Source organism: Sinohyriopsis cumingii, unplaced genomic scaffold (genome assembly GCF_028554795.1).
Source record: "Sinohyriopsis cumingii isolate HCF-2022 unplaced genomic scaffold, ASM2855479v2 utg000354l, whole genome shotgun sequence".
In the NCBI taxonomy this organism is placed as follows: Eukaryota; Metazoa; Mollusca; class Bivalvia; order Unionida; family Unionidae; genus Sinohyriopsis; species Sinohyriopsis cumingii.
Window position 1 is genome coordinate 293,319 of NW_028315890.1, and position 72,089 is coordinate 365,407.

Below are 72,089 nucleotides of genomic sequence, written 5' to 3' on the forward strand. Positions count from 1 at the left end.
GAAAAATGTGATCAAATTAGGCTCTTAGGAATACCTGGATATAGTAAATAAACTACCTGTCTAATCCAATAATGTATGTCTGTGCTTTAATACTGAGTCAAGGAAATAGAAGAGACCACGCTCTACCATAGTAGATCTAAGGACCATCTCTTTTGTAAGTTACTGGAAGATGTAAATGACTTTGTATTTCACTGCCAATGGTAACTGCAGCAATGAATAAACTATATAAACTCTTATTTAGGAAACCGCTGGTGTACATTGAAATTGATTAAAATTACAAACTTTCCTATGAAAAATTCACGGGCACAGAAAACTATAAATTGTTGATATGTGCAGTTTGGGACAATTATGCAAAACGTATAGCTTAACATTCGATAACCCTATAAGTTTTATTCTAATTTACAAGAGAATAAGATACATAGAAGGATGCTAGATTATTATATTTCACTACCTTCCTCCCTGGATCAAGGGAACTTTGATAGCTCAGTAGTTACCATGCATACTTCGTGAACAGAAAGTTGCGGATTAATCTTGCATGGGACCAGCATTGGTTAGTTACCATGGTCTCTCCTTGAGAAAGGTACTTTTCTCAAATTGCATCGGCACAAAATGACTATGCTGTAAAGCATCAAATCAAAACTCCAAGGAAATCAAATGGTCAGTACCTGATTTGAATTATACTGCAAAAGCTATTAAAGTGAAACACATTTAATTATAAAACTAAACATTGTAAAGAAGGGCCAGCTTTTAAGGTAAAATCTTAGCATCTAAGGGATTGTGAATACATACATTATGTATGGATAGTATGAACTCATGGGAGAATGAATTTGTATGGTGAAGTTGTTTGCATTTACAACATGCACAAAATAGAAATTGTAGACATACCGTTATGCTGCGTTCATGTATATTCGTTGAAACTTCTTGTGAAACAGTACTTGTGTACAATATACATAATTTACGCAAACAGTTAACCAAAATTACTAGTCTCATGTGCTAACGGCCTGTATGAATCAAACGAACCCGGACTTTAACTGTTATTACAAGTATTGAAACAAATTTTGCCATGATAGACAATACCAGCTTCAGAAAGTGCAATAAATGGTTTACCAAATATATAAAATGTATAATAATGTTTATCTGCTCTGTGTTTACAATTAACTCTTACGTCCAGGAAATTAAAACAAACACGCTGAGTTAGCAGATTTGTTATAGATGCACATCTGAAGAAAGGCCAAGCTGTTTACTTGATATGCTATATTACACCCATAAATCATACACCAAAGTAAAGAAATTTAAAAGTTCTTTTAGCAGTAGGCAAGATAAGCAGGTTATTACTAAACAGCTAGTATAACTGATGAGGAAAACATGGGACATTAATTTTCTATAAAACATCTCGTCCTGTGCAAAATATGAAACTATAGAGCACCACCTTAACACACATTATCATTTTGCTAGTTTGCTGGACGTAAACATATCTTGTGATTGATATCAATCAAATGAAGCCATAATGAGAGCAATCTAAATGTTGTCAAAAAACGGGGAAGATTTAAAATGCATTGATTTTATAAAAGCACTAACATAATGGTGTATGTCCATTGTAAACATACCTAAATAGATCGCAGTAAAACATTTTATTGCAATGGCATGTTCGTTAATGAGATGCATGCATTCATTGTATGGTCTGCCTTATATTTCCTTGAGCAAATTACCTTTTAAATATACATATAAACATAGCAGGATGTAAATACATTGTTGGTTAGCCTTTTTAAAAGAAGAGAACTTATGAACTACCCGAAATACATGTATCATGTTTCACTGACAGGCAATTATTTTTACTTCTCAAACTCTGGTCATGCTAGAATCATCATTCAAGAAGCGTTTATGCATATCGAATAGTTTCCGATGCTTACAGAGAAAAGTCACTGTGACCTACGTTTTACACTGTACTATATTAAGTCACGTTTGCGCATTTACCTCATTGCTATATTGGTTTTTTACACCATATATGCATACATTTATACATAACATTTTGAAACTTGGTGAAGGGATTTATTTTGATTAAGATTTCACCTTCATACAAATTGTTCTGTATTTATTATTTTGTATGGTAATATATGTTTGCATGTCTGTCTTGGGCTAGCAGAAAATTCAAAGAGCCAAACGAACGAATTGATTATTACATTTGGTTTTAATACGGGTCGTAAAACTGTAAAGATACCCTGACTTGCAAACTTTTAAAATTTATCATCAAGTATCTTAAAAATATGAATGGGTATATGTATATCAAAACAAAAATGTGATGTAATAAAGAAATATTACATGTTATTGCCAAATTGGGTTAGGATGTCAAGCTTGTTGTACATCATAAAATCTTACAACGTCATGATTGTCAAAAATCACCCAAGTCAAAAGAAGGATAGAGAATAATCCAGCAAAGTTTTAACGGATTTGTATATATATATATATATATATATATATATATATATATATATATATATATATATATATATATATATATATATATATATATATATATATATTGCAAGTGAATAAAACGTGACATCCCTTATAGAGTAATACCCCTCAGCTAAGCCATTTTGGAGCTGAATTTGCATGCCAAAGAAACATAATGTCTCAACCTTAGTCTGTCAATCATAATCGTTCATCACAAGAGACTTCGGTGTCAGATCTCCAAAATAATCAGTTTTTAAGACATAAAAAAATCAATGGATTAAGCATAAGTTAAATCACATTCTTATATTTTAATGTGAATCTTTACATTTTACATAAAAATGACAGATGTCCTTTTCAAATGGACTTTGCTCTTTTTGTGAAATTTTTTAATGTTTACCATACAATTTTATAACATTACATATGCAAGAACTAGTTTTTTTAATTAAAACGAAAAGTGATATTTTAGTGCATGTGTCAGTTGGATGGGAAGACACTTGTTTGATTTTTTTCTTATTGATCGAGATATAAGCTACAAGCTTGGTTCAGATGAACATTAATGCCTGTATTAATCAAACTTGTATACAGGTAATTAGCAAAAGCAATTTTACAGTTTTTATTATACCCATGTCCCTCAGATATTATGAGATACTTCATGATGAATGTATTGATTGCTTCATCATATAAACAAGCTGCATATTCCTCTTCAATGGTTTAACATTTTTCATGTTTCTAATCCTTGTCGAATTAATTGTTTTCCATTTCCTCATCATATTTAACATTTTGTATTGTAGTCTGAGTAAACAATGACCATGATAATGCTAAGACCGATAACATCATTCAAAGAAAATACATCTCTCTCTGTAGTTTTGACACAGCGATTTTCGTTGCAGTTTCCAAGCAGAATGTCAGGTTTATAAAAGAAATCTGCCGCATTAAGACAAATCCTTTTCAGTGTGAATTTTACTTTAATGTGATCTAAAATGCTAGTGTTTCGATCTTATTCTATGATACTAATAGTTGTTATTTGTCATGTAGCTTACTTGCAAGCAAGAAATACTTGGTGGCTGCATCTTCATAACTAGATCTTACATAAAATTTTGCTTTCATCAGACCGTATATGGTTAGTTACATTTATCATCTTTGGGTAAGTCTACAGGCAAATTATTTAACATAGTGATTTGTTATGTAATCTCAAAAGACTATGATAGACAAAACTTCTCGTTGAAAGTAATGCAACCTGCAAACGAATTAATTAAGTTACTTGCAAATGTATTACTGTTTATGAGATAATTTTTATGATATTATTTGTAGATATTTGATTTCTAAGAAGTAGTGTGTTGTCGATACATCGAACAAAAATATGACTCAGAGTAAAACTATAATTTCATTATTTGCTCCATGATTAAATGCAAAAGACATGTACTCATATATAAGATTTAGAAATATTTTGCTTATTCATCTTTCAAAACATGAACTCTGATCTTGTGAAATATGTTTCTATGGTTATATTTTTGTTCACTTTTAATATCATTTCTTTACAATTTCAACGTATGGAAAACCATTATAATCTCTTTAATCGTTTTTCAGAGATATGGTACTCTCTTCTGCAAATCCTCCAATAATTTTTTCTTTGCCATGAAGTACTGTATCAGTCACTTTAGAGACAAATCCTGTGTTATTATTGAATTTACTGTATAAATGTGGATTTGAAAATTGCACAAGAATGAAGATGGATATACTACTTACAATATCAAACACAAACCCCTGCAATGATTAATTAAAAATGTGATTATTTTTACTTTACATGACCGAGGTGTTTAAAGTTAATCCTTGGCATCAGCAGTTTGTAGGAATGGCCACACCTTTTTAATCATGATTGAAGCAAAATTTTATAGAAATTAAGAGTAAATAATGAATTAACCTACTTATGTTTTCTTTCCAAAAGATCAATGGGAATGTATTGTTTTATTAAATTAGACCACCATCCATACTTTTGCAAAGCACATGTTTACCAGTTTCAGCGTTGGCTAGAACTACAAAAAACTCATCTCCCCAAATTATAACAATTTTAACTAAATTTAAAAATCACACATATTTTAAAAGTTTAAAAATTTCAGAAATAATTAAATCTCGTTTGTATTATTTAAATTTAGCAGGATTCAACATCAATGGCAAAACCATATAAGGGACCAATCATTTTAACTCAACTATCATTCTAATCAACCATTTCAAATGTAGGTCACATATGTCGTATCTTGCTTATAATAATTCAAACATGTTTTACTCATTTCGTCTAATCATAAGGCATAATTCATACATTTTAGTCAAAAAATACAATACTAAGCATCTGATTCTCTCTCTCTTGTTTCTAATTTAAACTGCAGTATATTAAACGTCAAACTACAAGCTAAAACAAGGTTTATCTAAATGTGGCTTATAATGGAATATAGAACAAATACCAACACTTGACTAAAACATTTTAATTTGTGTGTTCAGTAGCAATTACTGACACTATTGTGTTCTTGTTCTGTGCTTTATTTAAATAAACGAAGTAATGGACAGTATAATATTTGGGACTTTTAAAGTACAAATAGAATTAGCAACTTTAAATCTCTTTGAGAAAAGTTAGTAAAGTCAAGAAGAACATCATATAAGAAAAGATTAGAGCATGTCATTAGAATGATGTGGTATAAGTATTTGATTACCGGATATTTGATTAATTCATATCTTTTTAATGGATCTCAGGTAACATTAAGGTGTACCAGTGGGTCCTAATGTGTAACAAGGCTAAAATGATAGCAAATGGCCGTGACGAGAATATAGAACACGTTTTACTTTTTTAAATATATCAAGCAAATGACTGAACTATACTTACTGAATGATAATCCAATACCTGATAAGACCAGTCATCATTTCATTTATGACTTGGTTTAGTGAAAATAATATTTTCAAGAGATTGCTGGTCGTACTATTTCCCCCAATGTTAGAAAATAAAAGAATTAAACAATTCACAAACACATTAAATATAAAAGTTTAACAACAAAATAAAAACAAACAAAACCGACCTGCCTGCATAAATTTTAAAACCAGTGCAAGAGGAAACATATTTTTATATTGGTCCCATCATGACAACAAACTTGATATATGGTTGGGACTATTTCCATTTTTAATTATCTAGGTGTCGTAGAAAGTACACTCATGAAACCCCATAATCACAAAACATTCTATTTAGAGAGTAGTACAGATCACAAATTCCTGAAGACAAGACTTTCATTCCGGACTTAGGAGAAGCAATAACAAGATTTTTCTGATATCTGCCAAATGGACATTTTGGACATAAGATAAGCACTATTATCGTTTAGGACAACTTGACATCATACAAAGGAATATGATGAAAACCCCATGTCATCATTTTATCTACTTAGGTAGAGATGTCATATAAATAGTTTTAAGATGGTTGCTTTGGGTGCCATATTGAATGTCAGATCGGAACAATTTTTATTTAGGACCAGCTGGAAATGTTAAGAAGGCTTTTGGTAATACCCCATGTAGACATAACCGTCCATGACGGATGAATAGAAATAACTATATTTTAAAGATGGAAACTGTGGTAACCATACTGAACTTCAGATCGTTAGCATTGTCATTTGAACCCAAACCTTGCTTCCTAAGAATCATTTTAGCGAAAGCCTCATTATGAGATGACCATCTATTCAGTAGTAGTGTAGTGATGTCAGGATATTCTTACTATCTGATGTGGTGGCCACATAAAAAGTCAGATCAGCATCGCTTTTGGGGGATCAACGAGACATAATGCAAAGTCTATTAGAGAAAACCCCATATTGATATGGCCATCCAATCAGAAGCAGTAGCAATAACAAGACTTTCATGATGGCGGTTATTGCTGCCATAAGGGAAGTCAGAATGGCACCATTTAATCAAGGATCAGCTAGCAAGCAGACTATTACTTTTGGCGAAACCTCATGTTGATATGACCATCAAATCAGGAAATATGACAATAAAAAGAATTTCAAGATGGTCAGTGGTGGCTATATTGGAGGTACCATCTTCATTAAGGACCGGCTAGACATCATGTGATGTCCTTTAATGAAAACAAAATGCTGATATTGCTATAAATTGTGCATGTCTCTGCAACATTACTAAGCAGACCCTAGAATCAATGTGTGTGTACAGTTCCGTGTCAATCCTCAAAATGGTTTAGAAGAAGCCGCGACAAAAGTCTTATCTTAACCCACACAATCGACGGACCACATAAGACATTCGAAATACAGTCCAAACGCTCTTCTTGTATATGACCAGTTGAGCTTAAAAGAAAAGCCCATAATACATGTATATATTAGCTTACAAGCAAATTTATTTATTGGAAAAACAAATTTAGTTATCTCGAGTTAAAACAATATAATATTAACCCGCCTTGTATTACTGGCTCGTCCCTTTCTAGCCATAAAGTTCAACGATATTCCATAGAAAAGGTCACAACTACAACAGAGACAAACCATTCCATATTTTATGTAACGAACTGAAATTGTACATATATTTTTACAGCCAATATTGCTTGAAAAAAAGCAGTAATGATCAAAGGCTAGATATATGTATATACAAAAGACAGAAAAAATGGTGTGGCCAGTTAGAATTCGCATATAGAGGACAAAATATTTTTAAATTTCATAGTGCATACATTATTCGAACGAATACCATTGTCACTTTATTAAACTAGTTGAATTAAAAAATATGCAAAGGTTAAATGCCTAAATATATGTATGCAAACAACAGGATGTGGCAGGTTACAATGCGCAGTTGGTTGAAATTGTTTTAGATAAATATCGCAATAGAGGTAATTTTTCCCCGAACATCCATCATATCATAATCATCATCTTAATTGCAATTGAAATACCCACTGTTATGCAAGCTTATGTGAAATATGTATCGGAGATATGATTGCATTTACTATATAATGAAAAGGCTTTAGAATTTTATGTCACTTTGGTCTTTTTTTATCTAAATAGAATTTCTTCTAGTTTGTTATATGTCCCTGTTTTGTTGAGCAGGTACTGCATCACTCATAGGCCTAAAACATTATCTATTTGCCTTGTATGTGGCATATAATTGACAAGCCCCGTGTTTGCCTGGCCTATACAATCTATAGCTATTAGCGTTGCTTTGAATCCTTGGCTTCATATTTATATTGGCTTTAAACAGGTATCCTTGGTAGAACTTCTATAACTATCCAAACTGGAGGTGAAAGTGCTTTTGGCTTGACAAGTTGTAAATCGAAATTACTTCCTGTTTATTTTGAGTTTTTCTTATTAATTTTATGGCCGGTGCAAATACTGTCACTGTGTACATTGTGAATATTGCATTAATGTTCACTCATTCAGCTTTGAATCATTTAAATTTCTTAAGCTCAATATTTGTACACATACTTAATTAATGATAACCAACCATCGACAACAGACAAAACTGAAAACAAAGTGTACTAATAGCAGGTTAATAACCCATGTTAACAATTAAATCTCTAAGTAGCAAGGTATCTACTAACAAGGAACACATTTGGAAAAGAAAGTAGAATTAGAAATTGAGTTATATTGATGTGTATTTGACGTGATGGCAGCCAAGAAATCCTGAGATTGCTTGATGGAGAGCTAAATGTCTTTAATAAAATGAATGTGTTTTATTTTTACAGAGATTTACACATTATATTCGCAATCAAGCATAAATCAATATATCAATAACAAATATTTAATGAGTTGTTTATTTGTAACATTTTGAATGTTTGGCTAGACCTATCCGTCTCTCAGTATGTACTCTTTCACTAATTATTTTTCTGTCATTTAATAATATCCAGGCACACAATAACATACTCGGCATAATTAAAGACATTTTAACCACACAATTCAATCGATGAAGTGTTGGGTCGAATATGCCAGACAACGTACATAATAGGCATCACCAAGTTAGCCAAATATTTTAAAATTGTCACAAATATAAAGTCCGCACCTATAGAACATGGGTGCAAACACGAGACTGTTGCTGTACTGAGGTACATAGAGAACTTTGTGAAATTCAGTACAACCCAGATGGTTTGTGTAACATAGCTCACATTTTGGAAGTCAAATGCCCATATTAGTAAACGGATTAAATAGTGTTACCGCTCTTTGTGTCATATTTACAAGTGAAGAGTAAATGTGAATAACCCCCAGAGGGTGAGTTACTGTTTGATGAAAGGATAACTACTTTGCATTGTTTGTGTGTACAGACTATAAACTTCAAGTCAAGGACATCGCGTACACAGTCTTTTGTAGTAATGAAATATTCAGAACGGAAATATTTGTATAAGCCGTATCTAAAGTGAACATTATTGCATAGTCAATATATTTTGATCAAACAAAGGAACTACAAGAAAAGAACTAAAGAAAGAATATGTTAAGAATATGTTTATCCTATTTATTTCAGCACAGCTAATTATTTATTACACGCATATATTGGATAAATATCATTTATGCTTGTTTTCAAACAAAACCAGCACTAAAATTACACCATCAGAAGCAAAATGGAATTTATTTATGATGGCAACTTCGACTCATTTTAAATGGTTTGACTAGACCTATCATTCGTTTAATATGTACACTTGTACTATTTATTTTTCTGTCATTTAATACTACTCAGGCACACGACAACACGTACACGGGACAATTAAAGAACCTTTATCGTCACAGCTCAATCTAGAAAGTCTTTTCTTGGTTGATGATCGAAAGTAATTTCAGAGGTAATACGATAGATGGGCTGGTAGTGGTGTTGCCACCTAGGTATTGACAAGAACTCACCATTGCATCAAGACCTAGAATAAAACATTGCTTTGTTTGAACTATGTTGAGATGAGAAAATCACAAAAGTCAGTTTAATATAATTACATTGATTTATTGTCATATTTGATGCACATCGATATCTACGATGTGTGACAAATAATAGTTTGTTTTAAAATAAGGCAATTTGGGCACATGGAAGCTTGAGTCAGGGATTGGGATTTTCTTTTAAGACACCAGTCTTGGGCGGTGTCTGAAAAATGTTTCTTTGGTCACTGATACCCTACCTACAACCAGCTTCGGCATTTCTAAACAACCATCACATTTCAACCAACTCAAATGCACGTGAACGGAACTTAGACATTTAATGTGCATTAGTGTCAGATTCCGTGCATCTAAAATAAGTTTAATTGAATAGCTTTGCACTAAATATTGTAGTAAAACAGTTATATGCACTTATAGTTATATAATGAATAATATTCACCTCAACAAAGCCCAATATACATCTACTGGAAGTAATCTCCATTTCATTGACGAATTAGTTTTGATGGTGACGATGTATTCTTTATCTTATATAATACAAATTTTATGATCCCTAATTGCTAACCTAGGCGAGTGCCGAATTGCAATTCTAACTTCATAATTTGTAAACAGTGAGTTACGATTTTCTCTTACTAACAATAATCTATAATGCCTTTTTATGTTTATTCATTTTAAATAACGCACAACTCTTTAATTTATCACATATGAGCTATATATTTATTTTATGTTAACTTTTGCAGTCACTTTGCTGCCACGTTCCTATTGCCATTCATGGTATATACCGCCCTTTATAAAACACATGCGCTGTCCTAAGTATAGGTTTTCGGTTGTCGACCTCCTATGAAACATCATTTGGAAGTTTAAATGTGTTCATGCATTGACTTCTACAGTATTATATCTTTGTGAAGCATTTCATGGAAGAACATGAAAATATGCACAATTTCTGGATGTTCATTCAGCCATATTTTATTTATATTTTAAGTGGGACAGGTAGGATTAAATTGTATGCAGTCGTAAGCATGCATATGCGGTAATTGATCTTGGAAGCATGTAATTAGTGCATTTGTATGAGATTCGAAACTCCAATTTGCTATGAAGGACGTATATAGTATGACAAGTATGTATGTCCTCAATTGTTTTTTAACGAAACGTTGATAAACATTACATTATAACCACATCATACTGTAGATATTCGTGCGAAGGTAAGATATTTACTATCTTTATGTATTTCAGGATACAACTTTTCAGTTTTATTTAAATGCAAATACATTTGTATAACTTATAATATGAGGGAAGCAATTTATTATCAGCACATTAAATGGCACTAATTATATAAATCAGATAAGTTGTCACCAATATTTCAACCGATGAGAGGCATATACGCTTTATTTGAACAATCCAAACACTGGTATGCATTTTAATTATTCTTCTTCGATTATGTAATTAAATCAGATATTTATGCTTTTCAGAAGTAAGCGTATATTTCATTTTTGATAGTCAATGTACTACTGATTGAATGAACACAGTAAGATACATTTTAGTCAATAAATTCAACTAATACCAAATCCAAATATACGATGTATCACTTTTAAAGAATGAACCAGTTGGGGGCTCATATTTTTGCACTTATTCATCTTATATCTTCAGTCATTTGAATTGAATTATAAGTTCACCCCTTTCGACTTATATACTAGTCAGTCTTAATTTTGTATAATATTCACATATCTCCACATATCTATAGTACAAAACACCTTATTAACTTAAACGTTAATTGTGATTTGCATTCATTCAAATTAATAAATTGTTCATCAATTTAAAATTTAGATTTGAGAATGTAAAATTAATAAAGACTATTACTCGCCAATATCATTTTCGTTTCTCTCAAACGACAAATGACGTTGGTGCATTCACAGCAATTTTAAAATTTCATATTCATCGCAGTGAAAAATATTTTGAAAAAGAGCTTAAAAGTTAAATATATATGATATTTTTATTTTTCAGAATACTGAACATTCGAGATCCAAAATGGTCCGGTGGACACAAGCTAAACGACTTCTACTTATTTGCTTGACCTTTGCGTGCTTTCTGCTATTTGTATTTACGTTTAAGTGCAATAACAGAGGTTCATGTGGTTTCCAAGTATTTATTATAAAAAATAAGATACAATGTGGAACCGTTAATACAACGTCTTGTTCTCGTCTGTCCACAAATGTGCATGACATACATGTACGAAACGCACTTGTTCGTCCGGGAAAACATTCCTGGATTCCTTACTCCACAGTTAAAAACCCGACTGGTCCAATTCATCTGCTGTTGAAGGATGGACGTTGTGTACCGTACACAAATTATACTTTTCTGCCGTTGACCTTGACATCGAACTACATTTTAAATAGCCCGCTAGCATGCGTTAATAAAAAAATTAATCTTATCGTCATTATACACAGTGCTGCATCCAACTTCTATAGAAGAAATGCACTCCGTGATACATGGGCAAATGCTGTTCTTCTAGAACAAATGTCTTCTCAGCGTTTATTTTTACTGGGAAAAACAACCAGTATCACAATACAGGATATGATTGCAGATGAACATCAAATGTACGGGGACATAGTGCAAGGTGACTTTATAGACGAATATCATAATCTTACGCACAAAGCTGTGTTAGGTTTAAAATGGCTTCAGGAGAACTGTAAAAATGCAAAATTCGTTTTAAAGGTTGATGACGATGTATATCTCAATATATTTCTTCTGAGGGACAAAATATTGTCATCACTGCATTATTCATCTCACTCAGTTATGTGTAACGTTCATTACGACGATATCGTTCTGAGATACGGGAAATGGGCAGTGGATATGGATTATTTCCCAACATGTACCTCTTACCCGTTTCCGTTTTGCAATGGCGCATTTGCTCTATTTTCCTCAAAAATAGTTCCATTACTATTAGGTCATGCGCACTCTGTCCCTTTCATATGGCTGGATGATGTCTACGTATATGGTATTCTGGCTAATATGGCTGCCGACGTTTCATTACGTCATATGGATGGATTAAATAATAAAGAAACAGAAGCTTTGGAATGTTTTCAAGACAACGATCAATGTATTATGTTAATTGCTTTCACAAGTTCCACAAAGAATATGAAGTTCTTCTGGTCCAAAACCTTTATTTAGAGAGTATTACGTTATATCTGGATCTTGTTAACGTGATAATTTATTTGAGGCGGGATTGGGAGTAGTGAATGACAAGGTATTTACACTTTAATTCGTCGTTTGAATTTTACAATACACGTTTGATACAATTTGAAGAAAAAATGTGTCATGTTGAAATTTTGCATGTTACTATTTGCAGCCAGACTATATTTAAGTAAGGTCCTGAAAACCATTTTGACACTCATACAATATAAGCAAACAGTATTGATGTCCTTGACTTGACGGTTATAGGTTGTACAAACAAAATACAACTATGTGCATCAATGTAAAGAAGTTGTTCTTGACTTCGAAAAGAACAGTCATGATTTTTAGCAAGGAGTGTTTCTCTCTCTGAAGGGAATATGCATCTGCTGTTAAGTTTTAAATATTTCACAGGAAGCGGTGAAATTATTTAATCTTTAGACCATAATGGATATTAGACTTCAGAAATCAGAGTTAAATTTACAAAACCATGTGGTGAAGTAGCCATCAATCTATGGAGACTACAAGTCGTTAGGGCTGTAATGAATTCACAAAGTGCTCCATGTACCTCTGTACAATTTTTGTGCCCATGTTCAATAGGTGCGTACTTTACATTTGTGACAACATTAAATGATCTGGCTAACTTGCTGTTATATGTTATGTTCGTTTTATTTCATTTTCGTCCAAATGCTTCTTAGATTAGATTTTGAGGTTAAAATGTCTTTAATTACGCAACTTATGTTATTAGGTGTCTGGGATGTATTGCATATTAGACAAAATAAGTACTAAAATTATACATGTTGCATAAACGATAGCTCTACCCAAACATTTAACATTTTAAAAACGAGCAACTCAGAAAATATTTGTGATTAACATATTAATTTATATCTGATTGATAGTGTAATATAAATACTATATAAAACTGAAAATTAAAAAGGAGCATGATGTGAAAACAAATTCACTTATAGGTAAAATATTCAGCCTGTGTAACTTTGAAATCCAACTGAAGTAAACATTGCACATTTGCACGTTCGAAGGATGCATATTTGTATGCAATTTACATTGTTTCACTTATAGAAAACAATTATACTTTATTTACAAATCAGTTTGTTGAGCATGCTATAATGATATGTGTTATCCACCACGGAAACACATTAGGATTACAATGACTATACGTGATCGTTTCTGAAGAACTTCTGATTGAGATTTCATTAATGCTATCGTGTAACCTGTGCTAAGAGGTGCATTGTAACATTCAAACCTCATTTATTTAATCCAAGAATCCTCGCATTTATTGTCCATACTTCTTCTCTTAACTGGGGAATTCTTATCAGACATAATTTTGATCCAATGATCATACCAAAACATAATTTTGGAATGTACACGTATATGCGTGTATATCTGCTACTGGACAGGTAGAGGTGGTGCTGTCTATAAATTGTCAAGGTCAGATAACTGACCACTAGTTCTTTGGCATTTGTGTCTTGCTTTATATAGTTAATTTTAATATTGTTATTATTGTTTATAGGCGCGCTAATATTTTAAACCAGTGATGCATTACACTATGTAAACGTGGACAAAGGACAGCTCATTTATTGTGCATCAAACTTGAACTTGAAATATCTTGAACAACAAAATATTTATTTAAAGAAGACCAAACAAATCAAAATACCGACTGAAGTGTTAGTGAGTTTAGAGCTTATGGGTTGATTTTCTTTTCTATCTCACCTTTGTCGATGGAAAACCGATCTTTAACCAAAGATTAACACACGTTTTTGTCGCTTCTTCTCCTAAACTAATTATGGATTTACATAAAAATTTACACACACATTCATCCCAGTGTTTAACAATGATGCTGCTCTGACATTCAATATGGATACCCCAGTTGCCATCTTACAACTATTTGTATCACTATTCCCAAATGGAACACCATATCAAGGTTGTTTTCACTAATTGACGTCACATGATGTCTAGCTGGTAATTCATGAAAATGGTACTTCCAGTATGGTTGCCACTGACCATCCTGAAATTATTGTTATTGTTACGTCCTCTAAATGGATAGTCATATCATTGTAGGCTTTCGCTAAAAATAATTATTTTGCTGACTAGTGGGTCCTTGATTAAATGGTACCAGTCTGACTTTTTGTATCGCCCCAATGACGTGTTTGTGGTTTAAAATTGTTATTTCTTCTGATATGATGGTAATATCAACATGGAGTTTTCACTAAGAGACGTTAGATGATATATAGTTGATCCTAAATGCAATAGTGCTGATCTGATATCCTATATGGCTACCACATTAGACATCCTGTAAGTTTTGTCATCAGCACTAAATGGATAGTCATAACGTCTTATGAAGCGTGGTTTTGGCTTATATAACAATTGGACGTTCAGTATGGCCACCTCAGTTGCTATTTTCAAAATATTGTTATTTATATTCATCTTTTATCGATGGCTGTATCAACATAGGATATTCATCAAGCGACTTCTGAAGATGTCTAGCTGGTTCTAAAACATGGTTCTGATCTAACATCCAATATTGCCACAATAGCAGACATAATAGGATGTTAGATCAGAACCATGTTTTAGAACCAGCTAGACATCTTCAGAAGTCGCTTGATGAATATCTTATGTTGCCACAATAGCAGACATAATAGGGGCCCCGAGTGGCCGAGTGGTCTAAAGCGCTCTCCGTTACGGATCACTGCCATCTCACCTCTGTCTGCGTAGGTTCGAGTCTCTGATTCGGCCAATGTGGGTATGTGAGAAAGCTTGCCAGTAGCTTCTCGAGGGTCGGTGGTTCTTTCAGCGGATTTCTCGGGTTCTTCCTCCACCATTAATACTGGCCGCCATGTATAGCCTATCGTGTGCTGAAAAACGGCGTTAAACCCTACAACAACAACAACAAAGCAGACATAATAAAAATCGTGTTTGCACAACACTACTTAGCATTAAATAATTCTGACATAGGAGTTTCACCATAAGCCTTTGTATGATGCCAAGTTGAGCCTCTCTGAAAATTATGTTTAATCTGATGGCCTAAATGTCCACCACGGCCATACGTGTCATTAGAAACGTACAATTATTGAATTTGATTAATATTTTTAACATTTCAAAATGTTCTTTGTTCTCATCAGGGCCAGCATTGCTGTTGGAGTCCACTGCGTTATCAGTATAGCCTTGTGACGCTTTAGAACCCATTGTTACACTTTAATGTTTCCGGATATCTATTAAAAATAACCAGTAAATTACGCACCTTTCACCAAATACTGAAACGTCGTCATTCAAACAAAATCTGTTCTTTTATTTTCTTACGTGTGCAATTATAATACTCCAGGACAATTACTGACGCACTTATCCACTTCACTGCATGTATATTTTGTTCCTGCTTGCCAGGCTTCTTCCCCATGACTCGCCACATGATTGATCTGCCATGATGTACTCCAATGAAAGCATGTACTATATATTTCGGTTATTTCCATTATCAACTCGTAATGTGCGATATATATGTTCAAGCGAAATAAATTAGAAATGAACATTCTAAGAACATGAACACTGATTCTTTAAAACATTCATACAATTACCCAGCTACTCCCATCTACGTCAGTCATTGATGAGCAGATACTGGTGATTCCATATCAGAATTGAAAAGAAAAACATTTTTCTGCAGTGGCTGAAAGATGTATTATACTTTGGGAAAATGGGTGGATCACATGGTAAATTGTGTATAATGTTAACCTTTAGTTTAGATATGATAAGATACAAACAGGTGATATGAAGGGGTGGGTGGCATGGTTTGCTCCTCTTTATTAAAATATGTTATTAGCTCTACTTTTCAAAGAAAATAAAAAGAGGTGATATGATTCTTTAGAATCCATTATTTGTTATCAATCCATATGTTACTGCTGGATTGTTATCACATATCATAAACTAATGCGAGGAATGCAGTGATAATTTTGTCACGTACAAATGCATTGCATTCTCTAGTTGGTCCTAAATGAAGTGCTTCTCAGACATACTTACAGAAAAAATTGTGTTACCTTTGCTTCATGCGTTTTCACCAGGAGACATACTATACCAGTAATATCTAGTTGAAAAACATTTACTTACTCCTTCTTATTGTATTCCGATATAACTTTGTATAGACTTCTCATAATATATAATTGCTCATAAATTCAAATACTGCTGATATGAGTTATATTATGCCTCTCACACCAGCCATCCTAGAAGCTTGTTACTCCTCCATAATGAATAATCTTATGAAAATGGTGCTGGTCAAAATTCCAATATGGCTATCATAATGTCCATTTTGTGAATTTTGTCATAACTACTTCTAGTGAATGAATGGCGTATTAACGTGGGAATTTAATGCTGTATTCATTGTCTATGAATTAATGCCAGTTTAGAGACGACGATCATTGGAGACTCTCCATTATTCAAGACAGTTTGAAATATCATGTTTGGATCGTGTTAATATTCGGGGACATAAAATTGGTAACATAAAATAAGTGAATCCAATAAATTAAGAAAAATGTACGCTAAATGTATATCCCTTGAACACAAAGTGAAAATTCTAAATCTGTTTACAGCATTGTGAATTAAATTCCCAATAATTTGAATGCCATGTCACTAGTTTAAAAATATAGAAATTTTGAATGACTTCCAGTACTCTTGAAAGACCTGCTATATCACAATGATGTAATTTTTAATAACGTTTGGTGAGTTCACAGAATCGGAAGTAATACGTTAATAAAAACGTCAATGACAACTTGTCTAAATAAAACGAATAATTTCAAAATTGTTTCTGATTTCAACAATACAGTTATAAACTCTAATCATGAAAAGATTCCCATGGACTGATCCAAAACCGCAATGAATCATGTGCTTCCTGGCGTTGAAATAAAATGCCAGTATCATCGAAGGTAACGACCATTTCCACCTATACTATTCAGTCGATGTTTGTTGATTCACATTGGTCTACTAAAAATATATATTTTCTTTAACCATATCGTGGACTTTGAACATCAACACAGTATAGAATAGTCTGAGAATGAACTTGAGAAAGACTTCAAGCAGGGCCAGGAGAAGAAAAGTAAAGTACATTTATATCTTACATATTTTGGCTTAAAGTGTGCACATGAGACTGGAATTCACATCCCTAGTTTCTACGTTGCGCTTCAGGCTTGTGCAAAGCGTATACGAAAACCTATATTTATCATTATTCCAATTGTAATAAGATTTCAGGAGGAATCAAAACCCTGTACGTTTGGTAAAATATTCACACTGAAAGCAATTTTGAGTTCGAATATGACATATTAAACTTTTGCCGATCTAAATTGGACATTTTATGCCCATGCAGTGGACAGTTTCAACAATTATTTCTGAATCAAGGAGGTATGGACCCTTCGAAAGAAGCTAAAGCGCATGGATCAGTCTTCTCAAAACGAACAAATCAAGATAAAGATACATTTTCATGTTTTGGTATATTCTCTTAATTTAGAATCGCAACAGAATTTCATTAAATTCATGAAATATCATAAAAAGCGCATATTTACTGTCTTTGCTTTTGCATTTCTTAATTGGTATGTGTTGCTTTTGTTCTATTATTTTTTCAGTTTATATTGTCTCGCTGTATTTCATTATTAGAATAGATACATATTTTCTTCTGTTTCTGATTTTAATTCCTCCTTTTCCTTGTTTTCGTTCCTCTTGAAAACCACTCATCCATGTTTTTGCATTGTTAACAAGTAACGTTTACCTTAAGCCTCTCATTTCTCTAGCTTTCGTTTTCATTGGCCATGCTTATAGTCTTGATTTCAATTTATTTTGTGGCAGACATAGCATGCATCTTGATATTTATGTCTAATAGAGTAATAAGTAATCTTGTTGGAGGTCTCCTCTTTTCACAGAATGAATAATGTGTGCATTTTCTTAGGGTCGATAGACGCTCTGTATATAGATAAGTAAATGTAACCCGGTCGAATTAAATTTGAATTATCTACTTTCATGAAATGATCGCACATTTCCAAGCAGAAACTAGAAGCCAAGCTAAGACGATTTTGTGTGATACATCATTCCGTTGTAAATGTCAGCAGATGTTCAATCGAGCTAATTTGAAGAAGATATGATTGGTCCGTATCCAGCATCTACTTATTTATATACAGTTCACGGTGTACCGTCGAGCCTAGGGTTTGACATTGTGGTACGTTTAGGGCGGTTGAATGCATGAAGTGCACCGGAATGGATGCAATTGGACGACAATTATCACGATTGGCATGGGTCTTGAATATATCACTGGCCGTTCCGGCGCTAGGCTGTTTTGTCATATAGTTCAACGCTGACCTTCGAGAAACAAGTCACCCTAACAAATATCTGCCTAGCGCTTAATATTATGTGTTGCATTTATCTTCTAGCTCCCATCCAGAGCTTTAAACCGCTTCTCACTAAAATAAGGCGTTAAGGAAAAATATGTCACAGAGTAAAAGAGCTGACAGAAAACAGCACTAACCCAACCCAAACATAAAGATTTTTCTAAAAATGATGCTTAATCTAGCAAAGTAACAGCCGTGTCAACCAAACAAGCCGTTTTATCCCTTCATCATGCAACCAAAGCATCACTCTTCACCAGTTTTCACTTCAGCGTAACTTAAAAGCCTCTAGCACTAAAACGCTGTCGGACAACTTCAGAACAACATCTATTTGGCTTTGCTTAATCGAGCATGATTTAATGCCCTAATGCCGAGTCGTCTGTTATGTCTTGCTTCAGCATATCCACAGAAGCAGTCAATATGCAATAAAGCCTGATCCTTTCGATAACCATCATCTTAAAGCATATGCTGTTGTACTAGGTTTTGCGAAGATACATGATAAAGAGTGAGCCGGTAAATATTTTCTTCTCGTCGTGGGCCTCTAACCTTATCTTGTGCGGGTCCTAATAATAAACCCTAACCTATACACTATATTTAAAAATTAAACTTACAATTTACCACAGCAAAAGCTATGAAACACCTAACAAAGGCAGCGAGAGAAACATTCAGACCATGAATATTTTTTAAAGCAAGAATTCCAATTTAGGGGAATCTGTATGAAAGAAGCAAACAGAAGCCTTAACGAAACAAAACTTAATGAACACATATATAAGATTACATATGTAATAAGGGTCCTGGATAGTGGGTTAACCCGTGATGTTTCTTTCCATAAGTATGTTAAGTATTGTACGCCAAGGTCGGCAAAGTGGATAATTGAAAAATGGAGGGTAAACATAACTAGATTAAAAAAGGATTTTATAGCTGCCGGGAAGATGAATATTGCACAAAAACCGATGACTTATATATGTTACATGTAGCATTATAGCAATTAGTAATCAGTCGAAATTAAAACATATAGCTTTCTCGTCACTATAGACGTTTGAAGTATCTACACAAATCGTAACATTAAGGACGGCTTGAACGTTTTTTCCTGTAACCCGACCCGAAAAGACCCGACCTCAAACGTTCAGTTTTAGTAATATTGAATCACGTTTAGGAAACGATTTTGAGTTCGACCTAATAGATTTCTATATATTTCAGGTACAGCAATGGGAATATATGTTCATCCAACAACGTATTTTTATGTTACAGTGGGTTACACAAGCTTTGAAACATATAAGCGTCTCCCGTTTGTATGTGTTATCTGAATGATATTTTCTTCATTTTGATATTCAAATATATACAAAATAATATTTTTCAAAATTTAAAACAATGAATATCCATCAAAAATATTTAGACTCAGCGGTATTAAAAATGTTGTATTATACAGAAAATACTTTCCTATTCTGTAAAAATGGTTATTCGAAGGCCACAGATGCGAACGAATTTATCATAATTATTCCTTCCACTGACATATTTTACAAGGAAAATTATAAAATAAAAAGGATACAATTTAAGCAAATATAATATACACAACTACATTCAAAATAAACAGACTCTAAATTCGATAAACCGTGAAACAACATTAGAAATGAATAAAGTACAACAGCGAACAAGTCAATACATTCAATGTAAACAAAAACCAGAAAATGATCCAATGAAAAACAAAACTTTCAAAATAAATTGAAATTGGGACACAGTTGAAGAACGTGTAATTTATCTTTGAGGCGATACTTTAGCGCAATTGGAAATTCCGAAGCAATGATTTTGAAAAGATGGAATAAATATTAGTCAAAAAAGTCATATTTAGAAATTTTGATATTTGAAACGAATTAAAACTCACGATATATATTTACTAAATCAGCATTGTATCACGTTAACGCACAACCTTTATAAATACAAAAATAAACAAAATATTCTGTATTTGAATGAAGCGAGCTTTCGAATTTATCTATTCAAGTCAATTTAAAAATCACTCAAATATGAACAGTTGAACCCATATATAAGCCAATATTGATCATACAACCCCCAAGCAGTGTGGAAGAGTGGTCTAAATCGCTCACCGTTACTGATCACATCTGTCTGCCTGTGTTCAAGTCTCTGGCTCGGCTAGTATGGGTATGTGAGAAAGCTTGCCGTTAGCTTCTCGTGAGTCGGTGGTTGCTTCCGGGGTTTGCCTGGGTTCTTCCTCCATCATTAATACAGACCGCCATGTAAAGCCTATCTTGTGCTGAAAAATGGCGTTAAACACAATGCCCACAAAAATAACATCCAAGAAGTGTTATCAAGTTTGAATTAATACAATAAAACTCTAAGTTGTCAGTACATACACTTTTTAATTATATATCGCACACTCAAATGCAGAAGTTTTTCATTATTTTCATTAATTGGACAAATAAGATATATAAATACGAAACTATTATTTTTCAATATAGAGCCTTCGATCCAGCCAAATGATCTATTCAAAAACCAATGCGACGCTATCCTTTAACAACACAAATGTTTTTTAATGTCAAGTACTTATAAGGAAATGTTGCCTATTCAGCTCTTTGACGTAATATAAATCACAACATCTCTTCTCATTTCTTAGTGTTTAGTTCATTATATTCTAATGACGACAAAATGTATCGATTTCGCATGTGGTCAGTAAAATCCAAAACCTGAATGAGCAGAGAAACCATTGGTCTTACTGTTATTGTGAATCATAGTAATGACTGTATATATATTATATATATATATATATATATATATATATATATATATATATATATATATATATATATATATATATATATATATATATATATACACGTTTTAGGTGCGTTGTGGGCAGTCATCCCGAAAGTGGGTTTACGGGAAGGACATGATATAGTTTACATTTCAAATCAAAATACATATACATAGGTTGTATTTCTTACATAGTAATTATGTATATGTTGAAAATAAGTATATACACTTATGTTATAGTCCTATTCATGTTTTCGGTTCGTGGGCAGATATATAAATTTCATGGGCAGTTTTGACCTTTAGGTTGAAGATGACAAAGTAACTGCCCAAAAATACGTTCACGAAGAACAAACATATAGCATTCTGCCCGCGAATACGGCCCCGGGAACAATATATAGCGTACTGCCCACGAATACGTTCACAAGTAACAAATATATAGCATGACTTTCCGGTGTGCGCGCGCAAAATGGTTGTCAAGACACGACGATAAACATTAATCTATTAAAGCATCCTTTGCAATGGCCAGCGTACATATAGCGGACGTGAGGTTCGTTTTTCACAGCTTGTTTGAAATAAATGGATGATTATATATCCAGTGTAACAACTTGTCTTGACAGCTTATGGATGCTAATGTTTGACATTTATTGTGAAGATGATTGTTCACTGCTTGTTGATGAATTCGTAGCTTCTGTTAATCGATGTTATAGCTCAATTTAACTGTCATGCACTGATATGTTTAAGTCTGCTTGCACAGTTAACTATGCAGAGTTATGGAAATATAACAAATTGGTTTTAATAACTTTCAGAGTTTGTTTTACTATTAATCAATATTTGTTTCAAGTACTATAAAGGCTGTGATAGGTTGGGTGGCTTAGATTACAAATCAGGCCCTTCTCACTTGGGGGGTGGGGGGTGGGTACTGCCCATTATGAATATTACTGGTCCTAGATGTCCAACCTGATATTTATGACATATAGGTTCAACATCTTACTGCCAGCAGAAATGGTGTTCTGTAGTATTTTTCCCAGTCAATAGTTTATGGATATATTATGTCATGTACTATGCTTGTTTAATTCTCTCATCTCAGTTCTGACGTTACCATTGAATGCTATAATGTTCCCAGACATCCGGTATTCTTGGTTATTAAAATTATATATATACACAGATAACTGAAGGTGAGTTCTCATTATTCCCTAACAATTGTAATTAGTGGGGCTGTAGCAATTGATGGTCTGAGAATTCAAGTTAACTGGTTCAAAACTTGGGTAAACAACAAACTGTTTTCTTCCTTTGACAGGCATCATAAAGTTTTGCATCTTTGTCACTCTGATGACTGTGGTACACAAGTTACAGACTTTGCCTTAGAATGAGCCTGATTTTTGATACTTGTTACTGAATGGGGTGGGGTAGGGAAGTAACAAAATTATTAAAGGTGGAATGTATGCAAACCATGCTGGAAATAGATATGTGCCAGCAACTGCAACATGTAAGCTTCAATCAATTTGGAAACTATAAGCTTTATCCTGTAAATATTAACAGTTCACACCCTGTATAAAAGATGATTTTGTGTTTGATTAACTGGAACTGTTAATTTATTATGTTAAGGAATTTATTGTTTTAACCCTAGTAAATGTAATATAATTAGGTCAAAAGTTCCAGTTTGTTTATTGTTTCCAGAGTTGATTATTGTAACTTGAAGAACCTGTTTCCAAGTGTTAAATGAAATGAAAGAGATATTGTTTACTCACGTGATATAAAATAAAAGTTTAAAATGAACTGAAAGAAATATTGTTTATTCAAGTGATACAAAATAAATGTAAAAGTGTATATTCATTAAGAAGTGTATTGTCAATTGCAAATAAATGAAGATTTATCTTATTTTGTTCTTTACTTGTGTACAAAATTATACCTGGATTGGGCAATAATTACTTGGACTCCATTTGGAAAAGAAAATCTATATGTTCTAAATACCTAATGTTCATATCATAATGCTCTTTTAATGGATGATTATGCTTTTCAGCTGACGTTACCATATTGCCAAGTGAACTAATAGTATGGCCTTCGGTGTGGCCCACTAATCACATTTGTAAATGAATTATGCATACAATAGAGAAATAGCTCTTAAAATATCTTAGGAGTTGAACAATGTGTGTACACAAATAAACATAAAGCAAATCTTTGAACTTGTATGCCACACATGCAAGTGAATTGGTGGTTTTCATATGTAACTTGTGTACTCTTATGGCTTTTGTCTATATTACTTTTAGCCATTTCTATTCACACACCAGAACACAACCTTTTTTGTCTGATTCAGGTACTAATGCAAAACTTATTTCAGCTGTAACTGAAGTATACAGAATTTTTCCTGATACTGAGGCCTACTGTGTAGACAGTATAGCTGTAAGTCATCAAATCAAATGGAAGACAACAGTGTGCAGTTGAAGAAAATGATATATACCCAGTACCATTTAGAGTTATCTTAAAGAAAAGTCACAATGCACACTGATACAAGTAGTTTTAGAAAATGCATTTGTTCCACATACATTTTAACTTAACCCAAAAGTTCAGTCTCTTGCCTAAAATTCAATCAGATGTATGCATTTATTCCATAAAACACAAAGATATAATGAACCAAATCATTTTCATTATTGAGTTAGGTAGTAGGCTATGTTAAAGAGTGCAATCACTTTATCGATTTTTTTTTTCCATTACATTTTTATTTATTATAAAATGACATTTCTTAGTGGAGTGCTAGCAACTGTAACTTGAGGAATATTTTGTACATGCTGGCCTAAGTGTCATGAATATACTGTGCTACATTTTGCTTTATTAGGTATAATACTATCATGAGACTTGCTTGATTAAATCCTGAATTTGTCAGTTACACTTACAAGTCCACTGGTAGAATTTAAAATCTGTGACAGTTTGGGAACTTTTTTTGCAGTAACTGCAAATCACTTTGCCTTCACAGTCAATGAATTCAAGCCATTGATAATTGTCAAACCATTGTGACTGAAAATGTGATTGTCTCTTAGTTGTGTCCTATTTGATAATTTTGCTGCCACAGAGTCTGGATTGTGTCTCTGAAGAAATAGTTCATCTAGACTCTGTTGCAGTATTACATTTTATATGTTCAATTTAATGAATTTTCTTTCTTTGAATCATTCTTATGTCATAACTTGCGAAAATAGTTTAGTTAACAATATTTATTCAAACAGAAAAGATAACCTCACTTGACAAATCATCCTACTAAAGTGATCATGGCATACACTTTTATCTTTGAAATTCAAATATTGCCCACTCGTTAATTAACATAACTAATATTGCACATTGAAGGTGATCATATGTATCATCAGTTTTAAAAAAATAAAGACATAATACTATCATTTAATCACTGCATACAGGAAACAGACACTTGTGTCTGTAAAATGCCTTTCATTGGATTACTTTGGTTTATTAAAACCAAACAGCGATCCACTCAGGATTTTCTAGGGTAGATACAGAGAATATATTATGGTCATTCAGAACGCTATCAATACATCAGACCAGATTGTTTTTATTATTATTTAGGCAAAATAACTTAGTAAGTCAGATGGCAAACATGAGGATGGTGATAGGTTATGTGGAATTTGCATTGAATCATCTGATCCCAGAAGATCTGATACAATGTCACTGGTTGTGGTAATCATCAAGTGCAGTTGCACGGCACCATAAGACTTATCAAAATACCATAAGCTAGAAAGATGAAGAAAAAGAAAAACGATGACCCAAAGACAAATCCTGCAAACTGTGTGCAAAAACGATTCCACAGATTATAGATGAAAACTTTACTATATTTAGCTTCAAGATATTAATAAATTCGGATTACTTCCTCCAGTCTGCTACAGTAATTCATGCCCATTGCACTCATAAATTGATTATAGTCCTTGCAGTATTTTGTATGGGCCACAATATTTTAATTGATGCAACTGATGCTCCATTCTTCAGTTCAGTGTTGATTCAAACATAGCAATGTCCCTTTGGGATGTGTGCATAAATAAAGAATGCCTGTTCCTTCATTACCACACTTGTTGAATTTATCGTGTCTCTCTGAAAACTGTACCATGTGAGAAAGAATTTTATAAAGAAACTGGACATAAGTATTGCTAGACATATACTCAGACCTGAGACTTCATAAAAGACTGCTTACTTGTGAGGCATTATTAGTGCTAGGGTTTGATGTAATAACTTGCTATATGTTTGGTAAGGCAAAATAAGGGGCCTTATGACTTAAATTGAAACTGTGAAAAAACAAAAGGTTCAAATGCAATAAACTTTTGTTTTTCCTCATTTGTTATATTACAGTGCCATGAAAAGTCATTTCTTTTATCTTTTTAATCCCTTGCCAATTTTAAGTCATCATCACTAACCAAGTCTCTAAATCAATTCTTGGCATATTTAGCTAAAATGGTGTCTACTGTTCCATTATATCATTGATTGTTTAGCTTGCTTGTATGGAGCTTAACACCATTTTTCAGGACATCATAGACTTTACATGGCAGCCAACATATTTATTGGAAGAAATGAACACACATAACGCTACTGGCAAACTTTCCCATATACACACATTGGTTGGACTAGAGAGAGTTGATTAGTGATGTGTATGCCTAGACCATTCTATAATCCAGGGCCCCATGATTGAATACAGCTTAAAGAAATTAACCCTAATTCAATTTCCTTGTTGCATTTAAATCATAACACCCACCATGCAAAGTGACACATCTCAAGATTTTCAAATTTGTATATGTTTTGCAACTTTTAATTCTGAGTTGATGCATGTGGATGTGGAAATTCAGTTACTGAATACTTAGCTACTTATATAAGGAGCTCTCACACTGGTAAAAGCATGCAGTTGGGATTTTATTTGCAAGAGGGCAATTAATTGTTCAAAATACTGTTTTAGCTAACTACATATGCGAAGGGTTGATGTATAAAAAAGAGGATCAAGAAATCCTAGCTAGTAAAGATAATTGTATCCAACTTGATAGAAAGTCAGAAGGCCTTTTAATTTTGTACAGCAGTTTCATTAAGGAACCAACTATAATACCATTAGAAGTTTATGAGCAGCAAAAACCACATTTAGGACCAACTAGACATCAAAACCATATGCATAGTTCCATTTACGGCCAACCAGACATCAAATAGGTCATCTAGTGAAAGCACAATGTCAAAATGACCAGCCATCTAGGAGAAGTAGCACGGAAGGGGTTTTCCAGATGCCCATTAAAACAGCCATATTGGAGGTTAGATTGGCACTATTTTCATTTACGTCCAACTAGACATAAGAAGTCTTTCACTGATATGACGATTCATTCAGGAGAAGTAGTTATAACAGGATTTTCAGGATGGCCACATTGGTGGCCTTATAGGATGTCTGTACAGCACCATAATTCTCATACAGGACCTGCTAGACATCAACATAAGTATTTTGTACACATGTTGACACGCTGACACAATTATCCATTCAGAAGTAGCGATAAAAAGTTTCTTAATATGGCTACTGTGGCAACCACATTGTATGTGTGAGTGGCACCATCTTGTTTTTTCTTCCAGATATTTTCACACAAATATCATATTTAAAGATAACATGAATTCATACAAGATCTTGTCGGTTTATTTCATAACAGATTTTTCCCTCATATTAATATAATCTTTTGAAAACATTTATACATTATAGTTCTAGAAATTTTTCATGCTCTCAGAAACTATTAAAATCACAGCAGAAAGTGTTATGTTATATCTTTATTCAGCACTGAAAAATATTTATGAACTCTTAAAGTTTTTTCCCCTATATTAACTTAATTTAATGAAGATGTTCAGACTATAACCTTTCCATTGGATTTATTTTTTCAAACATGGCGTAAAAAGTATGTTATAGTAACCAATTTTTACATTGCCTTCACCATCGCAGAAATCTCTATAATCAATTTCCTAGTAAAGAAAAGCCAAGAAAATAAATGGACAGTTAATATTCACTTCAGGATCACAGACCTGAGGCAAATATGTCATTGTTAAATCAAACATTTTTATTGTGTTTCCTTAGACCTAAATATATATATATACTTGCTGTTACTCTAAACGAAGGCTGGTGATCCAGTTGATAACCTTTTGGGGGTTTTAAGGATGTCTTTAAAATTAAGGCCTTAAAAATGTTGAGATCTTATATTAAAAATGACAATTTGAGCCTTGCAGATTCATGTCCACAGGTGCCCAAATAAAAAAAAGGGGGGGGGGTGCAAGGGGCAAGCTTGTTGGTGTGTTATAAAATAACTGACTTATCATCGGTGTGCTGACAGGTAATGTGTAATTAAATCACTGTTGTAATATTAATAATGAGCGAGTCTGCACAAAGGAATTTCATACAGCTAAACTAACTCAACAACTAGAGGCAATTAAGAAATATATCCACATTCGTGATTCTGTCAAATGGCAGATACAACAGCATCAGGAAGCTCAAGTGGCATTTACAGAAGGTAAAGAGCCGCTATACTTGTTATCTTTTTAGGGATGTGCTTGGATTTTGCCCTCAAGCTGGAGCAGTCATAGGATATATAATAAATCGCCACGGTCGGAATTTATCCCCAAGCTGGGGTAATCGATGGGTAAAGTCTTATCCACAGTCGGGGATTTATTCAAGCTTCAGGTGCAAGTTTTTGTGCATCTCCATGCCCTTGCATAAAACACAGTTACACGTTTTTTTATATAGATATTTTTCAGTTGTAGACAGGAATAATATGTATTTGCGAGTGTTTGAAATGAATGGGTTCATTATGAATTGAGTGGCACTACATTTCAAAAGCAAAATTGGATTGAAATGCAAGAACTGTAGTACGGAAGTAGTGTTGGTTCTGGATCGTAGAATGGAATTGTGTGTGTGTGATTGGATTTTTAACGTAGCTTGAATAATTTTTCAGTCATATTGCTACGATGTCTGCAGTGTGGCAGTTTATAGTGATGTATAGCACTGGGGCATCATGCTGCAAACATGTAGTATGATGTTGCACCCAGTCACATTATCCTGACACCAGGCCGATCAGTCCTAACACTAACCTCTTAATGCTGAGCGTCTAGCGAGGTAGCTGTTAATACCATTTTTGTAAGTCTTTGGTATGACTTGGCTGGGGTTTGAACCCATGACCTCCCGCTTCTGAGGCGGACACTCTAACCACTAGGACACTGGAGTGGTCAGAATGGAATTGTAACAATTACAATGGAAGCAATTTGTATTATGCTTGTTGGGGCATTCCTCACTGATGGCTGTCAGTGACATCATCATGGGAATGTGTAACAGCCACATTTTGTAAGAACAAGGTGTAGTTGGTGAACAATACAGACACTTTTCTGCCATTTCCACTGGCATCATCTCATATGATGTTATTTAAAAAAACTTCCTACAACATACTCACAACATATAAAACCTTTATGCAAATCTGATGAAAGCTGCTTGTGTTTCTGAAACACATATTCCATATTGGTGGCAAGAATGTCCAAATCTACATTACAAAAATGAAAACATTACCATCCACCTAGGAGTTGCAAATGTATGAAATCCTCTTGTTGGGTAGTTTTACTAACAGGCTTTACAGCAGGGCCTTCCATTAGATTTAAATGTGGCAGGTAAGTTGACAAAGTAGGGTGGGGGGTTGGGGGGACCTACCCCAATGGGGATAATTCATTTTTTTTTTAAAGTAGCATGGTGTAAAGTAAAAGTAGATGGGCTGATAAGGAATCCACTGAATTTACAGACTAAAGGTTCAGACATTTGTTTTTAAGAGAAAAATGAAAGAAGGAAACAATACAACAGATATTTTAATATGACTTTAATGTTTATTTTCTAGATTTAATTAAGATTATGAATCAGAATCAGTCTCCAACTCCACTGTAAAGTTTATCTATTACTTCTTCTGCTCAGGCACCTGCAAATTAAAACAAAATTGTAATGCTTAAACAAAGTCATATCATCTCAGCACTAGTTACATATGCAGAAGTCATGTTAATCAGCATTATAAAAATGTATGAAATTTTCTTCACTGCACTTGTGCTTCCCTTACTATCGTTAAGCCATGATACAAGATAACTTTGCACTTACTTATCATTTCTGGCAAGTGGATGGTGCAATCAATTTGCACAAAGATGAATTTATTTCATCCAAATATTTCATGTGAATAAAATTTCCAAATGGAGGCACTTGTCCGATCAGACAAGATATATGCATATTGTAGTTAGCTGGACTCTAGCTTTGATAGTCCTGGGCAATAGGATAAGCTGATTTTGTTATCAGTTTAGAAATGCATCCGCTTTGCAAATACTATGCTTTAAAAGACGAAACTGAATCCAATATTGATGAAATAAGAGTCATTTGGATTACCTTGTTTTTTATCATTCTGCGTTGGTTGGGTGCATATTTGAGGGTCTCTGATATGGTCTCTTCCATTCCATTTGCCTTTGCTTTGCCATTAGTTTTCAAGCAGGCTTCTGCAAGAGTAATACAATGTTTTAAAAAAGTTTCACAACAAAGGATGCATTGCATTTTTCTAAATGCCAGCAATAATCAATGGAATATTTTTAAAACATGTACTTTGAAATGTGGTCTCAAGTTACTTTATCAATTCATTTAAAAATCTCTGGCAAGTCACATGAAAAACACAATTTAAATCAAGCCATACTTACTTATCAAAACCTGACATATCACAAGCTCTTGAAATGCTTTTTTCCCTTTACGTCCCTTTGGACTATACTCTGGCCAGTCTTTTTGTTTTAAGCTTTTTCATCATCCTGCAGACACTATCCCCAATTGTAAACCTGCCAAGGGAGCTCAAGTAGCATATCTGAAAATAATAATAATAATAATATTACTATTTTTTGATTTTGATATTATTATTAGTAGTAGTATTTCATGATCGATGTGACAAAATATGCTTGTATATAGTTATTTTTTGCCATGGTTTTGCAAGCAAATTTAATTTCTCTAACTTGAAAAAAATTTGATAACATTAACTATGCAACACAATGTACTAATAGCAATTATAAACCAAATTAACCACCGTGAATCTATTAACTTCATAAATGACATTCACTCAAGGATTGAATTAAAGTAGCCACATAATATGTAATAGTGTATATGTAGTAAAATACCTGTTACATGTTCATCTCTAAACATGTTTTGGCCTACATCCGTAAGACAAAACAGCCGACCACTACATGTTCACCCCACCCCCAAAAATAATTATACTGGCACTGCAGAACTTGCATAAATTATTTTGAGGTTCACAACAGCAAATAAAGGTTATAACAGTTTTTTTAAATAGAAAATAAAGCCCCAATTTACCATCTTCTTGGAGAGTTTGGGATTCTCCTCCAACCTCTGGCAAAGGCCCTCTAGTTCCTCCACTGAATCACATGGCATTGCAAGAATTTCTTCTCTATATTCTGTGTCTGGGCCTTGTGTATGAACTTGGAGGGCCAGCTGCTCCAACAAATTCTCAATATTTGTGTCCAGTTTCATAAGTACATTGAACTGGAAATCTGTAACAGATTTGTGATGAAATTAGTTTTGAAAGATCAAGATCATTATTATAAACTCCTTAAAAAGATCTGTACAGTGAACATGGGTTTAACAATGAAATATATTTATGGAATGAAATACATGGTTTTTGTACAGTTTATATGAAAACTTTTCCCATAATCCTTTATTTTTTTATTCCCTGGATATGTTGTTTCACTGCTGGTGTCTGTAAAGTCTGCATTCAATGTAGATGGTTTAGGCGTCTGACTTACACAAGACAATGGTATACATCAGAAAGAAAAATAAAAAAAACCAATGGAATGATGAACAGTCGACACATCAATGAAAAACAATTCATTGTTTATTTGCACAAATAAGTCTTGAACAGTATGTTTTATGACCTATAATTTAATTAATTAACATCTCACAATGTTCTGAAATAACAGTATCTAAGCTACAAGAGCTTGTGCTTTCATGTCATAATCTTCCATTTTGCAAACAAATTTTGATGTTGAATCAATGTATATGACCTTAGCATTGAACACTAACATTCAAAATGTCTACAAGATGACAAGACTATTATCAACTGAAGTGACAACAAACCAATGAGTTTTACGTGCATTGAACACAAGCATTTTTAAATGCTATAAAATGTGTTTTTAGTGTATGGCCACAAATTACCCAACATTTTGTCAAACATAAAACAGTTCTACTACCTTAGATGAGAATTAAATTCATAAATACAGTGTATAATTGACCTACTCGTATTTAGAGAGCTGTAAATGAAATAAGAGATTATATAAAAGTCAACACCTGTAGTATTTGTTTCATTATTCTATAATGTACATTTTTTTTCCATCCTCAATACTTACTACTTGCAGAGGAACTGGCAGAGAGAAATCTTTATATTCTCCACTCCAGAGTGGATGGGGATGGTGATGGTGTTGTCCTTCTGGATGCAGCTAAGAGTATAAAGATTATCACTACTCCTTAATTGCAGTAAAAAAGAAACAAAGAAATCAGACTGGATTTTTTGGCATGTAAACAAAATGCATACTGGTTGCAATGACCACTGTATATAAAGCAGTGATACAATATATCACAAAATGCATTCTTTTTTAACAAAACATCTAATCTCATATATACAGCATCACGAGTAAGTAAGTACTCTTAAACACATCTTATTAAACAGACAGAAAAATGATGAAATTTATACATACTTTTGATAAAGAATTTCCAATTGTGGCATGGTATAAAAGCAATTGATAAAAAATAAAAAGAGACCAGATAAACTAAATAGAACATACCAGCAGGATAAGAGGAAATCTTGGAGTCTGCAAAATACTCTCCATTTCAGGAGGTTTTGGATGAGATGGCTGACCAGAAAGGTTTCCACTTGAGATTTTCATCTTTTTTCAGTTCTTCATTTTCATCTGAAATGTCAATGAGAACTTGTAAATACTGTATGAGTCCTTGAATACACTGACTCCTTGTGACATACAGGGTTTGCAGAACAATCGCTAGCAATATTCACCACTTTTAAATCCAGCTGGTGAATTTTCACCATGAAATGCATCCGAATGCAGTGAATAATCCTGGATTAAAGACAAAATAGTGTACAGAAATGTGCAATAAATTAGTCAAGCTCCAGACAAAACAAAGATATGATTTATCTCTGATTCATAATGACTTTTCTTGTGCTACACATTTTACCAATGCAAATTACATTGAATTTTGTAAATTAAATGGTACAATTAAGATATGTATGTCAAAAGATTACTAATCTTCAGCTTTCCAATTAATGCTAAACACAAGTATCAAGTCATGTATTTAGTCTCTCACCACCAATAAATGCATTTTTAAGTAATCATCCTAGAGTGCACCAAAGTCATGTGAACTTGATCCAATTCCAACATTACTGCTGCTTGAGTGCTTAGATCCAGTATTGCCTTCACTAACTGATGTTATTAATACCTCTCTCTCATCAGCATAATTTCCATCATTTTTCAAAACTCCCATTGTAAAACCTCTGCTGAAGAAACTAACACTACACCATAAGGATTTAAAGAACTACTGCCCGGTTTCTAATCTCCAATTCATATAAAAAATCTTACAAAAGGTTGTTCAATCCCAGCTTGCATCTTGTCTGAATTCAAACAGTCTTTTTAGCAATGTACAATCTGCATATCGCCCTTGCCACAGGACACAAATTGTGTCTGCAAATAGATTACACTCCAGCCCAGTTGATCTATGTTGTGGTGTTGCACAGGGGTCTGTTCTTGGACCTGTTCTCTACACTCTATACACTCAGCTGCTCTCAAGTGTCATAGATCATCATCCAGTGTCTCACCAGTTGTACACTGATGACACCCAAATATACAAATCTAGCCACCCAACTGAAGTTGATGCTACCATCCAAGGTGTAGAGATGTGCATTTCTGATGTGAAATCATGGATGACTTGTAACAAGCTGCAGATGAATGATGATAAAACTGAGGCCATTCTGATTACAACACAAAGACTTTCTCATTCACGTCCTTTACCTCACACAATAAATATCAGCAACACCAACATTAAATTCACACAATCAGTACAAAACCTAGGTGTTACTCTGGACAGTACTCTCACATTGCACCAACATGTCATGAACATATGCAAGGCTGCATATCTTGAGCTGAGACGCATCAGCTCCATTCTCAGATATCTTTCAGTTGATGCCACTAAAACACTTGTGTGTTCATTACTACTTTCAAGACTGGACTATGGTAACTCAATTCTGTCTGGTTCATCTTAATATCTACTGCAGAGACTTCAAAAAGTTCAAAACATAGCTGCTTGGATCATACTCAGAGTACCACAATCAGAGCACACCTCCCCGCTGCTCTGTACCCAACACTGGCTATCCATTCGATCCAGAATCAAACACAACATTAGTTCTCTGTGCTACGTTTCACTGACAGACTCTAGTCCAACATACCTATCCGACCTCACCTATGTGTACACACAAGCAAGATACTTACACTCCTCTTCCGACAATCATATACTCATTATTCTCACTATGAAAACAGAGTCACATGGACAGCATTCTTTTGCATACCAGGGCCCAGCAACATGGAATGAATTGCCCACTGAACTTAGACACAAAGACGCAGTGATCCCATTCAAGAGTGCTCTCAAAACTACTTATTCTGACTGCAAAAACAAACTTAATGACTTAATAATGTTAACTACCTTAAATATTCTCAGCATGTTTTTTATGTTTTCTAATTTCATGGTGTTTGTTTTTGTAATCATATCATTGTGTATGTTTTTATGTTGTCTAATGTTGCAAAGCGCTTAGAGCTTCTAAAGATTAGGCGCTATACAAAGTCCTCATTATTATTATTATTATATTTAGCTTGGATGAATATTTTTTAAATCAGTGGCCATAACTAAAACAATGTGATTTTGTTTTATGATCATAAAAGTATGTTGGACACCATCCATGATGTACAATGCTGTCTGACATTTCTATGCACCTAAGGTTTCCATCTCAAATATTAAAGCAAAATGCATACCAAATTTGACAGATTGACGAAAATAAAAAAAAAGCAATGCTTACCATTTGAAAAGAGGCAATTGTCACTAGAATATTCTATTCAAAATGATATTAATTTTGGACACAGGGGATACCACCCCCATGTTTTCCTGACTCGTGATATGTCGGCCTATTCTGTGCACAGCTTTAAAAGATGTAATGTTTATCCATCGAGCTATAGAAATGAAATACATTTACTGTAGACTGTTTCTGTCAGCAGTTAAGTTGAGTAATTAGGTCAGGTTTATAGCTAGTTTACAAAATTCAATGTAGAATGCCAATAAATGACAAGATATATTTTTGCAAACTAAAGTGATCTTGAAAAAAGATTAGTAAAGTTTAACATTTTATAAAAAAATAAGCTATTATGTGGAAGAGAAACAACAATGAAATAGGATGCAATGTGTTTGCGTCTTGTTGATGGGGGAAAATTACTAAAGAATTTAGAAACAGACTATACGCTGGGGAATTTTTTGAGAATTTATGTTCTGGCGACAAGTTTACATATTGGGTAGCAGATGATTTTGCATGTGCGGGACAACTTCTTGCAAAATTGGAAACTTGGATTAAAATGCAGTATTGTTTTAAGGTATACATTACCATATTTCATATAATGTATTGTATGATTCTAAAAGATGCATAGTTAATCGGAATTTCTGGGTTACAGATTCAAGAAGGTCATGGAGTGGGTCTACATGTTGACTAATAAATTACTATTTGATCCCCTAGGTGATATTTCAATTCTAAATTAAAACTAATAATACTTAATGTATAACCAAAAATGCGACAACCTGGTGGAGAGGCGAAAATGGATATAAAAACTTCCATATAGCCTCAGCAAATTTAAACTGAATAAATAGGGAAAAAATAATTAAACTAAACAACAAGACAAATTATGATATGATTTTCATACAAGAAACACATAATAAGTTGACTAAAGAACTAATAACTTCATATGAGGAAAAATTAAATGGGGTTATAATTGTGAATGATTATAAGGAGATGTAAGGGGAGGGGTAGCTACTTTTATCAAGAATAAAATGGGAGTAACATGGGAGCAAAAAAACAAGGGAAACTTTTTTGCAGGAAGATTGATACATATTGTGATACAGGACACTCATTTTATAAATGTATAAATACCTGCTAATAAAACAAAAAGCAACAATTCATTGAAAACCTGTTTAAATATGTAGAAACAATTTCAAAGGCCCCCCTCCAATCTGTGTTGATATTGATGGAAATATTGTGGATCTGATGTGCAATCTTACTGCATGCAAATCTTTCCAGAAAGCACCTATGTACTGTTTAGACACCGGTATTTGGTAATAGCCATATCTAGCGCAAAATTCAAAATGGTCATAGGACAGAAGGTTGAGTAGCTACAATGTCATTGCCTCAATGTCTCCACGAAGTAGGGATAGTAATATTTGTGCTAGGGTTGTGCTATTCCATGTCGATTTACAAGTAACCAAACAGGATTTGATTTGGAAATATTTTTCGCAAAAAGATCTCTTCTGCCAATGGTAGCTCAATGGCTGGGAGAAATACTGGCAAGTCGGATGTGTATAAAATGTACAGCAATGTGTGCAGATAAAATTGTCAAAAATGTTTGCAGGTTTTAATGAAAGGGCTATATCAGCCTTGAAAGTGCCAGAAATTATCATTATAGATGTGGCTTGAGTCTACATGTTTTCAGTTAACAAAAACAGAGTATCAAAGCTAGTAACTGGCATCCTTGTTAATTTGACTAATAACTATTTTTAATTAACCATTTCAGATTTATAAATATATACTCAATAGTAGTGAAGTGGGATGATATAGCATCAATGGGACTTACCATTAAAAACCACCCTGGGACGATATAGCGTCAATGGGAAATTTAACATTATGGAAACCCTTGGGACGATATAGCGTCAAGGGGAATTTAACATGGGAATATGGGACTGTTTAGCGTCAAGGGGAATTGAACAGGGTGGGACTGTACAGCGTCAAGGGGAATTTAACATGGGCAAAAAAAAAAAAAAAAATCTTGGGCCTGTTGAGCATCAAGGGGAAATGGAACAGGGTCAGGACCCTATTTTAATAAGGTCCCGACCTGATGGGTCTATGGAAATGGAACAGGCGAATATTGAAACAGGGAGGGGTCTCTATTTTTTATTTTTTTTAAAACAAAAAAAAAAGAAAAAAAAAAGGGTAGGCAATGAAAGTCAAGATCTTTTCGAGACCTATGAGTGGCCCTGAAAAGGGCCTTTGGGTTTCTTCTTCTTCTAACTCTTCCACTTCTTCAACCATCTTCTAACTTTTACCAATATTCCTGTCATCTTCTTCTTTATTTCTGACTCGGGCATCCAGTCAGGATGACCTATCACTCGGAATTTCTCCTGTATTCTTATCCAGTTATTGTTGAGTTTCTCAAAGCTTTTTTTTCTCTTTCTATTTTCTTCTTCTTTTCTTTCCTTAGACCACTTTTCTTTGATGTTCTTTACCTCTTCCGTCAGCACTTTCCTCATTACTTCTTCCATTTTTGTCAACTGGTCGAACCCCCATTTTACGTATCACCACTCCATCCAATACAATACTTTTTCCAGGAAGCACCCGACTTGGATGACATGGTCCAGTGCTTCCTTCAAACTTCCCACTCTGACATAAGGTGGGTCAGTAAATCCGCTTGACTTGTTGACTTCTTCTTCTATCATCCCTGCGATGAGATCTCCGGCCACCTTTAGTCCTTTGACTTGAATAGTTAACAAGTCTTGCCTATTTCCATCACTCCATTCCTTTTCTATTCTTCCTACAACATATTCAACATCCATTATCCAAAAATAGATATCTCTTAATAGATTGAATAATTTTGTCACCTCCATCTTCTTTGTTTATTCCGTGGAATGGTCTGAACGATTGTTGTTGTTGTTGAGTTGAATTATAGTGGCGTGCGCTTCGCATTGAGCATGTACCACTGGTTTATGATGCCACAGGCACCTAACTGATTACTCCTTGGAGGAAGGAATGGAGCCACTTCCTCCAGGCATATCTGTGTTCACAGAACACTAATTGATTGGGCCGTCAGGTCAAGGTACTTTTGTGTACACATCGATCTGATTGTAAGGCCTATGTTTTGTTTGAGTGGGATTGGACCCAGCACACACTCTGTCATTCATTTGCATTGATTAGCGACTAGTGGGATTGGACCCGATCTAGTCCGTATTTTTAATTTATGATGCGTGCACTGCACGTATGTGTTTTGATGTCTGTCCGTCGCAAAGGGCGAAAGTGGTCAGGCTCGGGCGGAGTTGTCTTGCCACAGGTTAGCAGGGTTTTTCTGATCCAGGGTATTTTTGTTCTAAATTTCCGTCTTTGGAATTTTGAATCATAAAAACTCTGTGCTGTTTTTAAGAGAGATAGAGTCTATTGAGGTCGATGTTAGCTTTTAGGTGACAGTATTTGTCGATTGGTTTTGCAGCCTTGTGCTGCTGGCCCTGGATGGAGTTGGTGTTTTTTCCATCTTACTGAGTAATTGTTTTGGGGTCCTAATTATCTAGTTGTAAATTTTGGTTGCAGCCTTGTGCTGCTGGCCCTATAGTCACTGGTTTTTTTTGACTACCTTATACAAGTAATTTTTGGGGTGGTATTCTATATATTTGTTATATTTGCAGCATTGTACCGCCGGGCCCGATAGTCGTTGGGTTTTTTGGACTACCTTATATGTGTAAGTTTAGGGTCTTAATACGGGGGATCCCTGATGGTCTATTCTTGCGACCACCTTTTACGTTCTATTTTGGGACTATATGGTTATACCTAGTTTTTGTCTTAGCTGTCACCTATGTAGAAGATAGACTTTTGGAGCTGTTAGTTAGGGTGTTAGGCGAGTATTAAGTTAGGAGAAGTGGAGAAGGTTTGTTTTGTTTTTCCCACCACCCACCCCCTGTATATTTCTTCCTGGTATTTGAACTAGGTGTTTTTTAATTTAATGATATTTGTTTGTAGAGTTTTATCAGTCAGTGGGCTAGTTTTGATAAAATGAGTTTTTCTATTGTTCAGAATTTGGTACTTGTTTTGTGAGTGTATTTATTTTGTAATACTTTTGGCTAGATTCGGATTAGATTCCCTCGTCGATCACACTCGCCTCTCATAAATGGAGAGTTCGGGGAGACCGAATCCTTGTCTTCGCCATTGGTCCAAATTTGATATATATATATTTTATGTAAGTATTTATTAGTGTAATTTAGATAATTTCATTGCTTAGCCGGTTTCGGATTAGATTCTCTCGTCGATCACACGGTCTGAATGACGAATACTGTAGGTTCTTATAGTTAAAGCGCAGACCTGAAGGAAAACATCCCCCTACGACTAAAATCTTATATTACCAAGATCATCACTTAAAACGTACAATTCACAATCTTCTCCTAGAGCAAAAGTAATCCACATAGTAAGTAATTTCAGACCACTGCCATTCAGGGTAACGTTCAAGAATCTCATTGAACTCTTTTGATGTAAACGGTCTAAAGCGATATAATAGTATGAATGCACCCTTGACCCAGAGAAATCTAACACACTGGTTGACTTTTTTCACTTATCTCTTGTGAATTTCTCTGAATAAAAGTTCTACAGTTATCCATTGAGATTTCACTCTGGCAAGCCCCTGCCAAACTTCCTTGTAAATCTTCTCTTGCAGTTCTTTAGGTAATGATTCAATATCGTTTTTGAAATGAAGTTTAAATACTGGTCTCGATGATGTCCAACATTTGACTCCTAACCAATCTGGTTTCTTCTTTAACGACATGGTTAAGTTACTTCAATTTCTCGGTCCCACTAAGGGTAAGTAATGACAATTCGGTGACCAATGAGCATCTTCTAGATAGGCCGAATCTTGTGGTTCCCAGTGGTGAAGTGACACACCGCAACTGAAGCACTTGACTTTATCCCCTTCGTGCAAGTAGAAAAATCTGGCTCTGGCTAATTCTTTGGGGATCGGTCCTCCCAGATACTTAGGCCATTTTCCTTTGAATGATTGAAGACGATTTTCAAAGTCGCAGTATTCCGACAAACACACAGGGAACGAATATTCGTCTTTCACAGGTTCGTTTCGATGAGGGCTGGGTGACATGGACAGGAGTTTGCTCAAGTCTGGATGACATCCGTAGGGGGGTAGACGTGAAGGTGAACATCCACATTTAAAATGAAACCCAGTAAAGTGTCCAAGAGGACGAGCAGCATCGCTTTCGCATCCCTCAGGTTTGACACGCACAGCATCACTTTCCATGAGAGGGGTAGTGAGAACAAAGTTCTCATGATGCTTTACGGCATCGCTAAGGTCACAGCGTACAGCATCGTTCCCATCGCAAGGCTCACAATCACATTCCACTTCAGAAGCCCCAAACTTGAATTGTGCCTTTCTGAACTTGTTTTGTGCTTCTCTGAAAGGATTCATCTTGTTCGCTTGGTCTTGGTAGTCACAATGAACTATCGATCTTGACCATAGCCCCTTTTTATACTAGTCACAATGCAGTCTCAAGCTTGTACATCGTTCCTTTTTTATATCTAGTTTTTGAAGGTACTGTCTCTAAGGTACCGTCATAATTGTACCGTAGTGTAATGGGTGGAAAGGCCATAGAAAGGTAAGGGCAGTGCAAAGACCATCGAGTGTGTTCCAGAATAGCTGAACCTTTATAGATACATAGATCCATTCGTAACTTCAGTCCACAAGCGAAACACTGTACTTCGTATCCCAATCCTGACTCAGGTCCCAAGTAGACAAATCCTGTTCTAGCTAAAACATGCCAAGAAGGTAATCCTTCCCTATCCGTAAACTATTTCTGAAATGTGTCCAATCGACGGGCACAATCACAATAGTCAGGTAAGAAGACTGGAAAATGGTAGGGTTTGAACTTGGAGTTCTCATCAGGTTTCTCACTTGATTCTTGCTGTGGCGTAGTCATGCTTCTGGTGAGTGGCTATCCACTTACAACCAATGTTTTATACCGACATGTCCATATGGCAATATAAAGTGATTGGGAAGCCGCACTCGCTTCTGATACACGATTTGACAGACTTTTTCCAAGGGTCAACTGACGATGTGGTGAGTGGGTAAACGTACAATCTTGTTCGGTTGATAGGTGGTCACTTTAAAGTGTTCATCTTCTCTAGACTGCAAAGCTTCTTTCAATACGCCAAAGTTCACCACTTGACTGGTACGATAATTCAGAGTCAATCCTTTCACTTTACACTTCGTGTGCACTTCTCCTTGTTTGTCCCAGTATTCGTAGCCGTAATTTTTAAGACCGCCACTGGCGAAACTTAGAATCTTGTCGTCAGAATGCTCGTCTGTCCAGGCTCCTAAACGGTCTCCTTCGATGTTAGAGTGCTGTTGACTCGGGTGATCGATGTAGATGCAACTATCCGTGTCAAAGTACAGGACGCGTTCCCCTAACAGTTCTAAAGCTTCGTACAGTTTTAAGCGAGCATGAGCTGTCACGTAAGCTGCAATGACGACATTTCCAAAAGGATCGGCTTCTACAAAGTCCAGATCTTCTTCGTAATTGACTAAGATCAAATCTTCGCGAACGACGTCCACGTGTTTGATGAATTTAGTTTTGTTGTGAATCATCTGGAAGTAGCAGGAAGGTTCTGTCAAATATTCTTGGGTAAACACGGTCGTTGTGCCATTTTACCCCACAAGCAATTTAACATCACTTTGGCAAACGATCGCCTGCCTTTGTTTTTCTCGATGTGATCTAAAGTAATGCCTTCTTGTGCCCAGTATTTCTCTTTGAATGTCTTTTGGTCTTCGGAAGTGTGATACCAGGACGGATAACCACTGGTTTCTTGCTTTAGTTTCAAAAAGGCATCCACGTAGTCTGCCAAAATGCCTTTCTGAGTGGGGTCACCCTTGTTGTATTGTTGGGAAAGTGACAAATTTCATACACTTCTAACAGTTGGTATCCCATGTCCAGAGCTTTGAACAATTCTACGCTGACCCACGTCCCCGTCAAGGCCCGTTCTTCCTGGGTGTGCTGACAAGGCTGGTCTTGGTTGCACGTTTCAGCACAAGTACGGCACAAAGGAAACATCAGTTTGTCTTGACAATGGTGAGGTAGAACGGGATGGTACAAGTCAGTGGGAGCCAAAACTTTACATTTGATCAAGCCTTCATATTGTCGAATGTTTTTCAAATCGATGTGTTCCGTCAACAATTGTGGGTGCCCTGCAGGAAAGCGACAATATTTGCACACGTAGGGATACAGTGAACACACGTCCAAGTATTTGATTTCTTCTCCTTTCTCTTCGTCGGCTTGGTACAGCAAACTGGTGGCATTGGTCCTTCCTCCGTACAAACTATCCCTTGTGTTCAGGGGGTCCATGAACTGGTAACTTTCCACGAGGTGTTTAAACTCTGGATCGGTTTTCAAACGGTGATGGTACTCGTGTTCCCACATTTCCACCACTTAGTATCCTTCCTGTTCTAACTTTAGGCGTTGCTGACATGTGGCCTGGTACAAGTCTTCCATGGTTCATTGTAAAAACTGATTTTTAGTGCCACGGTCAGGGTAACAGACGGGGCATCCGTGAAATAAGCAACCTTTAAACTCGTACACAATCTTGGGGTTTTCTAAGTCCCAACCATCGACCGAATGCATTCTGATGGTCTTTTCACCCCCTCCGTTGCGGGCATGCTGAATCCATTTGTCTTCCTTGTCACACAAGTAATGTAACCAGCGTAGGGCTTTGACCGAGTATTGACGTTTGACATAGTTGGTCATTTGAGGACTGATGACAGCCACGGTGTTTTCAGGCATGAATCATTGCTGGTACACTAAGGAACATGCTTTGGCAATGGTGCAAGCTTCTTTGAAAGGATCGACCCCTCCGTGTTCCATGAACAGTTCTCGAAATTTTCCACAGCAACACCGTAAAATGTCCACGTCGGAACGACAATACTTTAGCATTTCTTCCTGAAAGTCGAAAGGGTCAGATGCGTGAGCCTGGTACCAAGCGTAGAAAGCTTCTCGTTGTTCGGTACGCATGTTGTCAGGGTCGTAATAGTGAGCCTCAGGCAAATGGGGTAGAACGGCATGTTGATTGGCTTCCGTATTGAAAAAGTGTGGAAAGCACCCTTTAGCCATTTCTGTCATTCCAAACGTTTTAGGCATTCGACTCAAAGGCATGGCTAAGTAACTCATCGAATCTTTAAACTGTACTTGTCCCACTTGCATGAAAATGATTTTGGCTCCATTCAAAGTGACTTTAGGACGTTCGATGCCATGTTCTGTATAGTATCTGTGAAGAAACTGTCCATTGTATCCGGAGAAATTGTGAGCCATCACTGTGGCATGACGATGACAATCTCCGTAACGTTCGATGTCCTCTTGGATCCACGTCTTGTTGATGAGGTGTAAGACCCATCGAGCGAAATCAGCTAGCGTGTTCGGTCCTCGAAAGATTTTTTCACGTCCTCCAGAAATCTTGCTGCAGTGAAGGCAATGACTGAAAATAGGTTCTTGAATGCACTTCTCGCACGCTCGATGAGCCACGCAGAAATTAGGAATGTGAATACCAGTCTCTTGCATGCATTCAAAATCGAAAAAGATGAAATTGCCTTTCTTCTTGTGACCGATCTCTTTCTCTGGTTGGGGTTGGTATTTTTGCACATAGCATTCGTGTTCCAAGTCCACGATGTGGCAGCAAATGTGACATTTTTTCTTTCCTCGACACAGGTGTGCCTTGGCATTATTGGTAAGTATGCCTTGTCCACAGGTAGGGCACAATCTCAGCAGCTGACAAGCACATTTCTTCTGTGAACCTTGCATCTTCAAATGTTGTTGGTAACAGGCAGGGCTGACAAACGTGCGCAGACCAGTTGAACAATGCACTCGTTCTTGTCCTTCGCTCAGACAGGGTGGAGAGGCCAAACATGCTGAGCATTTCAATCCACATCTCGGTGATGAACCCTTCTGCTTTCTCTAACAGTACTTCGGACTTGAAATCTTTAAACTTCACCGTGTATTTGTAAGCTGTAGTTCTAAATTTTCTAGAGGGATGCTCTTCCGTCTCTTGAATGGAATAGTACTTTTCACGGTTGACTAAGGGTGGTGAACTTTGTTTAGAGGGTTTGGATTCTGGTTCACTCATGTCCTCTTCAAAATCACTGGCATGAATTTGTGCCAAGACTTCAGCCCTGGTACGAGGCGATAAAGCACGTTTCTGCCTCTTACTTTCTTCTTCCTTCTTCTCACTCTCAAACCGAGCACAACGATGGAAGAGACTACCCAGATCGAACGTTTCATCAGAGCTTTGCGAGGGGTCATCCAAAAATTCTCTTCAGACCAGCCGAGGGACTACTCTCCTTCCTTTCAAGATAAAAGTCAAGATACTTGCTATATCTGTCAGAAGAAAGGGCATTGGTCTTCAGAGTGTCCAGACTGTCAAAAAAGAAAAAAAGGGGCTAGAAAAGACAAAAGTCAAGATACCTGTTATTATTGTCAAGAAAAAGGACACTGGTCTCCAGATTGCCCAAAAAAGAAACAAGGAGTCAGAAGAAGAGAGGGATTCTTCAGAGGAAGAAGAGGAAGAAAACAGGTGAAGAAAAAGAAACAGGAGAAGAAAAGAAGAAGAGAAGAAAGTGAGGAGGAATAGGAGGAAAAGACTGTGGTGGTGAAGAAATTCAAAAAACTCAGAGAGTGAACAATGAGACAGAAGAAGTTTATGAACTTTTTAAAGTGCTCTGTTGTGAATTGTGAATTGGATTGTAAATATTTATAAAAGAATAAATTAGGTATTAAAAGGTAAGTGTCTTTGGGTTTTGATTTTAAAATAAGAACCTACACTCACACACTCATACACACGTACTACAGAGGTAAAATGTTTTTTTTTATAGTTTGAATGGATGTTGGCAATTGAAAGTCTATCTCTTTTCGACAGACGTGGGTGGCCCTGAAAAGGGCCTTTTTTGGTGTAGGGGTGAGTTTAAGCAATCAACTTTAACTGCCTTAAGCCTTTGCCACGGCCAAGGCCTACTTCTGGACTGCGTAGTGTTGATGATGATGATTTGGTTGAAATCACTAAGGGTGGCACGGGAGGCTTAGTCACAGGGTTGGAGTGTTTAGCTCGGGAAGGTCGTATTCTCTTTGGTCGTAATAAAGAAGTCTGATAACATTTGTTTCAGACTTCTTAACTCCGCTAAAATGTCTAACAGTACCGTGACCATTTGATTTTCACACCCTTGTTTCTTTGCTGCTGCTTCTTCTTCTTCTTGTTTTTTTTCTTACCTCTTCTTTTTGCTGCTGTTGCTGTAGGAGAAAAGCTTGTTCCGCTTCCTTTTGCTGTTGTATAAATTTCTCCAATTCTTCTTTCTGTCTCTGTCTAAATTTCTCCACGTGTGGTAATGAAGGAGAAGGTGACGAAGGTTCCAGAACAAATTCTTGCGAGGTAAGAAAATCCACAAAATCCCAATTCACCTCTTCTGAAAGTAAGTCCGGTTTCCCTTGGGTAGTCTCCACAGCTGGTGCACCCCAATTTATCGTTTTCTGAGTTTCCGTCATGTTGAAAAACTGTTGCATGAATTGACTGCACACAGGTGCTAGCAAATCTATATAGACCACATGACGTCACAGACTGCTCTCTTCGGATTGGATGTGGGCGTGTTTGGATTGGTCAGTGAACTCCGTTTCAATCCTTCCTCTCCCTATAAATAAGTGTAGTTCACTGCATTCCTTCACCTGTTCTCGGCGCCTCAACATGTGGACCAACGTTCAATCTTCTATGCTTGTGTCTTCGATGATGTTCAGGACAGACATACCGATGTACGTCCGATCCAAGTGGACAGTTGTCCATAGGACAGATACCAGCCTATGGATACGATCTATGTGGAGAGGCAAGGATGTCTCAAAAGAGTTTTAGTCTATGGTCCTGCAGTCAGGCGAAGCCTAAGGACAAGAAGAAGTCACAGATGCCCTTTATGTTAAGGGCATATTAACATAAACCCAAAGGCCCTTTTCAGGGCCACTCATAGGTCTCGAAAAGATCTTGACTTTCACTGCCTACCCTTTTTTTATTTTTTTTTTTGTTTTAAAAAAAATAAAAAATAGAGACCCCTCCCTGTTTCAATTTTCGCCTGTTCCATTTCCATAGACCCATCAGGTCGGGACCTTATTAAAATAGGGTCCCGACCCTGCTCCATTTCCCCTTGACGCTCAACAGGCCCAAGATTTTTTTTTTTTTTTTTTGCCCATGTTAAATTCCCCTTGACGCTATACAGTCCCACCCTGTTCAATTCCCCTTGACGCTAAACAGTCCCATATTCCCATGTTAAATTCCCCTTGATGCTATATCATCCCAGGGGTTTCCACAATGTTAAATTTCCCACTGACGCTATATCGTCCCAGGGTGGTTTTTAATGGTAAGTCCCATTGACGCTATATCGTCCCACTTCACTACTCTCAATGTGTTTATACCAATATTAAGTTTCTGTATGTCACTGTGTTTAAGTTTTGATTTTCTCTGTTTTATTTCACTTGATACAAACACATGCTGACTAATCTTGTCATGTGGTGTATCTCGATCATACTGTAAAAGTGCATAGCTTAACACAGGTTTCGAACTCTTGCTATGAGCAGCAGCAGTAAACATGGCATGTACCACTAGAAATCAACTTTTTTTCTTCTTGGCTATAAAATCATTAGGTACTAATGTGTAAACTATTAAGTTGGTAATTTTTTAAATATAATTATTGTGCAGATTTACTAAATGTACTTTTGCGATACTAAGTCCCATGTTTGTTTAAAGGTTCTAACAAGCTGGGGTTTTTATGCAATATGTCATAAGTATATAAGGTATTGTGGGCTGCATGTATGAAGACAGCTCAGCAGCTTTCTAACTAATACTGCAATTACTATGAGCTTTTTTAAAAGTTATTTATTTTTTTTAAGTTGTTTCTTACTGTTCTGTATATAGTTTAGAAACTTTAAGCAATATTTTGGACTAGTCCGATAACATAAGACACATCACCCAATATATTTGTTGGGGGGCTGATGGGTCTTACTGCCTAACGAAGGGTGCTGTGTGGAGCGTTTTGATGTCGACTAACAGTGTAATGAAAGTCAAATTTTCTGAAATATCACACACAACTGGTAACCAATAACAATGCATTTCTACAAAGTAAAGTTATAATGTTTTTGTCAGACTTCACTTATCCTGATGTCTTTTCTCTAATAAATTCAAATTCTCACAAAAGAACCGGACCTGTTTTCAAGTTTTGTTGGCCCACATTTCACTTGGCTGGAAAGCGATGAAAGTCAGGAATGCCAAAATCGGGTTAAGCTGAAACATTATTCTTTAAGGAAACAAATAAAAATATGTTTTGCCTATTGGAACTGTAAGCAATGTTTTGTTTCATTCAAGAAACATATTCCCCACATGAACCTACTTAAACAAACTTTGGCGTACCTCGACTACCATTGCATTGCAACAAATTCAAATGTATGTCAATGGAACATGAAAATGTGTCCATTTGCTAGTGTCATATTTTCACTCCACCAGGATAAAGACAGCACTGTAAGTATATTAATTACACATAAATTAGTGGAAGAGTGTCAATATAGGCTGCCAAGTGTGTGAGCTATTCCTGAAACTTGGACTACTCATTCCGATGACAATTGACATTGGAACACATATACATGGCCGTTATTTGGGTAGTAAGACATAGCACTAAAACAAAATATTTTGGACTTGTACATTTTTGTTTAAGATTTTATTTAAGCACAAAATATTTATTGATGGAATTTAATGTGCTTTTCTCTATTCTAAATTATATAATTAATATTCATTCCTAACTTATTTTACAAGCAAACTACATATAGTTATATCATTTGTTATAAGAACTTGGCTATATTGTCAAGTGAGTGTTATCTTCACATACCAACACGTGTATGTACTGATTTTCTGTATTTAAGACTCTAATTCCATGCCTGAGAAATTTTTCTTATGCTGCAATACATGATTCAATTTCTTATACAGTATAGGTCCAAAAATGTTCTTAGGGATATAGAATACCCAAGTCATTGTGAGTGTTATCCTTGCTGATTTGATCTTTGCAATACAATTTAATCATTACTTAATCCATGATATGATTGAGGTTTTTTTAAACTAGTAATTTTTTAAATTACATTACATTTTTTTGTAATGTAACAAATCCAAATCACACACACACACTTAATCTAGCACTTCACACACATAATTCCAATGTCTTCACAAAAAGCTCAAAATGTCAAAGTCACTGTGAGTGTTATCTTCACTGACATAATATTCTAACTTCAAGTCAACAATAACTTATTAATCTAGCAATCCAGAAAAGCATAATTTAATGACATTTTTCTTTCATAATTTACTAGTTGTCTAAGTCTGAGGTGGGCAAACTATTTTTCAATGTAGCCACAGGTGTGGCGAATGAGAAGTGAAAAACATCATACGATGCCACAACTGAGCCAAACTTACATGGCCAATTTGCCACTTGTGGCAATTGGTCACAAGGTTGCCCACCCTGGGTCTAAGTCAGTGTGACCATTGTCATTACCAGCCTGAAACCCAATTTAATGCCATTTGTATAAATTCATTTCAAATAAATATTATGATATAGGTGAAGTGTAAAGTCAAGCGAGTATTCTGTTTGCAGATTTTACATTTTAGATATTACAGTAAAGTCATATTTTCTCTTGTGTAGTGAACTTTATTGCAACTGGTTCCAAAATAGTAAAACTTATTCAGTTTTCATTCACCAGAATAGGTATTAATACAATCCTAAACTAACTGTATGGTACTAAAATATACCCTGATCTTGTGTGAGATTGTAATATACAGAACTATACCTCAAGACAACAATAACATATTGAATTTATATTATATAAAGACTGTCATGGTTATGAACTCCAACTTTATTCAGGTTTTTTCATAATAAATGATCATCTTGTGTTATGGCTGAAAAGAAATCAGAGTTCATTTTAACTCCATTCTCTCCACATTTGTCAGTTGTTATGAGGCATACTCATCATCAGTGTTATAGTAAAATGTAATCTTATCTGGATCAATCTTGCTGGTGTAATATATGAATGGAGAAAGAATATTATCATCCAGATTAAAATATTTTTATTCAGACTCTACTGAAAATTTTAGCTGGATATGGGATACGGAGCCTGATGTGTATGAACAAAGCAATGTGTACCATGACCTTTTTAATTTAACATTTTAAACTCCTGCAGAAGAAAGAGATTTTTAGATCCATTAAATTGTATTAACAAAAACATTTCTTCAGTATGATTTTCCTTTACTTAGTAGTGACACAACTCATATTTTAAAGTTGTTGTTTTGTGTTTGGTTTGGCTTTTTATGGTAAAGCAACACAAGTAAGTTATTTAGTGCCAAGGCACTTTAAGTATAGTGCCTTGCCCAAGGACGCACCATGGTAGCTAACCCAGGTTGGTCCGATCGTAGAATTTTAACCTACCTTATTTCACAGGTCCAGAAAGCTAACCACTGAGCAACTACAGCTCCCCATCTTATAGTGGAATGCTGGTATACTTTATGATCAAGAAGGATGGGTTGGGGTATGCATGTTGCATCTGAAAAAAGTGATGGAATTTTTGTTTACATAATATTTTAGTCATACAATATGAATCATTTTCTATAGATTTAAGATGTATCAGATCAAGTTAAGAAAAATTATATATTCTGTTTCCTGGGAATGTACTAAAATTCACTGTTAATGTTTGATTTGTTTGGTAGTAAGCTTACTTGGTATTTTTTTCTTTTTAACTTGAATACCTAATTTGTTAACATCCTGTCCTAAATCTTCATGGTTCTGTCTATAAAGTGACAACTGTTGATACATGTAGGGAAGTTTTTGTTTATATCTTTTGATTTTTGTGGTTCTGGAAGTTGCAGTATTTGTTGTTGTATTATTAACCATTTCAGTAATTTAATGAATGCAGAGTATACTGCTCTATAAATGAAATTTATGGGAAGATAATGTAAAAGTATGTTTCACTGCAAATATAAATTGTTTAAAATAATAATATATCATTTATCATATGACTATTCAATTGTGGTAACTAGTATTCCATCCAATATCTATATATTAAAATATGTCTTTTCATACAGCTGGTGATCATTTAGATACAAGTCCAATTGAACATAATCAAATTATCAGTGCAGGTGTTTTTATTAGTAGTAGTATTGCAAGTATAAGTGTTAGTATTAAGATTTCATATACAGGTATGATAAGTGTATCATAATGTTTAAATGATGCTCCTTGTTACAACATAAAATATGTTCATTGAAACAAATGGTTCACTGGTAAATTGGCAGTAAAGGTCTTCACTGAATTATGTTGCATAAACTATTTTACAATAAAACATATATGATGCATCTCAATTATGATGATGTGGAGGAGGAGGATTAATAATAATGCAGTTTAAGTTATCTTCATCACATAAGTTCTAGCAGATGTGTCATTTTTATGTGGCTCATTATCAGTTTGAAACTGGTCTATGATTCCTGGATCTGGACATATCTGGCCCCCTGCTGTTGTGCTGCTATGGTCTTTACAGTTCATTAGGATATCAGTTACTCTTGGTTTACATTTAGAACCCCATGGGATGGAATGCCCAGTTTGAAACTGAGAGAATGGTTAATTATCCATAATATAACTCCTGCAGTTATTATTAGGTTTGATATCAAGGTCTTTCATTAAAAGCTTTTCAACTCATGTTCTGTTCTACCATACAGATAAATAAAGTCAAATTCAAGGCTTTCAGAATTGTCCAGTTTGTTTCATGTGTTGTCAGTTTAATGGGCAGGTAACTAAATGTGCAGCAGACGGACTGTATATTGCCACTGTACCACATAAATATCAGTGCTTAGTCTGCTCTCAGTGGCTGTGGTTTGATTAGTTACAAGTATCATCACATGTGACTAATTATTAACCAATGTAATGAAACTTAAATAATTAGAAGGCTGTATTTAAAAACTCTAAAGATCTTAAATGTGTGCTAGAGGGTAGGGTTAGCAGTTATAATCCCAATTATGTTGTGACGAGCAAAAAGCACTGCACACATTTGAGCTTTTAGTTTGGTTCTGGTAGGGTCAAAACATGCAGGTACATTTTGATCTTTAAAAATTAACATAATTCCCATGTAATACTTTCCAAACCTAAGTATGCAATTGATCTGATAAAAGTTTTGAGATTACTGTTTAGGCTCTGTTCTTACAATACTAGATATACCTGACTACTCCACAGTGAAATGGCCAACTGTTAAGTTATATAAGCCAGATGAGTAATGTTAGCCATTTGTTTAAGTGTTTTCTCATTAATTTCATTTGTGTCACAGAGTTGCATGCAATATTTCTTTCTAGAATAAATTTATTTTATTTTCTAATTGTGTATTTTATGGTCTCACTGGACAGTTTATCTGGTGAATTTTCATCCGACAATGACCAATTACAGAAAAATGAGAATAATTTTACACTGAAGATACTAACAAAAACAAACTAATGATTTTTGTAGAAAGCATACATGTGAGATTTTGACTGCAGTAATCAGGTTAATTCCTGATGCAGCTATTGATTTCTATACTGAACCATCACTGCCACCATCTCCTAAATTTTACATTCATTTTTGACAAGAAATAGCTATTTTCAATATTTTTCTGTGACAAGGCAGCTAAAAGAATCAGTATGTGGCTTATGCATGAATAAAGTTCACTAGTACTATAACAAATTAGCATACTTTTTTCATCAACCCTCAACCATCAATATTTTTTTATATTTGCCTCTGTAGCAGACACACATCAAGGTCAGCAGCTCATTTGCAGATCAAGCATTTGATCTCCAATGCTCATCTAACTGTGACAGGCAGTCACTAACAAGCCAACCTATTTCCATGCCTAACTCAAAGTAAATCTAAACCACATTATAGATTTAGCTTATGTGTGAATTTAGAAATGCTAGGCTTGTGATAATTAGGTTCATGCCTTCTACCTTAAAAATTAGGTGTATGTCAAAATACAAAATTATCCAGTGAGACCTATGATGTTAATTTTAATCCCTATGGGATTTGTGACATAAAAAACCCAAATGCTTTATGTATTAAAAGGTAACTAATGGGGGCAGGATCTGCAGTGAATCAATGGTATGTATGATAGACTCCTGATAAAAATGTTTGTGTTACAATCCTGTTATCAAGTCAACCAGGTTACCTACTACAATGTACCCTTGCCTTACTCCAATTCCCTCAGTACTCAGTAAACAACTAGTGTTGCTGTACATAACAAAACCAGTCCATATTGATTTTACCTATTTTACTAAATCCTGACAAAAATAATTCTCTAAATAAAGCATGATTAATATGTGAAGGTCTCGCATGTAATCAAACTCTTCCAAGCTTTTAATGATATGAACCGATTTATCAATGTTTATCAAATTTACATGAAAAACTATTTCTTATTTGTTATCAAATATGTTAGATGTTTTGATCATATAAGCATTTCTGCTACATTAGATCAAAATAATCTTTTTGTCAGAAATAGAGCCCTTATAGTATTTGCAAGGTCAACCAATCAGATGCAGAATTTGAGTTTAATATGAATGAATATTTTTTTTACAAAATTGCTCCTTTGCTATATCTTGATGAGATAAATCTATTTACCAAGTCTGATAAAATTAATGAGAAATAGTTTTAAGAGCAGTAGCAAGAATGGCGAGTGAGATGTAGAACCACTACATTATTTGCATAGAATCTGCTTACAGCCTCAGACATACAAGCAAATAATTAAACAAGTCAGATCTAAATTTGACCATAAACACTGTTGTGCAAGTCGTAAGAAACTCTGCCAATCAGATGCAAGGTCACTTCATTAACATACCTTTATCACACTCATAATAAGCATCATTGTGAAGCTTGACTATAGAAGCCAAATGGCCAAGTATGATCAAACTTGAATCAGCAGTAGTGGTTATAACCTCGTGTATTTGTATGCATCTTCACTTCTTCAATCTAGATCTCATTTATATAAGCATGTATTCTAAATTTAGTAAAAACTGCACTATATGCATAAATACTGCATGCGGTGGTAACATGCTCAGTCAGGTGAAAGATCACTTTATTATTATTAATGGTTAACACTCATCAAACTTCGAGGACAACTTAATGATTTTAGTCTATATTGTGGAAGTATGGCTTTTAGGTTGGTTAAAAGAACTCAACTAATCTTATACATGATCACCTCGTGTATATACTTGGATTTTGCTGAATTCCTAAAGCATGGAAAGATGCCATAAAAAACCACCTAGTACATAATAATTTTGATAAGCAGGATGATAAAATAACGAACTTGCGAAAACAAGATTCACTCAAGTTTATTTACAAAGATCTTTGACAGGAAGCTAAAAGGCAACACACTGCGAAGCAAGAAACTTGGATGCAAGTATTAAATAAAAATATAAGTAGTGAGGAGTGGTCTGATATATATAGCCGGGCAAAATGCTGTACCAAGGATACCAAGTTGATCTCTTTTAACTTTAAATTAATCCATAGAATAATCGCTACTAATGATATTCTTAAAAGAATTAACATATTTGATGACAACAAATGTACTTTCTGTAAGAGTGAAACTGAAAGTATTGAGCATCTCTTTTATGACTGCAGTATTACTTCACAGTTTTGGTACTGTTTTAATGAAGTTTTTGCACCTTTTTGCCCAAATATTGTACATCTGTCCAAAAAAGAAACATTTTTAGGAAGTGAACAACTGGACAGTTTGGATAATTTTCTGCTTATTTTGGCAAAATATTATATTTATACTTGCAGATTCAATATGAAAAATCCTTCTATTTTTGCTTTTAAGCAAATAGTTGCAATGCATAAGAACATTGAAAATTACACTGCCAAGGTAAATAAAAAAGAGGACCAATTTCTTCAAAAATGGACCTCAACAATGAACATTTAACTTGTCTCTGACTTGAGGGTAAACAGGAACAAAATACTGTAATATCACAAAAGCCATGTCACCTAGATTTTGGCCATATGCATGTGTATATGCGTGTGTGTGTGTGTGTGTTTTTCTTTTTTACTTTCTCTGTAGATTATATTTATTATCCCTAGATTATCTGATAACCAGAAATGTTTGATTGTAAGGTGATCCTGGGATGGTTCCCCGACCCAGTGGTCAACCTATTACGGGGTTAATAAAAAAACAAAAAAAAAAAAAAAAAACTTGGATTTTGCTCATTATTAGATTTATCCAAGATGTTGATTTAAGCCCAAAACCAAGTTTTATATAAACAAATTGATCAGAACTATGGACTCCAAAGTAGCTAATTTCTTACTGTTGAAAGACAGAAGGGATGTGAAATAAATAACACACTCTGGACCATTACATAAACCCACTTAGCCTTTTGACCAGTTGAGATAAAATATCAACAATAATGTTAATTCAGATTGATAAATTATGTTTTTTCACATTACCTCTAGCCCTTTTCAACATGGATGGTATTTTTCTTCCACATATGTCAGCTCTTAATTAGTGGCCCTTTTCCATCATGAATGTTGTAGGTGAAACTCTCAGAATTAGGCTTTTTAATTTGTATCTGAAAAAGAAAAAAATTATTGGTCTGCATATATCAATGTCACCTTTTCTGTATTAAATTAAAATACCATATGTGTGTGTGTGTGTGTGTGTGTGTGTGTGTTCATTTTAGAATTTAAGCATACTTGTCTCCATGTGTTTATTTTACAATTGATGATGATAACACATAACTGGTTCAATTGATAAAATGTTATTTCTGACTTCTTACAACTGCTCATTATATCTGAATTTACATTCAATGTTTGTTTTAATTAACATATTTTGGATAATGGGCAAATTATTTATTTTGTAGTTTATCATTATATCATTTATCAGTAATTTATCATTCAAATATTTAAAATATAGTACCATTATACTGACTTCATATTCTATTTGATATCCCAGCAATACATGTTAAGCAGATAAGTGCAAATAAAAATGTTTAGAATGTAAAAGCTACTCCAAGCTCAAAGAAGATCTGCAAAAGATGATCTCCAACATATTACCAAACAAAAAGCGAAGTTAACGCAGTTACCTTTTTATGATGTCTCAAACACCAACGGTACTGTACAGCTACGTCTTCTGAGTTTTACCGTCATCTTGTCTTTCAAACCAGAATTAATTTCTTGAGCTCTTACAAAATGAAGAAAATTTTAAATACTATAATTTAAGCAGCTTCTTTACATGACATAAGATAAATTATGGCACAGTGTTATGTCTTTCAGCACGACGCAACTTCACATTTGGACGGCGTGCTGTGTGGGCATCCCTGACACAGCAACTGACATGAATCCTTTATTAGCAGACAATAATTCGGAATAAATCCTCCGCAAATCTAACATTCTCGATTTTTCATAGTTCCACTTTTTCACTGTTGCATTTGTTTGATTGTGCTCATGAAGTTCAATGAATCAAGTTCATCTGCTGTCTGAAATCCCGGTTCAGTTGGTATTTTCTTCCGCGCATGATGCCGTGTAAATACAAGTTACGGTCGACATTCAAAGTGGTTTAGGTTAATTTATTATTTTCCTTTATTAAGGTCATTTGCAGAAAGTGTTTCGCTAGGATGAGATAATTTTAAAAAAAATATATCAAAAATAAAACTTTCTTTTCCAACGCTAATACTGGATATATTTCAATTTGTGATTGATACTATAAATAAATATTTAAAAAAACATTTTAGCCCGTGGCTTCGGCGCGCCACTCGTTTTTGTGGGTTTTTTAAAATGTTGTTGGTGTTGTTTTGGTTTTTGTGTGTGTGTATCACACTAAGAAACATACCAGGTATTAGGCCTAACGTAGGAAAAGAAATTATCCTCCATTTGTTACTATTCTTACTGTAAAATGACGCAAAAGTGATCAAATTGCTATTAAGATTTTGTTTTATATAACACTTACCGCTCGTTTTCCTCGAGATAAAGCAGCCACTTCAAAATGATTATAAAATCTGTGACAGATGAAGAATGTGGTTTAAATAATTCGTAATCGCCTGCCTTAAATACTGTAGGGATTTGCTAATGTATTTCATGGCCCTCGTTTGAATAGATAACAACGATCATGTATATCGACCAAAATTTGTATATTCCTGCCCACGATCATGTATTTTGTATTAAACCGTATATTACACGAGCGCTCTGTGGCGAACTCGGCGGGGGGGGGGGCTCTATTATACCCGCTATATCAGTTGAGAAATATATTGAACTGATCAGGCCCCAATACTCTCGCTCTGACAAACATTAAAATAATTATATGCAGAATATCGGTATGTCTCCCTCTTGCCGAAAATGTCAGCACCATATATATTTTGCAAGTAATGTAATGGGTATAGTAACACACACACGCACACACAAACACACTTTTTTGGGGGGGGCGCCGGAAATATGCCCCCCCCCATTTCCAAAAAATTAAAAAGTATTTTATGTTTGTGTCTTTCCCCCTCAGATGTGTTGTATGTTTTATTTAAAACAAAATTTTATATAAAAATATTTAGTTTGTAGATATTTTGATGGGGTATTTATGTTTCCATAGTGTTATCTAAAGGGTTGTTCGTCCGAGTCTGGTTTCCCTCACCTTGCTCGAAGTTCCTTCCCTTGAAATATTTTGTGACCTTTGCTATATGTCGCCTAGGTCTCAGTGTTTGCTATATGTAATGGTGCTATATTGTATGTATGCTATATTTTCTTTATGTTTGAGACAGCAAGTATAGATCAACTATCTTTCCCAGTTGTATTTCTTCCTTTATGATGTTATATTGTATCTTTTAATTTGTTTTATGGTTTTCTAATTTTGACGATGGAGTGGTGTACTATTTAGACTTTGTTTAAAAAAAAAATAATTTCTCATTTTATTATTCGAGTGATAATATGATCGTTCCTCATAATAGGTTTTAAAGATGTTGATAGGTAGGTTACGCTCGATCCAAGGTTCACGCTTCTTTATTCTTTATGTGTTTCTCCTGGGTCGCATTAGGCTTCCTTCAATTAGTTTATCTGATTATGCTTTATTGAAAGATCCAAACGTATGTATGAGACCACATTATTGTGCAGTGGTCAACCATGCAGTGCGGGAGCTGTATGGATTTTAAGATATAGAAGTTAGTAGGGTTTTAAACTAAGTGTTATACAGTATGTATTTGTGTCTCTGTTTTGTCTGTTTATGTTCTACATGGCGTGTTTTCAAAGACTTTTGATGGGCCTGTCCACTTCGCTTAGCGCCATGTGACTTAGCCCCATGATGTCATCGCTATTTACTTCCCCCTTATATTTTCCCTGTATCCCTTACTATATATGTCTTTAGAATTTTTTTTTCATAGAAAGAAAAAAAAAATAAATTACAAAATTCTTTTATTGTTTTCTTTCTTCCTTTCTTCCCTTTTCTCTTTTAAAAAAAAGTTATATGGGTTTCTTTGAAATATTTGAAATATAATTTGAAATTTTCTTTAAAATATGGCTGTTGTGGGGTGCGAGGAGGGGGTATGGGTATGGCATCAGCTCGCAATTGCGCTACGCGACCCTTCGGTCTGTCATACCTATTCCTCTCTCCCCCAATTCCAACATAAATTGCGTTATATCAGCCTGACGGTAAGTATCTGTTCGTCGTAAGACGTACTGAGTTCGTATTGTGGTTAATATTCTTATTTTTACGGCGTATCCTATTTAAAAATCTTTATCACCTGTTCACAGGATATCATCGTAGTTACTATATAGTCTATACATTTTTAGAACGATTTTGTTTTCGTAGTCTACATCTATGAATAAAATGTTATTTTTGTTATACTTATATTTTTTTTGCAAATTTCCATTATTAACTTTATCCTATTATGTTTAGTTTTTTTACATTGGGCAATCGTATGTAGTTTGGTGAAGTTCGCTGTTTTACATAAAGGGCATTTCGGCATTATCCTGAGCATACGACGTTTGATTGCTTCTTCGTCTGTTAGCCAGGTGTTGTGCAGGTATTTAAAAAATTATACTTTGTGTTTGACAGATCTTATTTTCACCAATTTTTCCAAGTGTTTGTCCAATTTACCCCCCAGTTGTCCTGCTCTAATCTACATTTTATATTTTTGGTTACCTCCTCTCTAATCCAAGCGTCACTTTTACTTATTTCTATTTTCCATAAATCTGTTTTGTCTCTATATTTTAAAATTAGTTCTCTTATATATTTAAATTTGCGTGGCACTTCAATTTTTTATATTAATTTGTTATTTTTGTATATCTCTGGTCGGTTTCTCAAGGTGAAGCCGAACCAGTAGATGTACAGTGCTTCCCACGCTGTAGCCGGGTCTGATTGCAATTTTTTAATCTATTGATTATGTTAGTTAATTATAGTAGTAGCGGGCTCGGCAACCCCAAGCCCCCTTTACTTTTGGCCCTATATAATGTCTCTTTTTTTACATAATGCATTTTATGATTCCATATATAATCTATTATTTCCTTGTCTGTTTTGTTTAAAATAGTATTATCCGTATATATGGATTTAATTATGTAGTTAATATTTGAGTATAAATAAGTCTTGGCCACTTGGGCCCGCTCCATGATACGTAATGGCGCCATGGCCAGATTTTCATATTTTCTCTTATTTTGTTGATAATATGTTCATAGTTTTCTACAGCTTCTTTTCTTTTTTACCAAAGTAAACCCTTAGAGCCTTTACCGTGTCTCTCAGTAGGTGTGTGTGTGTGTGTTGGGGGGGGGGCAATCCAGGGTGGTTGCCCCTCCAGTTAACTATTTTTAAGATTTCGTGCTTGTTGTGGTTTATTTTGGAACCCGACGCTTTACCAAATTTTTCAAATTCTTCTACTAGATGCATATAGCATTTCCCCTCTCTTATAAAGTTGGTGCAATCATATGCATGTTAGAGCATTTTTTATTCTTTTTTAGGTTTGGTATTTGTATGCCTTGCATTCAGGGGCGGATTAAGGCTCACTGGTGCCCTAAGCACTGACAAATCTTGGTGACCCCCTCCTTTCAACGTACACCTGGGAAGATAACCCTAGGGTGTACCATGATCAAGAAACAGAACATTATGATCAATTGGCACTAGTTTTATCAATTTGTTTTTACAAATCTTCATTCGCTTTTTTTTTCTTTTCACCCTTTTCTCAACTTTGTGGTGCCTCCTTTGGCCCTGGTGCCCTAAGCAAGTGCTTAGTCTGCCTAATGGTTAATACGCCCCTGCTTGTATTTCTGGGTTGTTTCTTATCGTGTGACTTAGGATTTCTATTGCCATTACGTATTGTAGCATTGATAGTGGACATCCGTGTCTCACTGATCGTTTTATTTCAAATTATTTCGTGCATTTCCCGTTTAATTGTACACATGAAATTATCCCAGTTTGTAGGATTTTGGTCCATTTCAGAAACTGGGTCTGAAACCAAATTTTTTAAAAACATTCTTTATATAGTTTTGTTCAAATCGGTCGAAAGCTTTCTCCTGGTCGAAGAGTACCATAACACTCATCATACATATTTCATTTATGTAGTTAATTATAGTTTTAATGTTTAAAATTTTGTTTTGTATATCCCTCCCCCACAAGTTTGATTTACAATAATTATTTTGTTTATCCTACCCGTTACTCTATTTGTTAAAATACTACTTAAAATCTTATAGTCCGTGTTTAAAAGTGATATGGGCCTCCAGTTTTTAATCTCGTCTTTATCCCCTTTCCCTTTGTATATAAGTGTGATAACTCCCTCCCTCATAGATTTAGTCATTTTATTTTTACTTAAAAATATATTGTTATACAAAGCGTTTAAGATCGGGGTCAGTTCACCGTGGAACTTTTGATAGAATTCCACGGTGAGTCCATCGTTCCCTGGCGATTGTTGTGAGTGTAGATATACTTTTTGTGATTTCTTGATCTGAGATGACGTCATCACATTGGTCTCTATGTTCTGTTGATGTCATCTCACAGTCGACATTTTTTAAGTAGCTGTCGATTGTGCTGAAGTATATGTTCTGTGTGGTGTATAGTTCTTTATAATATTGGGAAATATTATTTAGGATATCTTCTTTTACAGTATGGGTTACATTGTTTATTTTGATTTTGTTTAAAATTGTATCACCCCCTTTTCTAAATTCTTCTCGTTTATATAAGTTTTTTGCCTTGTTGTAGATCTCTATAAATTTTCCCGCCCTTATTATTCCCCCCTGATTTTCGTCTTCTTCAACGATTATAATTTTGTCTGTCAATCGTTTTTTTTCTCCATCGTCGTTTGTTGTTTTGCTTAGTTCAACTTTGAGTTCGTGTTTGTCTTTTTCTGTTTTTCCGCCCTCTATTTGAGTACTGAATATATATTCTTTTCATTACGTTTTTCAAAAACATCCCAATCAATTATTATATTAATATTTTCTTCATTTTTGAAGGTTTCAATTTCTTTTTTTATTTTATTATTTGGCCCATATTTTTCTATTATTTTTTTTTTCATTTTTAGGTCAATAGTGAACATGAAATGATCTGATAGTTTTTGGTTGGTTATTGCAGCATTAATATATATTAATGGATCATAAAAATTCCCGTAAAATTTATAAAACCTGCTAGACTGGTTTTATTTATAGTTAAAGGTAAATTCTCTTCTTAAAATGTTCAGTTTTCTATGAATGTCATGTAAATTGTGTTTATTTAATAAATTTACCATTTCAGTTCGGTATATTTTGTTACTTGTTAGGTCAGCCGTTCTGTCAATTTCGTCCCCTACCCAGTTGAAATCTTCCCCTATGATTAGATTTTCCATCGAATATTGTTGTAGGTAGGTATGTAAGTTTTCTTTAAAATTAGTTTCTTATTTTTATTAGCTGGCATGTACACATTTATAATATGGCAATTCAACATTTTAACATGTAGCAACCGTCCCTTAAAAAAATTCCCCCACCTCAAACCTTTACTAGCTTACTGCCTGTTTTATTAAAAAATATTATTGTTGCAACCCACTCTAATATCATTGTTTGTAAAATTGTTGCATATCTTTATTGCGTTAAGTTTGTCTTCTACTAAAATTTTGAATTCTGGCTTAATTCCATAGTGTGTTTCTTGTATCATTATTATCTCAAAGTTTGTTTCTTTGGCTATTTTGTCTGCTTTCGCTTTGTATATCCCCTTGCTGTTGATAGTAGCGATCCGGAAGTTTGTTTCTTCCATTTTTGCTTTACTCCCAGGTGCCGCATCACTTTTAAATATAATTTAATTGTATATATTTCAGTTAAAGTTATTATATTTACACACACACCAGCACGCTCGACAAAGAGCGCTTGAGTAATATACAGTTTGATACATCCTACATGGTAGTGGGCAGGAATATATATATAGGTCGCTATCCTTCTGGACCGAAGTAGTAATATTGTTCCAATGTTACCACTCGACGTCCTCGATTTGTGCTTCATCGTATTTGCAGTCTATACACTTAAAGTTACAATGGAAAAGTGTACATGAACATATTTATACCATAGACAGAGCCTTGAAGTACTACTTATTTCGGTTTAGAAATGTAAATTAAAAAAAAAAAAAAAAAAAAAAAAATTATAAAAATAAAATAAAAACCCGGCTTGTGATAGTTCATTTCGATACATTTGCACAAGAGCATTTGACGTTCATTTTGATGTCAATATTATTTATATCGACTAAGTGCGATTTGTTTTCAAAGTTACTTTATTGCTGGTAGTGCTTCTGTTTTCAAGTTCGATATATAATAAAACCATGGAGCAGTAGTAATAAAACAAATCATGAACAGCAACCATCATCATCATCATCGGGATTATTATTATCGTATATGTTGGTCACAGCTATGATCATTAATAAAAAGCGGTTGAAATATGAACAAGATTCCATCTCTTTAAATAGCAAATACCCTAGTAAAGTGTGTGTGTGTGTAATTTTTTACGTAGCTTTAAAAAAATGCAATCATATCGCTACCATGTCTGCATTGTGACAGTTTATAATGATGTGTAGCTATGTGGCATCATGCCACAAACATACAGCATTTTGTCCCACCCAATCCCATTATCCTGACACCTGTCCGACCAATCCGAACACTAACCTCTTAATGATGGGCGCCAAAAGAGGCAGCTGCTAGTGCCATTTTTACAAGTCTTTAGTATGATTCGGCCGGGGTTTAAATCCGCGACCTCTCGCATCCAAGGCGGACGCTCTGTAGAGACACTGCACCACCGGAGCGATCGCTTAACAAAGAATGTACGATATTGGTTCCTGTTGTTCTTGACAACTCGACCTGGAGACCTACCTGAGGGAAAATGAAGGCGCATTATAAGGTTATAATATACGAATCCAGAATTTTTTTGATAATTATAATTTTCAAGAAAGTTAGTGCCTGTTAGAATTTGACAAAGTGTGCTTGCAGTAGCGTACTAAGGGGAGGGGGAGTTTACAACATACTTCGATGCTGACACTACTGATTTCAAGCATAAAATTAAAGCTAAACAACAGCATAACATGTTAATATATTTTATTAAGTACGTCTTCATTTGTCTTACCGTGCGCCAAATGCCTTCCTACACGAACATGTTCCACATAGGTAAATAAGTTGTACCAATCGTAAACGACCACCGATTTCGACATATTTGATATCAATTTATAGGTTTCTCATCAGTTTAAATCGATCTATGCCACACACACACACACACACACACACACACACAATAAAAAAATATGGCGAAAATGAATAATAAAAAGTTGCTATTTGTGACTCATTGTCGCTTGCGACTTTACCGATCTTCGTATCCTTGATGCTTCCATCCTTGCCGTTTAGGATGGTAGCACATAATTGGATGCTAATACTATAGATTTGAAGCATATAATTAAAGCTGTATAACAGTAAATAATATGTGTATGTATCTTATTAAGTAAGTCTTCATATATATGTTCGTGCGCCCAATGCCTTCCTATACGAACGGTTTCGATATAAACGAATAAGTTATACCAATAGTAAACAAACACCAATTTTGACAAATTTCATATTATTATATAGGTTTCTCATCAGTCTAACTCTATCTGTGCCAATAGACATGTGTTAACATGCAAAATACAAAAAAGTGTACTTTTTACTGAATATTGGGTTCGGCTTTACTGATCTTCATATCCTTGCTACGTTCATACAGCGTTCCCGTTCTGCGATGGTCGCACATACTTCCATGCTAATACTATAGATCTGAAGCATAGAATTAAAGCTGTACATAATTATAAAATTTGTGTATGTATCTTATTAAGCACGTCTTTATCTGCCTTTCCGTGTGCCTACATCTGACCTATACGAACGTTTTCCATATGGGCGAATAAGTCATACCAATCGCAAACAAAGAACGATTTTAATACGTTTGATATCAGTTGACAAGTTTTTCATGAGTCTAAATAGATCTGTGCCAATATAAATGGGTGAAAATGCAAAATAGAAAAGTTAATATTTTTCACTCAGTATCGCTTGCAACGTTACCGATCATCGATTCCTTGCTACGTCCATCTGCCATTCCCGTTTTGCGATCGTATCACATTTTTACGATGCTAATTCTATAAATCTGAAACATATAATAAAAGCTGCACAACGGTAAATAATATGTGTGTATGCATCTTATGAAGTACGTCTTGATTTGTACGTCCTTGCGTTTAGTGCCTTCCTAACCAAATATTTTCCATATAGGTGAATAAGTCATACCAATCGCAAACAACCAGCGATGTTGACAAGTTTGATATCAATTGATAGGTTTCTCATGAGACTAAGTCGATCTGCCAATAGACATGTGTGAAAATGCAAAATCAATCGTTTTGTTCTTTTTACTGAATATTGGATGCGACATTACCGATCTTCATATCCTTGGTACGTGAATCTACCATTGCCGTTTTGCGATCGTACCACATATTTCGTTGCTAATACTATATATTTGAAGCATGTAATTACAGCTGTACAACAGTAAATAATATGTGCATGTATCTTATTAAGTACGTCTTCATTTGTCTGTCCTTTCGCCCTCTCTTCCTATACGATCGTTTTCCATATAGGTGAATAAGTCATAACAATAGTAAATAAACCCGGATTTAGACAAATCTGATATCAGTTGATATTTTCTCATCAGTCTAAATCGATTTGTGCCAACATAAATGTGCGAAAATGCAAAATAAAAAAGTTTATATTTTTGGCTCGGTATCGGTTGCGACTTTAACCATCTTCATATCCTTGATACGTCCATCAACCATTGCCGTTTGCCACGGTACCACCTACTTCAATGTTAATAGTATAGATTTGAAGCATATAGGGAAAGCTATACAACAGTATATAATATGTGTATGCATCTTATAAAGTACATCTTTATGTGTCTGTATGTCAGCTCAATGTCTTTCTCAATGTGCGTTGTCCATATAAGCAAATAAGTTACAACATTAGTAATTTTTTTAAAAACGCGATTTAGACGAATTTGATATCAATTGATAAGTTTCTCATCAATCTAAATTGATCTGTGAAATATATAAATGTGTGAAAATGCAAGTAAAAAAGTTGATATTTTTTACTCGGTGTCGCTTGCGATATTACGGATCATCAACGGATCATCATATTCTACCTACGTGCCTCTACCCTTGCCGCTTTGAGATGGTACCATATAGTTCGATGATAATCATTTGAATGTTAGTGCTCCTAGATCTTTACAACACGAACGTTTATCTTAGAGTCGAATAAGTCATACCAATCGTAAGCACACAAAGATTTTGACAAATCTGGTATTATTTGATAGGTTTCTCATCAGTCTAAATTGATATATGCCTACAGAAATGTGTGAAAATGCAACCTAGAAAAGTTAATATATTTTACCCATTATCCTTTGCGACTTTACTATTACCAATCTTATATTCTTGTTACGTGCCTCTACCATTGATGTTTTGCGATGGTATCACATATCTCGATGCTGATACTAATGATATGAAGCATATACTTAAGCAATAAAACAGTAAAAGTTATGTGTATGTATCTTAAGTACATCTTCATTTCTCTGTCCGTGCGCCTATATCCTTGCAACATGATCGTTTTCTATAAGGCTAAATATGTCATGTTAATCGTAAAAAAAACCCAAAGATTTGGACATATTTGATATCCATTTATTGGTTTCTCATTAGTCTAAAACGACCCGTGTCAATATAAATGTGTGAAAATGCTACCTTGAAAGTTGCCTTTTTTGTCTCGGTATTGCTTGAGACTTACCGATCTTCATATCTTTGCCACTCGCTTCTACCCTTGCCGTTTTTTGATGGTTTGTATATAATCAAATAAGTCATGCCAATTGTAAAGAACCACCGATGTTAACACATTTGATATCAATTTATAGGTTTCTCATCCTCCAAATCTTTCTGTTTTTAAGAAACGTTTTTCTAATTCAACTAACGGGTCATCACGCTAAAATTATGCTACTGACAAATGTCATCTTAATATCCTACATACTAAACTTAGATAAGCAGGTAGTCTCCTGAATTCCGACCTTTACATGGTGAATTTAGTTAACTCTTTCACGTGTGCATGTGCTTATGATAATGAAGAAGTTGAGCACTTTGTCTATTGCCCCTTACCTAATGCCAAAGATCCCAGCTCTTTCGCTCTACCTTTCAACACACTTCTTGGTTAAGTCTAGATTTATCATTGAAAAGTGACGTGACTACCCAGCTACAATAAGATGTCTTTCTGCTTGTGTGATGATCCGTTAGTTAAATTAGAGAAACGTTTCTTAAAAATAGAAAGATTTGGAGGATTTCGGATAGCATCAGGGAGAGAGTTCTAAAGACGAATCGTATATGGTAAAAGGTCGTGTGAAAATATAAAGTTTGGTAGAGATTGGTGTGATACTTTGAGAGTAACGTAGACGATAATTAGATGCCTCATATCTCCTTTGTGGAAGAAGTTCGCTTAAATAGTTAGGTACTTGAGTATTTATAATCGAATACATAATGCATAATCTCTTCCTTTTCCTTCGTTGTGCAAACCAAAGAGTTTCCGCATAAAGAGACTATCTAGAAGAATTAATGGGTATAGATCTGGAACGATCCGTGCATCTTCCATCTGATTTTCCCCCCTTTATTCTGATCTTTCCGAATCTTCAATAGAGCAATTATCCCAGACTCCAGAAGTATATTCTAAGGTTGGACTTATGAATAGTGTATATAATTTAGCCGAAGTCAACAATTAGTCTGTATTTAGACGGTAGTGTTTTATCTCCTTTCTTATACATCGGTATGTCATACGCTAGCTTGCACTATGTTAGGAACACGCTGGCTGGGAGTGATTTATTTAAAAGTATTTGCAATGGAACATACATTTCTTCAACTATACTTGTACAAGTTTATTACTTATTGGATTGGTTCCAGCGGTTTTGTTTAGGTCAAGACTAGTTATTACATCAATAATTTCTTGTTTATATATAATGATGGCAGAAATAAAAGTTTGATTTCTAACTTCAAAATGCGGTAACTGTTTATCATAATTTTTTAAACGTGTAACATATCAAACTTGCGAGTTCAACAGATCGCACTTCTCCTGATCACTTTTTGCAAATTTAGATGATCATTTCGTACGTTTCAGAGGAAGTAATAGGTTCCATGTCTTTGTAGAATGTACTTGTTATCTCATTATTTTCCAATAAGGTCGAGGATTTGATCCGATGGCAGGGGTTGAACCTGCATCCTTTCGGTCGCAGGTCTGAGACGCTAACCACTGAGCCAATGTGGCTCCTCTTAAGATTAATATACCCATATGATATTTTCCAGTATCATACGTAACTATATGATACGTTTAATAACACCCAATAACTCAGCAAATGCCGGCATGACGACATATGAATTGAAGGTGTAATGACGAATGTAATTTAAAGTCAATTATGTAACCTATTTTTATGCTTTTTATTGAATATCATTTCTGTCATGTGATACACATAACATAATCTTACATTTAAGATTATTTAAAATGAAATTTATGAAATTCATTAAATAGTTTCAATCTTTTGCGACTCTCGTAAAAGATCCTTCATTGTTGTTCATGTAATTTTACATGTCATTATAATCCTTTATTGATTTGCACTTTGGTTATACAAAAGAGACAACTTTGTTACAAAAGAGACAACTTTGTTACAAAAGAGACAACTTTTGCAATTTAAAACTTATTTCATCTATACTACACTAGTATAGCTCATGAAATGAAGGCAGTTTACTTGGCCTCTAATTCATCTATAGGGAATGATACATGCGGGAGACTGCTCTATCTGATCAGTGTGTAACTATGGAAACGGTAATTTAGTGACCTCTTCTCCAGCATCGAGCTTTAGGTTAAGACTGAAATTCGTTGTCTTATGTAATGTTCTGTCTCTGCAGTTTAAAGCTGGGAGAATTATACAAAGAGAAAAGCAAGTAAACCCTTCTGTAAACGGAGCAAACTCGCACTTTTACATTGTAAAACTAATTTCTCTTACAATCATTTATGAATAATTAAAAATTACTGAGTAGTAACTAAGAATATATAAATTCTTTAGATGGAGACCCAAATTTCATTTTTTAAATTATCGTATTTTTTTATGTTTACTTTCCAGATACATTTTAAAAAAATTTCTCAAGAAAATATGAAATCTAACAAAAGATGAACGAAAGTCTTATTATTTTGATTTTTTGTAAAGAGCAAAGAAAGAAAACTATTGATGACATAACCTTTCATCATGACATATACACACTAGCCTCCACAGAAGTACTTTTATGACAGTACGGTTAAAATAGAAATAAATATGCATATCCAGTTGTAAACTTTCCCGATTTATGACTAAACATTTATACTGTGATAGGGTATTCTTAGTAAGTAAAATGTGTATTATACAATAAATGAATAGGAGGTATTCGATGAATGGACTGCATGCATTTCAGGTGCAGTGGCTACTCAAGATTATTTACTGATGCACAAACTAGTTAGAGTTGTCATACTGGTTGTCATTCCAGGGATACTGACAGTCAGTGATTTCCACCTTGTAAAATCTTTCCTCTAGGGCGGACAATAATAATAGTTTCTGAAGCTGATTTTATTAGCAATGGTTTGCAAAACAACAACAAATATCCTTGTGTTTTATCAACTCATTATGGTTCCGCTGCTTTGATAGAACAAAAAGGAATGCTCTTTATTGTTTTATGAATGTTATGCCCTGTGACAATGGCCAACATTATGCAGGTCACGATCACTTTGGCATAAACTTATTTTATGCATGGCAGTTGGAAACTACGAAAATCTTCTTAGAGGCGAGCTGTATAATCGGCAATTACATTGTTATTCTGAAAGAGTTCTCATAACTAAATAAAAAAGTAGATAAATAAAAACACCAACTTTTATCATTAAAAGTTGCCAAGTGTTGTTTATACATTGTACGTGGCGTAATTCGTAAGTTTACTCGGCATCTTTTCAACTCAGTAACGCCTGGTAACGGTCATAATTTTACCTAAATATGTGGGTCCTTTGAGAGCATCGTAAATGTATGGAGGAAAAGAAATTGTCTTTTATGCTCATCTCAAAAGATTTGTTTGTATTTCTGCGAAATAGTCATGCCTAACCAAAGAATAGCAAAGAAAATTCCCCCCCCCCATTGTAACTACAAAACCTTGAACAAGTGCGAAGTTACCAGTTAATTTTATTGTTTGTTTCTATTTTTCAAGTTGTCTTCGTGTGTGTAAATTGAAAGCTTGTTATTACTAGTCAATATCGTCAATCATATTTGCTCCATTATTCCATGCAGATAAGAAAGGAACTAATTTTGTGTTGAATTTGTGCCCCCACCCCCACCCCACCCCGGCACGGTACAATAAACAAACACTTGATTGAAAATAAAATAAAAGAAACTAACCTTGCATTGTTATAATGTATTCCTTCTTTTTTCATCATGCGAAATTTAGAGAACAAAATATATCAACGAACTCCGTAAATGTAGCGGATGCCGGCATGCGTATGCATCCTTACTGTGTGTGTATCGCTAATGTCAAATAAAAAAAAAATATCGCAAAAGAAACGAAAATATCACCAGATTGCTTGAAGGCGCCTGCCATTCACGCATGATAAGTTACAAGGTGCAAACGGACCAAGATTGTATTGTATCCAGGTTAACTATACGACGATATCTCGCAAATAAAAAAAAATCATTATTTTAAAGAACATACAATGTGACTGCAAATGATAATCTTTCGCTAGTATGGGTTACGAAAGTATTATTATTTATTTATTTTTTTTTTTTGGGGGGGGCGCACCAGACAGATGCACCCCCACCACAAAAAATAAAGTGTTTTCATGTACTCTTGTATACCCCAAGATGTGTGTGCTTGTTTAAAGTTTTAAAAAAGGAATTTTGATCAAACGTTTAGTTTATAATTAGTCCCAGTGTTTTCTAAAGGGTAGTAGTCTGAAACATGGGTCTTATTCCCATTTTCAGATTTCATATCCTTGATTTTTAGTGATCTTTGCCAAGGATTTCCTATGTTCCGTGTATGCTATGTGTATCAATGCTATGGTGTGTGTATGCTACATAGTCTGTGTATAGGGACAGCAATACTATGTCAAATTTGTCCCTGTTGTCTTAATATATATTTTTCTATGGACTTTTCAAATTTATTTGTTTGTCCTGGTATAAATTTAGTTGCTTTTGAATTAATTTCAATTTAGAATTCCGGCAAGATGAACGGTATACTACCAGTTGAAATTAAAATAAAACCTATTGTTTTATGTGAGTGACTATGGTGTGGCGTTTCTCACATTAAAGTCTATTTTCAAAATGAGGCAGGTTGTATTCGAGTCAGGGTCCGCACTTTCTTTAATTATTTGTGTTTCTCCCAATTCGAGTTAGGCCTCCTCTCTAGTATTTCATTTATAATGTAAAAGAAGTAAATATCCAACCCAAAACCCCTTAGGAAGCTTTATACATTTACGGGTTTGGTTTTAGCATGAAAAACGTAAGTGACATCTACAAAAATAATAAACTGGTAAAAAGACTAGAAAAACCAAGGACCTTTAGAAGTATAAAGGAACTTTTATGTAAATATAGGGAAAATGAGGAACTTTGGGGAATTGAAACTAAGGAAACATATAATTGGATAAGGGAAAACTTAACCTCTAAAATTAAAAATAAAGTAGAGGAGGAAATATCTCGGTTAATTGGGACAGACCTTGGAGGTACTGGACCAACATCGGCTCTCCAAAAATACAAAGCTTGATATTCAAATATCTACACGACATATGGCTGACTGGTAAAGTGGCACTCCGAAGGAGAATGATACGCATACATGTAAAATATCTCATGTGCAAATGTGCGAACTCCACAAAATATCATGCGATAGCACAGTGCGAGTTTAGGAAACAAGACAGGATACAATTATTATGGAGATATCCAAGAAATAAGAATACAGAAGAAACCAAATTTTATATCAAGATGGCAACTTTAACAAAAATTTAATAGGAAAAATAACAGATTACATAACTAAAACCATGATGGCATGTGACCAAGTCATAAACATAAAAAAATGAATAGGCCAATTTTTTTGTAATCCTTTCAAATTAATTAGAAAAAAGACCTTCTAGGAAGATTTGTGAATGGGAGGGACGGGGCTGCAAAGGGTGAAAAGAAGGGGAGGGAGATGGGGCAATGGATAGTCTCCCCTTAAAGGGGACCACCACAAAGTGAACCCTTGCCCCCATACCCCCACCCCGGATTGGAATCTTCTGTAGCCGCCACCCTTTTAATTTCTTATAAATTTTCCTAAAAAGCTTCAGTTTCTTTTTATTATCCATTAAAATTAAAATTAAATAATTAAATAGACTTTAATTATATTACGCAACCTATCACAAATCTTAATTATCGGGACAGAGAAACTATATGGGAAAAGTACGAGATAATGACGTCATGGGCTATGAAAGAGTCGGGGAAAACACCCCATATAGGAAACTTTACATACAAACACGAAAACAAAGGATCTAATAAGTCTCTCTTCTAATTCTATTCACTCTAAATGTGCAGCTCTCGCACTGCACGGTAAATCCCCACTGTGTGTGTGTGTGTGGGGGGAAGAACAACCATTTTTAGAGATTTTGGCAGAAATCCAATGAATAATTTGAGACGGCCTAACTCTAGGTGGGAGAAATACAAGCAAATAAAAACGTGTATGGACTCCAACTCGAGTACAGCGGATTTCAATTTACAAATTCAATATGTGAATAATGACACAATATATTTGCACACAGAACACATTAAGGTTTTTTTTTCTTAATTAAATTATAATACACCGTTACTTCGCCAAAATTCCAAAATATATTAAATAAATAAAAATAAACCTTTTCTTGATCCGATTATAAGGTCCTAAGATTACTGGGGAGATTTGGGAAAAAAAAAATATAGGATATCCCAACATGGAAGCAAAATATAGCATACACAAACTATAGCATATATACATATAGCACACACGGGATATAGGCGACCTCTAGCCAAGGTCAACCAAGAGTATAGGGAAGGGATTTCAAGTCAGGTGATGGAAAGATGGAAACCTACTCGGAAAAACAACCCTATAGATAAAACTAAGTTTAAAAAAAATACCCCGTTAAAAATTAGAATTAAATGTTTTTTACCTAAATTCTTTTGCATAATATAAAACATACAACACATGGGGGGGGGGAATAAATACACATAAAACACCATAATTTTTTGGAAAAGTGGGGGGGATCTGTCTGGTGCCCCTCACCCCCCACCCACCCCAGTACTTCGTCTTGTGGGGATAAATGTACGTCATTTCCTGCTGGCGTCCTCTATAGGTGGAAAATCGTAGCTAAGTAACAGTAATTTCCAGAAATTAAATTATTTTTTCTGTACACTTGATAGTTTTTTTTTTTGGTTCTTTTTGTTCAAGTATAACTACTTTTAATCATGTTATGCAAATCTGATGCAAAAAGAAAAATATTGGTGCATGGCCGGTAACTTTTATTCGTCATGGCAACGGAAATTAAATTCCGCGCATGCGCATTTTGTGTGGGAGCACAAAAAACCCCACACAAAAACAAGCAAGTGAATGCAAACATCTACTAAAACAAGCCATTATGTGAGAACTTGGCCTGAAAAGAGCAAATATAGGTACTATAAAATGTTGTCTAGTCTCGGATTTGACAATCCTTATTTTTTTATGCTGATGAAACATTTTTCAGTAGAATTTTTTATCCTACAGTTTAAATGCCTATATTTACTGTTTATAATC

The 72,089-nt window shown here is 34.7% G+C and overlaps 1 long non-coding RNA gene across 7 annotated transcripts; it reads right to left on the reverse strand.

The window, feature by feature from the left end:
* Positions 1–29,466: 29,466 nt before the first annotated feature.
* LOC149774289 (uncharacterized) lies at positions 29,467–55,656 on the reverse strand. 7 transcript variants are annotated; one of them, XR_016416888.1, is made up of 7 exons: positions 54,251–54,725; positions 49,235–49,349; positions 32,474–32,599; positions 30,990–32,128; positions 30,332–30,489; positions 30,030–30,136; positions 29,467–29,577 (listed from the first exon to the last, which is right to left on the reverse strand). It is a non-coding gene; the product is annotated as an uncharacterized LOC149774289 (long non-coding RNA). The 7 variants fall into 7 exon arrangements; XR_016416893.1 differs by lacking the exon at positions 29,467–29,577 and adding an exon at positions 54,886–55,656 and having other exon boundaries at positions 29,649–30,136; positions 54,251–54,372; XR_016416890.1 differs by lacking the exon at positions 29,467–29,577 and having other exon boundaries at positions 29,649–30,136; positions 30,990–31,186; positions 32,039–32,128.
* Positions 55,657–72,089: the final 16,433 nt, after the last annotated feature.